The sequence below is a fragment of the Microcaecilia unicolor genome, chromosome 4 (genome assembly GCF_901765095.1).
Source record: "Microcaecilia unicolor chromosome 4, aMicUni1.1, whole genome shotgun sequence".
Lineage (NCBI taxonomy): Eukaryota > Metazoa > Chordata > Amphibia > Gymnophiona > Siphonopidae > Microcaecilia > Microcaecilia unicolor.
Window position 1 is genome coordinate 144,950,892 of NC_044034.1, and position 72,089 is coordinate 145,022,980.

Genomic DNA, 72,089 nt, shown 5'->3' on the forward strand with positions numbered 1-72,089 from the left:
ATTAAAAAGCTGCCTGCCATGAACTGTCACTTGGAGCTGCCAACCTGCAGACTGTTCTACACCAATTAGAACAGAAGGGTAAAGAGTGGGACATCTTTAATTTCCCAAAAGTGAGATCTCCTTCTCTGTCTAATCCAGCCTTTAACAATCTGCCAGCACAAAAGACACAGAAGCATTATCCAGATGGGCTAATTTCATTGATCACTTTGCTAGGTTCAAATACAGAGAGTCATAAATGCAATGCAATCACTTACTTTTGAGTTTTCCATCTATAAAGAATTTGAGATTTAAATCTCGTTTCACAAATTCCTTTATGTATCCATCAGTGACGTTCTAGAACGATTTACCATGTGAGATTTGCTCTTCATTGTGTTGCTTCCATTTTCAGAAATTATTAAAAACCTTTTTTGTTTTCTAAATATTTGAATTAAGTGAATTAGGGGCCCTTTTACTAAGCCGCATAAACGTCTACGCACGCCCAGCACGTGCCAAAATGGAGTTACTGCCCGGCTACCATGTGGCTCTTGCGGTAATTTCATTTTTGGCGTGTGTCCGATACGCGTAGCTGAAAAATAATTTTTATTTTCAGACACGTGTATCAGGCGCAAGCCAAGTGGCATTTGACACGCATAAGTCATTAACGCCCGGTTACCGCATGAGACTTTACCGCTAGGTCAATAGCTGGCGGTAAAGTCGCAGACCCAAAATGGAAGCATGGCAATTTTGATTTTGCCGCACGTCCATTTCTGGCAAAAATATGAAAAAGGCCTTTTTTTACAGGTGCGCTAAAAATGGATCGGCGAGCACCCAAAACCCACGCCTACACTACTGCAAGCCATTTTTCAGTGCACTTTATTAAAAGGATCCCTTAGGAAGCAGTTATTTGAAATTATTCCTGATGGATTGTATCAGTTACTCTTATTGTATCCCACAGTGAACCTAAAATTTGGGGATACTGCGGGCTATAATCTCCCTATCATAGCATAGCACAGAAGCAGCTGATAATTTGTTCTCAGGTTCATAGGCCATGGGTTTCTCTCTCTTTTCATGTTAACTGATTCATCTGGTTTACAACATTCATTTAATGATGCAAAAATGCTGAGCACTTCACATACACATTATTTCAATCTGCCAGACTAATGTTTAACTCAAAATAATAAAAAAACAGGGTCTGGGAGATAAAAGGGGAACGTGCTAATCGCAGTGCTATCGGCTGCTTTTCCCATTTCGGTGTGCCTGGATCCTTCTTCCGTTCATGGCTCTGTCTTCTTTGCACATCCTTCAAGTACAGCACATGTGTACACAGAGCAGAACTTCGTTACAAATTTCAGTCTTTTCCAAGTTCTACCTGAAACTAAATTCCGCAGCGCCTTCTTATTAAGAGTCTGCGAAGCAATCCGGGCAAACGTAAAACCAACAGCTTTCTTCCTCTGTGAATGCACATTTAAAAAGTACCACTTTCGCACCTTGCTTTATTTTTATCTGAAACCATATCTGTGCACTTTGGGGAATCACAAGTATTTGTGTGGTTTAAACAGAGATTGAAATCAGAGATCTTAAGCAAAGATGTCCATCTTTGAGAAACCACCAGCTAAAAATTTTGCAGCCTGGGATTATGTGGTGTTTGCAGCCCTCTTTCTTGTTTCTGCTGGCATCGGAGTCTTTTTTGCCATTAAAGAGAGGAAGAAAGCAACCTCCAGGGAGTTTTTAGTGGGTGGTAAGCAGATGACATGTGGGCCAGTGGCTCTCTCCCTAACTGCTAGCTTCATGTCAGCAGTCACTGTTTTGGGGACACCCTCAGAAGTTTATCGCTACGGGGCATCCTTTCTCCTTTTCATTATTTCTTACACGTTTGTCATTATTTTTACCGCTGAACTGTTCCTTCCAGTGTTCTACAGGTCTGGAATTACAAGTGCTTATGAGGTATGTAAAAATTCATCTTAATGATCCTTGCTGCTCTTGTGGGTATGGAAAATTGCCAACAAATCTTTCTATTGACTGTAACCTTGGGGAATATAATGTTATTTATTATGGACGTGTACATCTGCAAAAGCTTCACCGGGATCTCAAGAATCCCCAGTTCGGACAGACTGGATGGGTCAATTGGTCTTTCTATGCCATCACCTGCAATATTACCATGGGGCCAATGTCTGAAAGTGTGTTAAGCTTCTGTGTTATCCAGTTGAATTGATTAACACGATTATATATTAATGTGTGGACACCTGCTTGTATGTGTTGGTAAAAAATCTGTGCTGATGATGTATGTTGATGAAGTAATGTGATATCTAAGTATGCAAAACTGTTCCATGTCCCCATTAAAATGGTATGCTCATTAAAGAAAAAGAAAATGTAACAAACACACATTAATACCATAAATCTGCACTTGGGGATTGATCAACGTGGGCTACTATTAAATTGGGTTATTTTAGCAAAGGGTCTTATTGCATAAAATGGGACCTTGTGCTAAAAAAAACTTCCCCTCTAAATCTTATAGATTCACATGCATATTTTGCCTTGCTTCATGTGCATTTCAATGCACATATAAAACAACATTTTAGAGGTTAATGGTTGATGTTACCCCACTTTAATACAGATGAAAAACTCATTTTATATAGAACATAAAGATTGGAATTGAAACATCCTGATTGGGACATTTTCAATTCCAGCAGGTATTTTAAAAAAGGTTCTGCCAACGCTGGAAGCTTCCATGAGGAAGTAGCTCTTTCATAACTTCCACATATAGGTTACAGCACTTCTGCATGTAGCTGCCCCAGTTCACAAACCTACATGTGTACATGTGGCTGATTACGTAAGGATGCCACAATTTTAATTTGGCTTCACTTTGGAGGCGGAAATAGACAAAAGGGGAATGTGGAGAATAATTCCCTTAATTTCTCATATAAAGTCCTGGCTTACTTTATAAAAAACATGTGTGCGATATTTTTCCCATAGGCGAGGTCGTCTTTAAAATGGGCAACACACAAGTGGATTTTTGTTCCATCTAAGCCCCACCCAAACCACACCTCTACCACACCCCCTTGAAATCCATGTGTAAATGTGGCTTTTTACTTATGTATTTGATCTACCTGTTTAAAAGCTGTCATTACACGTGGACATGCTTTTAAAAGAGGCCATATAGCTCTAAATCTAATTTAAAATGGCACTTATAGTTACTTTATTCTGTGAAAATCTGGTTCAAGGTGGACTACAAAATACATTTATAATACAAATAATATATCAGTATTAAAATGGAAGGTCATATAATCTGTTTCTTACTTATGCTTCTTTGGATCCACAGCTGTAAAGCTGTTCCCAACGTAGCAGGTTTTCATGTTGTAGATAATTTCATCTAATTCACTTTCACATACTGACCTGATCTTGGGGGGTTTATCGTCAATAATACTGGGATTTTCTACACTTCCTATTTCTCTGAGTCCTGACTATCTGCTCTAGGCATTTTTTTGAAAATTTGGTGAATATCTGGTATCTTGTTAAAATCCAATTGTTGACACTAATTAGCTCATTGTTCAATTAAATTGTGTGTGCAAATCAGGCACTCGGCCAAATTTGCATGAACAATTTTTTAACAACTTTTATAGAATTAGAGGGTAAAGCCTTTTGAATATCTACCCTTAAGAACCTAGGGGTGATTCCTTTGTATATAACATGTTCCATTAAAAACACCTATTCCTTTTTCTCAGATGAACTACCAGTGATAGAAAGGAGCAAAGCCTGGAGACTAAAATCAGTCCAGAACTTGCCGAGAGGTTTTCACTCATTTTCTTTTCTCTACAGTACCTGGAGCTAAGATTTGACAAGATTATCCGATATGCTGCAACTGTGATCTACATACTTCAAACGGTAAGAAACATTTTATACCAGCACTGCTTTGCAAAAGTACATTTGTAAACAGCACATACAAATATGACAAATCATTAAAAACTACGATTGATTTCCAGAGTCAGATTGAGTTGGTTGCTCCTTGCTGCTGTTCCCCAACATCTTTTCTGTTCAGCTTGGCTTCTAGCAGCACAAATCTGGAGTGTTTATAGACACCCAGGGGTCCTTTTACTAAGCCACGTAAGTGTCTTTGCACGCCCAATGCACGCCAAAATGGAGTTACAGTCGGACTACCGCGTGGCTCTTGTGCTAATTTCATTTTTGGCACATGTACGATATGAGCATGTGAAAAATATTTTTTATTTATAGGCGCGTGTAACGGACGCGTGCCAAGTGGCATTTGTCACGTGTAGGTCATTACCACCTGGTTACCACATGAGTCTTTACCGCTAGGCCAATGGTTGGTGGTAAGGTCTCAGATCCAAAATGGACGTGCGGCAATTTTCATTTTGCCGCACTTCCATTTTCGGCAAAAAATTCAAAAAGGCCTTTTCTACAGGTGCGCTAAAAATGCATCAGAGCTTGCCCAAAACCCATGCCCTACACTACCGCAAGCCATTTTTCAGTGTGCCTTTGTAAAAGGAACCCCCAGTGCCTCCCTCCTTATACAGATACAGTAATGCTGCTGGCAATACATTACTAGGGTTCAAAGATCTAGCTGGAAAATTGGGGGGCCTGATATTCAACGGATTTATGCTTTTAACTTTGAGAGTTATGCTCATAAATTGGACTCTTTAAACATTTACTAGGGCTGAGTGCATAAATGTATACTCAAAATTTCACTAGACTCCTAAATTTAGAAACATAAAAAGTGGGTGACAACAGGGGCAGATTTATAGTGGAGAAAAAGGCGTTTAGCACTGACTGTCAGGATAAGTAGATTTCTATGTTACAGAAATCTGTAATAATGTCTTTCGGATTCTAAATTCTTGTGTGTTACAGAGATCAGTATCAATGTCTCTCAGATTCTATATCCTGGAATGTTACAGAAATCAGTAACAATGTCTCTTTCAGATTCTGTATACTGGAGTGGTGGTTTATGCACCTGCTTTGGCTCTTAACCAAGGTGAGTGTCCATTCTACAATCATCACTCATGTTTCTCATCAGTCTATATAATGCAAGGGTTGTAATAATAATTATAAAAATCCTTTTAGACGGACTGGGACTTTTTTTTTGTCATTTTGCTACTTATTACTACTTTTCAATTTGTCAATTTATAAATTATCCTCCTAATTCTATAAAAGTCACCAAAAATTGCACATGCACAATTTAATTGTATAATGAGCTAATTAGTCTCAATAATTGGCATTTTAACAAGCAGTTATTGGCACTAATTAGATTTAATTGGAACTTATGCACATAAATTCAGATTTAGCATCTGTGCCTAAATTTTATGCATGAGTAAAAGAAAAGGAGTATGGAAATAGAAGGGTCATGGGTAAAATGGGGGCGTTCCTAGCATTTAAATGCATTGCTATAGAATACGGGGGATACATTTCCACCACATTTCACTTGATGCAAATGGCCACACCTAAAGTTAGGCGTGACTCCCGGGCGTAAGTGCTATTGTATAGACTGCACCTAACTTTAAGCGCAGCTTAGAGATTAGCACTTTTGGCATCAATTTTTTAGATGCTATATATAGAATCTAGCCCTATGTGTGCACCTATAGATTTATATATGCAGAAAAGTGGGCGTACATATTCAATGTTTAGACATGTAGGTGCTCACTTTACGTGGGCCGTGAGACTATCCTGTAACTGGTGTGATGCACATAATTGCCATTATAGTGTTACTAGCTTATGTCAATAGCAGCAGCACAACTACTTTTAAGTGCTAATTTTTATACCAGGTCTATGGCTGGTACTCCACATGTATACTAATACACTCTAGATGTATAGACACAAATATTAGGTGCCTATATCTCTAGCATTTATGTTTGGGCCATTCACTCCAGGTTATAACCAACCCAAACATATACATGAGCCCCCTCATGCTTAAGTGTGCATTTGCAGGTGAAATGGCAGGTATACACCTAACTACTATTCTGTAATTATGTGCTAAAATGGCTTGGAAGGCATTTCTATATGGTGCATCTAATGTATGGTGCCAAGTTACATGGCTTCACTTACATGTGTGATGTAACTACATAAGTACATAAGTACATAAGTAGTGCCATACTGGGAAAGACCAAAGGTCCATCTAGCCCAGCATCCTGTCACCGACAGTGGCCAATCCAGGTCAAGGGCACCTGGCACGCTCCCCAAACGTAAAAACATTCCAGACAAGTTATACCTAAAAATGCGGAATTTTTCCAAGTCCATTTAATAGCGGTCTATGGACTTGTCCTTTAGGAATCTATCTAACCCCTTTTTAAACTCCGTCAAGCTAACCGCCCGTACCACGTTCTCTGGCAACGAATTCCAGAGTCTAATTACACGTTGGGTGAAGAAAAATTTTCTCCGATTCGTTTTAAATTTACCACACTGTAGCTTCAACTCATGCCCTCTAGTCCTAGTATTTTTGGATAGCGTGAACAGTCGCTTCACATCCACCCGATCCATTCCACTCATTATTTTATACACTTCTATCATATCTCCCCTCAGCCGTCTCTTCTCCAAGCTGAAAAGCCCTAGCCTTCTCAGCCTCTCTTCATAGGAAAGTCGTCCCATCCCCACTATCATTTTCGTCGCCCTTCGCTGTACCTTTTCCAATTCTACTATATCTTTTTTGAGATACGGAGACCAGTACTGAACACAATACTCCAGGTGCGGTCGCACCATGGAGCGATACAACGGCATTATAACATCCGCACACCTGGACTCCATACCCTTCCTAATAACACCCAACATTCTATTCGCTTTCCTAGCCGCAGCAGCACACTGAGCAGAAGGTTTCAGCGTATCATCGACGACGACACCCAGATCCCTTTCTTGATCCGTAACTCCTAACGCGGAACCTTGCAAGACGTAGCTATAATTCGGGTTCCTCTTACCCACATGCATCACTTTGCACTTGTCAACATTGAACTTCATCTGCCACTTGCACGCCCATTCTCCCAGTCTCGCAAGGTCCTCCTGTAATCGTTCACATTCCTACTAGTTGCTATTCTATTAATGTGGCATGTTTGTCACTAATAGTTGTTTGCCATTTGTCTGGATTTCCAGGATCCTACTTCTTGTCTCACAAAACACAATTTGCTGGTCATAGTTTAGGATTTAAAAATTATTTGAGGGAGTCACTATCAGGCTCATTTTCGAAAGAGAAGGACGCCCATCTTTTGACATAAATCGGAAGATGGGCGTCCTTCTCACAGGGTCGCCCAAATCGGTATAATCGAAAGCCAATTTTGGGCGTCCTCAACTGCTTTCTGTCGCAGGGATGACCAAAGTTCATGGGGGCGTGTCGGAGGTGTAGCGGAGGCGGGACTTGAGTATGCCTAACACATGGACGTCCTTGACTCATATTGGAAAAAAAAAAGGGTGTACCTAACAAGCACTTGGTTGTCTTTACCTGGTCCTGTTTTTCTTATGACCAAGGCATAAAAAGGTGCCCAAACTGACCAGATGACCACCGAAGAGAATCGGGGATGACCTCCCCTTACTTCCCCAGTGGTCACTAACCCCCTCCCACCCTAAAATAAATCTTTCAAAATATTTTGCGCCAGCCTCTATGCCAGACTCACATGTCATACTCAGGTCCATCACAGCAGTATGCAGATCCCTGGAGCAGTTTTAGTGGGTGCAGTGCACCTCAGACAGGTGGACCCAGGCCCATCCTCCCTACCTGTTACACTTGTGGTGGTAAACGTGAGCCCTCCAAAACCCACCAGAAACCCACTGTACCCACAATCTAGGTGCTCTCTTTCACCCGTAAGCGCTATGGTAGTGGTGTACAGTTGTGGGTAGTGGGCTTGGGGAGATTTGAGGGGTTCAGCACACAAGGTAAGGGAGCTATGTACCTGGGAGCAATTTATGAAGTCCACTGCCCGGTTGGTGTCCTGGCATATCAGGAGGACCAGTGCACTACAAATGCTGGCTCCTCCCACGACCAAAGACCTTGCATTTGGTCGTTTCTGAGATGTGTGTCCTTAGTTTCCATTATCGTCGAAAATCAGAAACGACCAAGTCTAGGGATGACCATTTCTAAGGATGACATAAATTTCAGGATTTGGGTGTCCCTGACCGTATTATCGAAACGAAAGATGGACGTCCATCTTGTTTCGATAATACAGGTTTCCCCGCTCCTACATCGGGATGTTTTGCGAGGACATCCTCAGCAAAACTTGGGCGCCCCTTTCGATTATGTCCCTCTATGTGACAATTTTACTAAATATGATGTATGATGTTTAAATGTGTGTGTGTGTGTGTGTGTGTATATATATATATATATATATACACACACACACACACACACACACACACACACACACACACACACACACACATTTCAGATCTTCCCCCTCCTACTCTGATGCATTTGGCATTTGTTTATTTATGACAATCATGCTTTGAATAGTGTTTCTGATGAATAGGAAATAATATGGCTTGTTGCTACTGTACATGAAGATTTCACTATCATTTCATTTATTAATTTCTAGACCACCTATCTTACTGTGCTTCAGTTCTTCCTTGTAACACCATCATTTAACAGTGCCACACTATCCTCAGTTTCTTCTCATTAACTCCTTCTGAAAAACATTTTTATTCTATAATGACTAAGTCAATGGTTAGGTAGATGATGACATATGAGGCACCATTCTGTATAAACTTAGCAAACGGCAGAATAGCATGCATCAGTTCCAAAGAGAAAAAATGGAAAAAAATTCACAATATTTGTGATGTACAGTTCTTTGGTTTATAATTTGCATATTAAATCCATTTGGCCATTGAAATGTTGCTTTGATCAAGATTGCAGCATGAGGAATGTGGAGTTTGTTTTATAATTCGGACACATTTTATGGATCTGCTCATCATAATGAAGAATATTGACACTAAGCAGTGTTTATATGACACAGGTATCATTTCATCACTCTCTTCTTTGCTTTCAGTAACTGGATTTGACCTGTGGGCCTCTGTGTTTGCTACAGGGATCGTCTGCACATTTTACTGCACCTTGGTAAGTACAGCATAAACCAATAAAAGTACCAGAAAATTTTAGAATTTATAATACGGAAAACATCTAAATATTTTTTGCTGCACCCTGTACAGATGGTCTAAAACAATGGTTCCCAAACCTGGTCCTGGAGGCACCCCATATCTACAATGAATATTCATGAGAGAGATTTGCATGGAGTGGAGGCAGTGCATGCAAATCTCTCTCATAAATATTCATTGTGGATATCCCGAAAACCCGACTGGCTGTGTGCCTCCAGGATCAGGTTTGGGAACCGCTGGTCGAAAATAAAATGTGTTTCCACTACTTTATCTATAACTAGTAAAACAGGCCCGTTTCTGACACAAATGAAATGCACGCTAGCAAGTTTGTCCTCGGAGTGTGTATGTTTGAGAGAGAGAGAGAGTGTGTGTGTGTGTGTGTGAGTGAGAGAGAGAATGAGTGAGAGAGAGACAGACAGAGTGTGTGTGTGTTTGTGTCAGAGAGAGTGTGTGAGAGACAGAGTGTATGTGTGTGTGAGAGTGAGTGTATGAGAGAGAGAGAGTTTATGTGAGAGACAGAGAGTGAGTGTGTGTGTTCGGGGCTCCGAGTTCCATGACCCCCTCCTTCCCTCCCTCCATCTCCTCCCCTCCGAGTTCCAGGCCTCCCTTCCGTCCGAGGTGCAGGCCCCCCTCCCTCCCTCTCCTCTCTCCCTCCCTGTCCTCTCTCCCTCTCCTCTCCTCTCCTCTCCTCCGAGTTCTTGGCCCCCCTTCCCTCCGAGTTCCATGCCACCCTTTCCTCGGAGTGTGTATGTTTGAGAGAGAGTGTGTGGGTGAGAGATGGAGTGTGTATGTGAGAGAGAATGAGTGAGACAGAGAGAGACAGACAGACAGAGTATGTGTTTGTGCAGAGAGAGAGAGAGTGTGTGAGAGAGAGACAGAGTGTGTGTGTGAGTCTGTATGTGAGAGACAGAGAGTAAGTGTGTGCAAGAAAGTGAAGCCTTCAAGCCTTGAAGCATTCATGTGCTCTGTAAGGCTCCATCTCCTCAGTTGACGACACATAGTTCCGGAACGTTGCAGGAATGCTTCAAGGCTTGAAGGCTTCACTTTCTCAGCTTCAGAATGTTGGAGGTGCGTTTTAATATATAGGATTTGCCCTCTGCCATTGTATGCATGCTCCTTTCTCCTGAAATTCGGTTCTCTGTGCTTCTGATAACATATCTTCTATCTACTTACAAACATTTTAATTAAGAATGGAGAAAACAAGTCAGATAGTACCTGACTTCCAGCCCAACCAAGGGGCATTGAATATCCAAATTGGTATGCCCATGGACCACAAACTCGTTCAGATAAATCTGAGCCATTTCAGCCTCTACTTGCGACAAATTGAATGGGCCCATCCTTAGTTTTGAAAGAAATGATTTAGCTCCCCTTTTTTGTACTTTACAGGGAGGCCTGAAAGCTGTGGTCTGGACTGATGCATTTCAAATGGTTGTGATGGTTGTGGGATTTCTTACCGTCCTGGTACAAGGAACCATTCTTAATGGGGGTCCTGCCAAGATTTTGGAGATTGCCTCCAATAATTCCCGGCTCTACATAGTTGAGTAAGGAAATTGGAAGCTGCAGTTGCCTTCCTCTGTTTTCGCTCACTTTGAAGATATAAAACTGCTTTGAATATACCGAATGCTAATTATTGTGACTTAATGCTACAGTTAATTTAAATTTCATGCAAGGGGAGAATGTTGGTATCAGTTCATGCAATTTAATAATCAAAATATTTTAATGTGTTATCACTTCCTGGCATAACATTTCATGGATGAGTCCTACATTTCCTATGTATGTGTGTATATTTTCTATACTTGCTAAAATGGATCTTAGTAAATCTAATTCGGTAGATTAATAAATGTAAGTTTATACATAGCCCTTAGAATAAATAATTGAACTCTAGTCAACCAGAAGGCAGGATACACACAGCCCTTCATGATGTTTCATTGTAGTAGAGGTTCAAAAAAGCTGACCCTTAACCCAATGTCCAATGTTCCAGGGGCATAGCCAGACACCCAATTTTGGGTGGGCCTGGGCCCAAGATGGGTGGGCAGAAGAATCCCACCCCATTCTACAGGTGATTTGGTCTCTCCTTCTCTCACCTGCATGCCATATGGTCTCTCAAACATCCTCCCTCTCCCGCATATCTTTTAAATAGCAGATTTTCACTGGCAGCGAGCAGCAACTAATACACACTGCTCATGTTGGCCCCACAGCCTTCCCACTGATGCAACTTCCTATTTCCACATAGGCAGGAATACGTCAGAGGGAAGGCTGTGGGGCCGGTGTGAGCAGTATGTATCAGCCGCTGCTATTTACAAGGTATGCAGGAGGGACAGTCGTTGGGAGTTTTCAGCTGGTGGGGCATGGGAATCCCTGCCAGCCACACAGTGTGCTGCTACTGGATGGGCCTGAGCCCAAAGTGGGTGGGCCTGCTTCCCTCTGGGCTTCCTTAACCTATCTATGCCTTTAGCTATTATACTTCCTGGACCATGCCATTCTGGCTCCACTCTCCTATGTCGCTTCCTCCCTGGGTAACACTGTAAGTTTTAAGGTGGCTCTGACACTGTGAGAAAAATGAGAAGTATCCTATAGACTCCCTCACAGTCTGTTAGAAAAAGGGCCCCTAAGTTAGACAACTAAAATGTTTTGAATGTTGGTCTGCATGGGTTTTATCCAATACCTGACAAAAATTGCCATGAGCATGTGCTGTAGTGCCCTTAGAAAAAAAAAAAAGGGGGGGGGGATTATCAATAATTTTAAGATTAGAAATGTTTCTTAGAATACATTACAGCTATTAAAACCTTTGTTATGTAACATTTATAACAGCTGCTGCAAAGTCAGAATTGCAAAGTCATGTATGATTTCAAAATAAAAACCTGCTGACTGGACCTGCTCAATTCTGTCATCCAGACCCCCTTCTCCTTTTACGCCAGGATTCTTTATATTGCACTTAGCATTCTGCATCAAAATCCAAGAGTATTCAATAGCGACATGCGTACCTTAATTGGCTTAACAAGCCAATCAGTGTTGATAACAGTGCTTAACAAGCAATTATGAGAACTCATTGGCAATAATTAGAATTTACGCACATAACTCACTAAGGGGCCCTTTTACAAAGGCATGTAAGGGCCTACGCACATGTAGCATGCGTCAAATTGGCATTACCGTCTGGCTGAGCCCTTACTGTTAAGTTAATGGGTGATGTTAAGGGCTCAGGCTGCAAATAGATGCGCGCTGGTTTTCATTTTGCCGAACATCTGTTTCCTGGCCAATTCCCTTTTTCTCCAGATATGCTGGAGAAATGGTCCAGTGTGCGTCCAAAACATGCGCCCACACTACCGCAGCCCACTTTTTGGCGTGCATTTGCAAAAGGGCCCCTAAGCATATTCTGTAATGCACTGTCTAAATTCTAATGCATGCGTCCAAAAAGGGACGTGGCTATGGGCAGGGAAATGGGTATATCACGGACGTTTTGACAAACTGTGTGCATAGTTATAGAATACACCTGCTCCATGTATAATTTAGGTGTTAATGGACACGCCTATAGTTAGGTGCAGTCATGGCTGCTACACATATTCTATATACTGCACATAATTTTAAATGGAGTTTATAGAATATGCTTGTATTCTACGTGGATTTTTCAGGCACCATTTGTAGAATCTAGTCCTTAGTGTATATAGAAACACTCATGCTTTGAAACAACAGGAATACTATTAGCAATGGGGGAGGCTATTTTCAGCAGCTAATTTTATCTCGGTTAAACCATTTGAAAATTGTCCTCTGTACATATAGTTGGCAGCCCAATTTAGAAATGATGAATATTCAAACTGGTCATAGATAGAGAATGAGAAGTAACCCAATACCTTAAATGCATATAAGGAATAGAGACCTCTTGTTTCAAACCCTCCCCCCCCCCCCCCCCCACACACACACATCATACATACATACATACATACAGGAAGTCATATTCATACTGTAACTCAAGACAAGAGAAGATAATAAGAGCTACGTTTAAAGAATTGGGGGTTAATAGAGTTTTTTTAAAAGACTAATGATTAAGAGGTTCCCTCTCTAATTAAAAGGTGTGTCCTTTACAAAGAGGTGTATCCGGTTTTCACTGAGGTCTTTTTTTTCTCCACCTTTTTTCAATTGATTTCCATCTACCCTTGAACACTCATAATTAATTGTAGAATTGTTTTTGGATTATTGTGGATTTAATATTCTACCTATTCCGATATTTTAGAGGGTTAATAGATCTCCAAGGATGGTGGGCTCTAGTGTTTTAAACACTGCTGAAGCTTCTGACCACTGGGTCTTCAAGGCACTTAGCTATTCTCTCCTTTTCTTTCATCTTCTTCTTTTTTTTTTGTAATTTAATCTTTATTCAGTTTTTCATAACAATAATTCAAACCCAGCAATATGTTTGAGAACTCCAATCCAAGTCAGGTGAATCTCTTCATAAAGGGGTTAATACATCTCAACAAATAACTAACTAAAGGTTCCTTTTTACTAAAGGCCCTAGTGTGCCATTACATGGGCCTTTCCTTTACACTAAGGCCATTTTTACCACAGCCATAAAAATCCCTTTTTTCAATTCTTCCCATTAATCGCCACGTGCTAATGTTGCCATTAGCGAACTGCCATTTAAAAAAATGACTGCAGCAGCATTTACCAATGCTAATTTTGTAGGTGGTAAAGGCTCCTGAGTTTTCCGTGCACTAACTGGGTAGCATGTGATAATGTAGATAGCACAAGAACACCCAATCTCCTCCCCTTATATGCACCCTCAAAAGATAATTCCCAAAACATATTTACCATGTTAGGCCAGTTTTTTTTTTTACTGTATTAAGGAGTCTTTTTATTTATTTGTTACGTTTGTATCCCACATTTTCCCACCTATTTGCAGGCTTAATGCGTTTTCTGACTCTGGTGTGAACAAATACAATGTGATGTTGTGGTGAGATAAAGTTCATGCGGCACAGCCACATTAGGGAAAGCTGTGCTGGCAGTAAGGGCTCCCATGGTAACTCGGCAGTAATGGGCAGCGCGTGGCACACTGGAAATGGGGCGCACTGGAGGCAGAACTACCACCGGTGGCTGTGTTGGGTCGATGGTCATTCCAGGTTAGCATGTGGTAAGCCTGCCTTGGGCTTACTGAAGCTTTGTAAAAGGGCCGCTAGGTGCATGGTAGTTCCTAATATAGCTTAGTAAAAAGACCCCTAAATAAATAAATACAATCAACCATGCAAGTCCTTTTGAAAATTGCCTCAAGATATAGGTCAGATTGAGACAGACCATTCTGCTTGAAATATAGGGCTAGATTCTATATATGGTGCCTAAAGTGCGAAAGTGCTAAACCCCTAAGAGAAAGGCTACACTGGCTTCCAGTTAGAGAACGTACTGTGTTCAAGGTCTGCAAGCTGATTCATAAAATCTTTCATGGAGATGCTCCAGCCTACATGTCAGACCTTATTGACTTGCCTCTTAGAAATGATAAAAGATCAGCACGAACATTCCTAAATCTTCACTTCCCCAGCTGTAAGGGTCTAAAATACAGATTACCACATGCGTCCAGCTTTTCCAACATGAGCACGCAGCTGTGGAATGCATTGCCACTTAACCTGAAAACTATTTACGACTTAAACTTTCGAAAATCACTAAAGACTTTTCTTTTCAACAAGGCATACCATAATAATTAATAATAGGAACTCTATCGCATCACTACTCACCTGATATTTGGACTGTTTCCTTATATACCGAAGTGCTTAAATCTATTACGTTATACTTGCTCTTTATGTAATACGTATTGTTTCTTTACTCTTGAATGGCGAATGCCATGATAGAATTTTGTAAGCCACATTGAGCCTGCAAATGGGTGGAAAATGTGGGATACAAAGACAACAAATAAATAAATAAATAAATAATTGGCACCAAACGATACCCACTTAAACGGTATTCTAAAGATGACACCTAAAGTTTTGCATTGTTTATAGAATACATGCTTAAGCGGAAAGTCATGCGTAGATTTAGGCATGGCCATTTGCACCAATGAAAATGTGGTACAAATGCCTGCGCCTAAATTCTCAGGTGGAGCACCATTATTCTATAATAATGCACATAACTTGAAACCACGCCCCCTTTTTATACTGTGCCTAACTTTACATGCGTTGGTCCCAATTAAATCAAATTAGTGCCAATAAATGCTTGTTAAAAAGTCAATGATTGGCACTAATTGGCTCATTATTCTATTAAATTGAATGCACAAATCAGACATGTAAATTTGTACATGAAATTGTTTGTGTCGTTTAGAGAATCGGGGGGGGGGGGGGGGGGGGAATGTTTAATGAAATATCATTATTTACTGAAAGGTGCCTTTTCCGGCTGATACTCCTCACACTGGTTTTCTGACTTTGTTTAGAAAGTTGCTGAAAGTTTTTTTTTGGTACATGTGGGAGATTTTTATTGGCTTGTATTGTTTAATTAGGTTTTGATGTTATAATGATTTACATGTATATTAACTATGGTGTAAGCAATATGAGCAACTTTGAGCATTTTTGGTTAAAACCATTAACAAGTTCAATTAAAACAATAAAATATATAAATATTAGTGTTTTCACAGGTAAAATGCCATAACTGATGAGTTACTGTATTTCGTTCAAGCTTTGATCCTGACCCTCTGAGGAGACACACATTTTGGACAATTGCAGTTGGAGGGACGTTTACCTGGTTGGGAGTCTATGGGGTCAATCAGTCCACAATACAGAGATGTATTTCCTGCAAGTCAGAACTACATGCTAAACTGTAAGTTGTTGACATAAAGACTGACTACAATACACTTAGTGCTCTACAACCTTACTGTGCAAATTCTATAGTGCATAACTGCAAGAGGGGTATGGACATGGGAGGGGCATGGGTGCATAATTGCTGATGTAGAATTCACTTTTAGCATGCATCATCTTGGTGTTTAGGCAACTGTAGCCCCTCTATGGAGAGATGTTCCCAGGGGTTAGTATGGGTGGAGTGAAGGCAGGGCTGACTAGTACATGAATATTTTATAAAATACACACACACAGAGGACTTGCTTACATTTTCACCAGCCTCAGAGCAGGTGCAAGTGTTTGTGTTGGTATCTGTGTGCTGTTGGACTGGATCTGGGAGCCTATTTTACAAAAGCCTTTATTCAATACTAGTAAAAAAGGCCCGTTTCTGGAACGAATGAAATGGGCGCTAGCAAGGTTTTCCTGGGAGTGTGTATATTTGAGAGAGAGAGCCAGAGTGAATGTGCGGGTGTGTGACAGAGTGAGACTGTCTGTGTGACAGTGTGTGTGTGAGAATGAGAGTGTGTGAGAGGGCCCCCTCCCCTGTTCCTAATGCCCCTCACCCCGTTCCCTCCCCTCCTTTTCCTCCTCCTTCCCGCACTTTGGGTTCCTTAAGGCTTTCAAAAGTCTATGTACCCCTGTGGCCCTAACGCCCAATATCCGGATACCCCACCGCTTTCCTCTTCACCCCTCCCCCAAGATGTAATACTTTCACGTCCTTCATTTAAAAAAAAAAGTGTCCTATCTACCCTGTGTACAAATGCCCGGCATTCAGATTGTGTTCCTCTCATAAATTTTCATTTCTTTCATTCATTAAGAACTTGCCCCCCCCTCCTGAACACTTTTGGTTCCTTCAGTCTTTTAAAACTCTCCTATGTACCCTGTGTGCTAATGGCCAGCATTGAGATTGTTTTCCTGTCCCAAATTTGCATGTCTTTCAGTCATCCACAACTTACCCCCCCCCCCCTTCTCCAGTTTAACACTTTCGTTGCCTTCAGTCTTTTAAAACTCTCCTATCTACCCTGTGTCCTAATGGCCAGCATTCAGATTGTTTTCCTTTCCCAAATGTTCATGTCTTTCAGTCGTTCAGAACTCCCCCTCCCCCCATTTAACACTTTCCGTTCCTTCAGTCTTTTAAAACTCTCCTATCAACCCTGTGTCCTAATGGCCAGCACTCAGATTGTTTTGCTTTGCCAAATTGTCTGTCACTGATGTCACTGAGGTCAGTGCGTGCCTGCCTAGCAGACCACTTCTGGCAGGCACGGTCCCAGGCACATCCTGTTGGAGGTGAGAATTATTATATAGGAAGAGCCATTTTGTATTCTATAAGATAAGCACCTTCCTATAAAATGAGGTATAAAACAGTATTTAACCAGTAAAGAAAGCTGACATGGCATGCCACAAATTAGCCATCCTTTAAGGTGACTTTCCACAAAATCTTATTTCTTATTCTGTATAATTTAGTGCAAAAGAAGCAGCTACAGTTTTAAAATCCAACTCTGGCAGCATGCTTCATCAAACCTGTCATCCCTCTGAATCTATAGTCACTCTTTCAGCTGTATTTGCTTCTGTGAAATACTCTACACAGCACAAATCAGAAACAGGAAACAGAAGCAGGACCCAAAGCCAAGAAGTGATCTCATCAAAAAGTCATTTAGCTCAGCTTTCCAGTCCCAGTGAGGAGAAATGTGTCTATCTGTCGATCTGTCTGTTTGTCTGTGTAGCCACCTAACATTCAAATCTCAACATATATGCCCTGAGCTGTTGCTGGGGGGAGAGGTGAGGGCTGTTAGACTAACAGGGATCAAAGGCACCCTTGGTGGGGATCCAGAAAGCCACAGATTTAGGTGGGAGATTCCTTTAATCTTAAAGGGTCCTTTTACTAAGCTGCAGTAAGCACTAACTCGTTCTTACTGCAGCTAAAAATGCCTTACTGTGGGGTGCGCTCAGGCATCACACAGTAAATTTGGTATCAGACTATGCTACCCATGTGCTAAAGAATAAAATATATTTTTTAGCACTGGGGGCTGGTCTAGTGGAGGAGAGTGTGTGTGCTCTGCAGTAATCAGTTAGCGCAGTAACTTATTAGTGCATGGTTAGCAAGTGATCTCTTGTCACCTACAAAATAGAGGCCCGCGCACTAATAGGAAAATTAGCACATGGCCATTAATGCAGAAAATTGAAAAACTGACCATTTTACCTACACGGTAAAAAAGGCCTTTTAGTGCGTAGGAATAACCTCCGTAAGCACACACTAAGGCCACTTTTTACTGCAGTGTGGTATAAGGGCCCCTAAATGCGGGGCAATTCTATAAACTGAGGCCTCATTTTAGGTTGCCCCAATGTCATGCGCCAGGCACCAATTCTTTAATGGATCCTGCCACCAAGGTTCTGTTGTAAAATACCAGGGTGGCATTGGTGCCCATGTTTAATCATGCCCTCTTATGCTATGCCATTGGCAGGCGTAAACTGAAGTGCTCTTTTACTAAGGCACGCTAATGTTTTTAGCATGTGCTAATAGGGTGCGCTAAAAGTAAGCGATGTCCATATATTCCTATGGACGTCGCTAACATTTAGCACACCCTAAATATTAGAGCACACTGAAAATGCTAGCGCGCATAATTTGTAGCATTCTTGAAAGTTCTCCTGTAACTGGGAAACCCGCCCATGCTCTGCCCACTTGAACAACCCTTGCGGTTAGGTACTGTAGCATTTAGTCGCTACCTTATACATAGCATCTGGAAAAAATGGGATCCAAAATATTTTGCAATTGTTTTAACACTTGGGGGTCCTTTTACTAAGGTGCACTAATAGATTTAGGGCCCTGTTTGCTAAGGCGTGCTTGCGTTTTTATCATGCGCTAATGCTAGAGACACCCATATATTCCTATGGGTGTTTCTAGTGTTATGTTAGCGTGTGTTAATTTTTAGCATGCACTAAAAATGTTAGCATGGCTTAGTAAACAGTGCCCTTAGTGTGTGCTAATAATTAGCGTGCATTAAATAAGATGCCCACACTAATCATTAGCAAGCGTTAAATCCATTAGCATACCTTAGTAAAAGGAACGATGAGTATGACCTTTGAAAATATATTAGTATAATGGGGGATTTGTTTTCTTAGTTAATTCATAATTTGTGTTCAAAGTGTCCTCCTTCAACCTTGACACATTCACGAAGACTTTGACGCCTCTGAGCTCTTGACTCAATGAATTCTGGTGTTTCATGAAGAGTTGAACTGTTTTGTGAGCTTGATGCGCAGGAGCTCCATCCTCCTGAAATGTCTTGAATTTCAGGCAGAAGTTTCTGTTGCAGTAGGATGTTTTGGGTTATTTGGCAAAATGTTGGTGGGGTCCTGTTTTTGACCGCCTCTAGGAGTCAGCTTATTGAATTTCTGCAATGGTATTTTACAAAATGATATTGGGCATCACGAAAAGACTAAGAGTTTTGCACTGGGATTGAATTTATGAGTGATTCAGAAACGTGTAGACAAATTTAGAATCCACTGGAGCTGTGTGCATTTGAGTTTTGGTAAAGCCGTTTTCCTCTGTAGCTGATACTGGAGGAGAGTGGAGCCTCCGCAGGTCCCCGGGGTTCCTTCCACACCCTGCAAATGCTCAAAGTCGTCCGCTGTATGCACAACATCTGCAGACTGACACATAGAGGAGTGTTCCTGACTTTGATACATTGTAACAGAAAGAGTTATCAGAGTTATACCTGCTGACCGGTGTGGATTCAATGAAATAAGATCCAGACGTGAATGATTCTCATTGTTCAGAATGTGTGTGCATTCATATCTTGAACATTTGGCTCTGATTTGGATTTTCTACATGGTCAGTATAACATACAGATTTTCTTTAATAGGATCTTTTGATGTGTTCTGACATTCTTTTAGGAAATACTGAAAAATGGATGATGCAAATCTTACAGATGAGATATCAGTTGGGTCTCTGGCCATTAACAGTAATGACTCTCTCTCTCTCTCTTTCTTTAAAGGGCACTTTATTTAAATTTAATTGGACTCTGGGTGATCTTGCTGTGTGCAGTCTTTTCGGGCCTGATTATGTACTCGCATTATAGAAACTGTGATCCTTGGACAGCTGGTTTCATTTCAGCCCCTGATCAGGTACAAAAGTGCTATTAAAAAAAATGGAAATACTCTTCTTGATCGAATTGTTAAAGGCAACTTAGCTGTAGCTTTTCAATCCTCTAAATGATCTAAAATATGCATATTCATAAGCATAATTATTCATGACTGAAGTTAGTGCCAAGTATAATACTGGAACTGTAAAATGAATGCAGCACTTTTAAAATACACAAAAACTGAATGAAGTAAACCATAAAATGTTAATGGCTTGACGGTTGCATGTATACTATGTTTGCAAACCATGAGAGGCATGAATCATAAGTGAGGCTTGGTTTGTATTCCTTGGGTATACCTTCGCTTGCTCAGTGCTCACAAGAAAAGATCAATTGTCTAGCTTGACTGGTGGCTGAGGAGGAAGGGTTAATCATAGTCATATCTCCAGAAAGGGAAGACTGTACACAACCATGAGGAAACCCCCTAGTGAATTCATTAATGTGGGATCTATGACTCATGATCTGTTACTGCTAGGCCAATGGCTCAGACCCAAAATGGACACGTGGCAATTTTCATTTTCCTGCACGTCTGTTTTCAGCAGAAAAAAAGGCATTTTTTGTAGGTGCGCTAAAAAATAATTCTGCGCACGCCCAAAACTACCGCATTTTTCAACACACCTTAGTAAAAGGACCCATAAGGAGAGAAAAAATGTCCAAAAAGTGTCATAAAGCACCATTTGGAAGTTCTTCTTCTAAAAACGTCTAAATTGGTATTTTCGAAACCTATTTTGCAGACGTTTATCTATGCAATTTGTCTGCAGTGTGTCCAAATCACAAGGAGGCATGTCGGGGGCATTTCAAAGGCAGGATTAAGGCATGCCTAACACTTGGACATTTTACAGCCCTAATGGAACAAAACAGGACTAAAACTAAGACATTTTGGTCTAGACCTGTTTTCAGAAAGAATAAGGCACAAAAAGTGCCATGAATGACCAGATGCCCACTGGAGGGAATCATGGGTGATCCCCCAATACCCCACCAGTGTTCTCAAGGGTGATCCCCAATACCTCACTAGTGGTCACTGACCCCCTCCCACTCCCCAAAAATGTAAATAAAATTATGATTTACATTGCCAGCCTCTGACAGCCTTAGAAGTAAAGGCAGGTCTATTATAACAGCATGCAGGTCCCTGGAGTAGTGTAGTGGTCGGTGCAGTGTACTATGAAGTGGGGAATTTGGGTCCCTATCTTTCACTCCCTGTCACACTTGTGGTGGAAACTGTGACCCCCCTCCCAAACTCAACAAAACCCTACTGTACCCCTTACCCATAAAGGCTATTGTAATGGTGTACAGTGGGGGGCAGTAGGTTTTGGGTGGGTTTTAGAGAGCTCAGGGGACTAGATAAGGGAGAAAAGGTGAGATGTGTACCTGGGAGCATTTTTATGAAGTGCTCAGAATTGCCCTCTAGGGTGCCCCATTGCTCTCCTGGGATATCTGGGGTCCCAGTCTACTAAAAATGCTGGATCCCTCTACATCCCAATGGCATGAATCTCTACGTTTTGCACGTATTCATTAAAAAAAAAAAATGAACCAAAAATCAAAACGTCTAAAGCACAAAACATTGTTTGAAACATTACCTTCCAAAAAGAAAAGATAGATGTTTTTCTTTTTCAAAAATGACCTTCTTTCTTATTCAGATTTTAGACGTCTTGTGCAAAACGTCCAAAATTGGACTTAGATGTCATATCAAAAATGCCCCTCCATGAGATTGATATACTAACTCAGAACCAATTTTTGGACTGGTCACTGTTTTTGTGGTATTTAGCTATATGATATAAATGATTTCCTGCTTTCTCTACATCCTGTAGGTAAACATCACAGGATAATTTCCTTGCATACCCACAAGTGGATCTTTTATGCACTTTAAAGAGGTCACTAGCCCAGTATTAGATATTCCTCCTCTGAGGGCGTCAAGTCTCACATCCATATCCCAGTTCTATGCCAGCGCTAAAAGTTAAAAAAAAAGGCCATATTCTGATTCCTCCTCCCCTTTTTAAAATTTTAACGTAACAGTGTCCCATTTCCCCTTCCTGGTCCCCAGTCTTACCCCAAATTGATATTCTGAAAAAGGACAGGAGTATAAGGGAACCACCTGTTCCCCAGGGATAGATTTGGATGATAAAAATAGCCATTTTTTGTAAAAGGAGTGTAGCACATTAAATCATGAAACACTGCTGGCATTTTAGTATATTTAATTATAAGAAAATCTCAAAAAATTGTATTGGTGGGTTTCAAGGCACCGGGACCCCACAACAATTCACTACACACCTATACGTGGAGAAAAAAACCTCAGTAAACTGACCTCCACCTACAATGCTTTTAAGGTGTAGGCACAGCTCACCATCATAGGAAAAAAACGCCTACGTCACAGTGTAGGAACGTTATCTCTCTTGGTCCCAATGTCAATACAGTCCACTACCATTCAAAAAGAAAGGCCAAAGGCGGTACAGGTAGGTCAGCGGAATAGAACACTCCACGGTAATACTTCCAACTCTCGCGTTCTTCTCAGTCTTTCAATCCAGCCCTTCGCCAATTATAGCACTCCCAGATGCCGGCAGGGAGCCCCCCCCCCCCTGTTTTGCTAAGAGCTGCGTCAGGAGAATCACATTAAGAATCCCAATCCCAATCCTGTGTTTCGGCCGTTTGCAACCAACAATGGGTAATTTTTGTATATTTGCCAACATTTTTGCAAGTCTTAACATATGAAGCCTCATGCAACTCAGTATATCAGCTTCTAGTTTTTCATTGATTTATCTCTATAAATATTGGTAAGTCACAGAATATATTTTGCTTTTTCCACAGCTGATGCCTTATTTTGTCATGGACATTTTTTCGACAATGTCAGGGCTCCCTGGATTGTTTGTGGCTTGTGCATTCAGTGGAACCCTGAGGTATGGCTTTCTGTACTGTGTATTAGTAATCCAATATTGTTCAGTGTATAATTCTGTATTCTTTTCTCGGTGATATGAAAATGTGTCAAATGCTTATGCTAGCACTCATCTGATATTTGTTGTGATGCAAATGCAGCACCCTTTGTCATCCCTGATGGAAGACAGGAAGATAACAGTTGGTTTTAAAGATTTTTTTTGAGTAGCACAGTATAGTAACACAGTAAATGAAGGCAGAGAAATATGATGTATGGCACACACACCTGCTTAAGTGTTCATATTCCAGACATTTACATGTGCAACAGATACATAAACAAGGGGCCTCGTGCATTTTTTTCAGGTTTAGTTAGGCAGAATTGCCCTTCACATGTCCTTAGTGAGATACAGCATACGAATTTGAACACAGGACTCTAACGGGGTCTTTTACAAAGGCGCACTAGCGTTTTTAGTGCCTGTTAATGATTAGCATGCATTAAATGCTAGAGACATTCAAAGAAATATATGGGCGTCTCTAACATTTAGCGCGTGCTTATTTTTAGCACATACTAAAAATGCTAGACCGCCTTTGTTAAAGGACCTCTAAGTGAGGCCTCACCAGTGTCTTTGTATAGAAACATTATGACTTCCTGCTTTCTGCTCAATTTGCCCCTTCTGTCTGTAGCTATCACCTTGTCCCATTGTTTCGCTGCCTTGAAATCATCAGACACTATCACCCCAAGGTCTTGCTCCTGGTCCATGCTCATCAGCTTCTTTCCTCCTACTGAATACACCCAAGTGCATCTTTCTGCACTTCTTTGCATTAAAGGCTAACTACCAAGTATCCAACTAGACTTCAACTTTTTGTGGATCATTTTTTATTTTGCCTATTCCCTCTGGGGCATCCATTCTACTATAGATCTTAATGTCATCTGCAAAAAGGCAAATTTTCCTTCCAACTCTTCTGAATTATCACTCGCAAAGATGTTGAACAAAATCAACCCTAGGACTGACTCTTGAGACATTTCAATACTCACCTTTCTTTCTTCCAAATAAATGCCATTTACTACTACCCACTCTAGTCTGTCAGCCAATCAATGTTTTATCCAGTTAACCATCTTAGAACTCTCCCCAGACTGGTCACTTTGTTTCTAGGCCTCCTATACAATGGCGTAGCTACATGGGGCCACGGGGGCTTGAGCCCCTCCAAATTTCCTCAGGGCCTCCCCAAATTTCCTCTGGGCCCCTAGTTTTGCTGGTGGGGGGGTCACCCAACCCCCGCCAGCTGAAGCCTTGTCCAGCGCCAGTCTCTGGCACCGCTGCGTTGCCTGCCCAGCTCTCTCTTCCCCCTCATGTTCAGCATGCTCCTTTTAGTGAAATTGAGCATGCTCATTTTCACTTAAAGGAGCGTGCAGGACTTGAGGAGGAAGAGAGAGCAGGGCAGGCAACGTGTGGAGAAGGTTTCAGATGACAGGGGTTGAGGACCCCCTACCAGCCAAGGTATTTGCTGCAGCAGTGGGTGGGGAGCGGCAGGGTAGCGGGGAGGGAGGTGGCGGTGGGGCGGCAGATTAAAATGTGCCCCCCACCTCAGGCTCTGGCCCCCTCCCACCACAAGGTCTGGCTACACACCTGCTCCTATGAGGAACTGTATCAAAGGCTTTGCTGAAATCCAAGTACACCACATTCTCTGCATACTCATTATCTAGGTTTCTAGTTATACACTTAAGTAAGCCAATCGGATTCATTTGGCATGATCTGCAACTGGTGAAACCATATTGCTTTGGATCTTGTAACCCACTGGACTGTAAAAAAAAATACTATCCTTTCCGTCAGTAGCACCTCCATTACTTTTCACACCACTGAGGTGAGACTTACTAGCTTGTTGCTTTCCTTTTCTTTGTTGCCACTTTTGTGAGGAGGGACCACATCTGCCTTTCTCTAATTAACTAGAACCTCTCCTGTCTCCAGAGGTCTATTAAACATATCCTTTAGGGAACCCACCAGAATCTTTCTGAGCTCCTTTAATATCCTGGGATGTTTTCCATCCAACCCAAACATGTGTCTGCTTTACCCCTGCAAGTCCCTCACAAACATCCTCTTCTGTGAATGGTGCTGCATCTGTTTCATTTTGATGTATTCTACTGGAATGTGATAATTGGAACAGTTCATTGCTTAAAAACAGATACTATTATGGACGTTAAAATGTCTGTTCTTAGGTTTTAAAGAAGAAAAAAAAAAGGGGGGGGGGGTCCACTCCTTCCACAATAACGCAAGCAAAGCAAACTCAGGGTGGAAGAAAGCCAAGTCCAAGTGACCAGCCCAAACACAGAGATAAGAGCTCCAAACAAAGTTTATTGGGTCCCAATAAACTTTGTTTGGAGCTCTTATCTCTGTGCTTGGGCTGGTCACTTGGACTTGGCTTTCTTCCACCCTGAGTTTGCTGTTCTTAGGTTTTATTCATCTGCAAAGTGATGTAATAACTACTATGAACATTTGTACTGACATAAACAAAAAGGAAAGTCTGGAACCCCCTCCTCACACACACACACACCTCCCAACAGCCCCACAAAACATTTCCAAGTGGGTAGAATCTTTAGTTTGGAATTCATTTTCACCAAATCATTTCTCAAGAATTGCAGTATGATGCCAAACATGGAAGTACAGAGGTCTTCAAGGCTCCATTAGTGACCAGTTGTAGAAATGGAAAATCACTTTCCACAGCCTAGCTTCAGCCTTTACATAATTCATTGGAACTGAGCTGGCTGGTTGTAAATCTGTCAGTTACAGCCCCAGAAACAAAGAGCAGGAGCTGAAGAGCCAGAAGTAAGTGTAGTTACTGGTTCTTCCCCAGGCTGGGCAAAAAGCTTACACATAATTAAATTGTGTTTCTTCTTTAGGCAAACAAAGAAATTTAGAAATAAAAATGTAAGAAGTTTGAATGAGAACAAATTGAATGAAAATGTAGTTGGGGGTCCTTTTACTAATGTGCATTAAAATTTTGCAGTTACTGTGCGTTAGTTGCAATTATTCAAGTGTGGTAACGGCAAAGCCTCCCTGTTAATTGCTGGGGATATGCTTTGGGATATGTGGATGAAACTTATGTGGGTCTTGATTGATATTCAGCCTTGACCCACATAAAGTTTGGCAGCCATTTGCTGTCCAGCCAGACCTGAATTCTCAATGTCAATGCCTGCACATGGCCTGACATAGAATATCCAAGGTTAAATTAGCTAGAAATAGTCAGCATTTAAAAAACCGCTGACTACTGATGACTCTATATTGACCGATTAAAGTCCTAGCATCAATATGGATGCTCATGTAACTAGATCTGCTAGGCAGGCTCTGGATGTTCATGCAACATCAACATTAGCATTGCTGGCTGGTTAGATTTACGGATGTGTTCTGCTCAGATGTGGGAAAGGTGGGGGTTACAGGAGAAAGTGGGGATCTTGTGTGCTCTAAGATGGTGGAATACAAAGAAGGAAGACAAAAAGTCTGCCCTGGATAAGCACTGTGATCTTTCTGATGGATCTGTGGTGCATTGATCAGCTGGACTGTGTCCTTCAAAATCTGAAAAAAGCAACTGAGAAAACTAGGGAGGAGGAGGGGGAAGGAAGGCTGGATTTTCTGTTTCTACCTTCATCTGCTATGCTAGTATTCCTTTATTTTTAAGATGTTCATAAGGAATGCATTTCAGCTTTCCTTGCAAGTATTCAAGGTTAGAATATGGAAGGAATGCAATATGTGACTGGAAGGCCATCTGGTGGCAGATGTCAGGAAATCAAATGTATTTCTTATGCTCTATATTTTCTAATTTATCAGTAAGCACATGGACAAATGAAGGAAGAATTTTCTCAATTTATAGAAATGCAACCCAAAATTCACCAGAAAAAATGTTGCCTAGACAATAATGAAGAAGATAGTGAATATAGGGTTTATCTCTTTGGTATTCACTCCCAGTCCTCAGGGACCACTAATAGGTTAGAGTTTCAGGATTTTCCAATGGAATACTTATTTTACACACAATGGGTGAATATTTTACAATATAGTTGTATTTAAGCAACAATGCATATAATACTGACAACTATTCAAGTACAAAATTCCTTTATTAAATTTCAATAAACAAAAATAAATTAAAATTCTATTAAACTCCTGATATATGCCCATCCACTCACACGCTTACATACAAAACACATCCATCTCTCACACACTTTCACCTCTCATACAAAATCACCAATCATTAACCTTCTCATCAATAGTGTGAGTTCCCAGCGACCCGTGTATGGCCGACCCCTGATGACGCTCATACAAGCGAAACAGAATTTGTGTAGGGTCATTACCAACACTAGCGTCTTTCCAGAAAAATTGGTTCCAAAGTATTGGATGAAGTATTACTGCTGACAAAGGATCTCATAGGCAGACTTGGAGTGTGACTGTGTGGGTGCCAAGGGTTCAATGCTGAAGGAGAAGTTGCTGAGATACAACGGTTTGGAAGTCTCTCATGTGTAACGCTGATGGTGATCAAGTTCATCATATTGTCTGTTTTGGAAAGATCTTTTCAACTGTTGAAAGTTATTTTCTAATTAACAATGTGGGTGGGCGGTTTGGTGCAGCCGCTCACTCTTTAAACATTTGTTTGAAGCAATAGCAGCAAAGATGAACTAATATACTTGGAGCTATACATCTGACTTAGGTAATAGCAGCAAAAGTTGAACTACGTTAATCTGAATGCAACGCTATGTATATTTAGTTGGCCCCTGGTCACACAATATATTATATTGATGAGAAGGTTAATGATTGGTGATTTTGTATGAGAGGTGAGTGTGTGAGAGAAGGATGTGTTTTGTCTGTAAGAGTGTGAGTGGATGGGCATATATTAGGAGTTTAATAGAATTTTAATTTATTTTATTTATTGAAATTTAATTAAGGGATTTTGTACTTGAATAGTTGTCAGTATTATATGAATTGAATATGCATGAGATAGATTTGCATACAATGGGAAGTGGTAAGCATGCAAATCTCTCTCATGCATATTCATTAGGGACATCTTGAAAACCTGATCTCTTGACAGTTCTCAAGGTCTAGGAGTGAAAACCAAGGGTTTGTCTAGTCATCCACACAGACACTGCTGTACTAGCCCACTTGCAGTCACAGAAATTAAACATAAGCTGAATGAATATATAAAAATGCAGAAAGTTCAAAGCATTTATTTATTTATGTGTTTGTTTGAAAGGACTTGATTGCACACCTTAATGAAACACCCAAACCTTGGTACATTAAAAAGGCCCTCCCTTTATCAGTAACCAGTATAAGCATATCAGTAGAGGAGTAGCACACTTTCTAACGTGCGGAGAATATTAATCTGGCTGTGGTGTTTTGTATTAACTGTAATTTTTAATAAGAAATTTTGGACAACCCAGATAAATGATATTACAGTAATCAAGTTGCCCTAATATTAAACTTTGGACTGCCAATTTGAATGCCACTTAACTCTCAATTGCCCTGGGACAAAAACTTAGATTTTGAGCCTACTGGGGACAGAGAAAGTACCTGTAAGTAATATGTAAACCACTTTGGGTGGAAATGCCCCTCCACATATATTTGTGCTGTAAGAAATCTGGTTATTTTGAGAGTGGACAATATCTCAAACTTCTTGTTTTGCATCACTCACATTTATGTGTTTCAGCACTGTAGCTGCCAGTATCAATGCTCTAGCGACAGTAACATTTGAGGATTTTGTCAAGAATATCTTCAAGAACCTCTCAGATAGGAAAAGCACTTGGATCAGTAAAGGCTTATGTAAGTACTATCACAGAGCCCAGTCCTTACAGCTTATTGGTTTGATTCAGGCACTTCCTGCTTTTTCCCTTCAGCCTTGCAGTAATGCTTAGAGGACCCTGGATTTTTTGTTTCTTTGTTAATTCAAGAATATGCCAGAAACATTCCAGTTTTCTCTGAATATTTCTGTGGCAGTCTTTCCTTGCACTAGCTCTCATGGTTAGTTCAGTAGGCTGAGAACCAGGGAAACAGGGTTCGATACTCACTGCAGGTCCTTTGTGACCCTGGCCAAGTCACTTAACTCTCCATTGCCCCTGGTACAAAACTTAGATTGTGAGCCCAGAGATAGTACTTGTAAGTAATATGTGGACCACAGAAATGCAATACATCAGGAACCTGATAAAGAAACATAAAGAAGCTGCAGGATGGATTCACTGCAGTCATGGATGAAGTGTTTTCTGCTCATGCAAGTGTTTGTCATCCCCATGCAAAACCGTAAACTTGAACAGCATTAGAGAGCTAGTAGATGTGGCGGAGCATTTTCGATATGATGACTAAGTCCGATTTTAGAAGTTTTGCAAAAAAAAGTCCAAAATCTGAATAAGAAAGAAGTTCATTTTCCAAAAAGAAAAACATCTATCTTTTGTTTTCGAAAATACTGTTTCTAACAAAGTTTTGTGCTTTAGATGTTTTTTTTTTTTGGTCCATTAAAAAAAAATGTCAAAGTGAAAAACGTAGAAAATCAAGTCATTGAGATGTAGGAGGGGTCAGCATTTTTAGTAGACTGGTGTCCCGGACATCCCAGGAGATAAATGGGACACCCTAGGGGGCACTGAAGTGGACTTCAAAAACAAGCTCCCAGGTACACATCTCACAATTTCTCCCTTATCTTATCTGCTGAGCCCCCCCCCCCAAAAAAAAAACCCATTACCCACAGCTGAACACAATAGCCCTTATGGGTGGAGGGGGCATCTATATGTGGGTACAGTGGGTTTCTGGTGAGTTTTGGAGGGCTCACAATTTCCACCACAAATGTAACAGGTAGAGGGAGATAGGGACCAGAGTCTCCCATGCCAAGGTGCACTGCACTGACCACTACACTACTCCTGGGACCTGCATGCTGCTCTAATAGACCTGGCTCTGACATCTGAGGCTGTTATGGAGGTTGCTAAATCATATATGTATTCACATTTTTGGGTGTGGGAGGGGGGGTCAGTGACCACTGGAGGGGTATTGGGGGGTCACCCCTGATTCCCTCTAGTGGTCATCTGGTCATTTAGGGCACCATTTTGTGCTTTATTCGTTATAAAAACAGGTCTAGCTCAAAACATCTTAGTTTTAGTCCTGGATGGTTTTGTTTTGTTCCATTATGGCTGAAAAACACACCCCTGACATGCCCCCTTCTGATTTGAATACACTTTTGACGGACTTCATAGAAAAACATCTAAAAATTGATTTTGAAAATACCAATTTGGACTTTTTTCTGAGAAAAACGTCCAAATGCAGATTTATGCCACTTTTTGGACGTTTTTCTCTTTTGAAAATGAGCTCCTTGGCCTCCATGAAATCTTCTTTGCACTATTCCTAGTGATGTGATAGAGGGCTTCCTGCTGCCGTTGGGAAGCCATTGTTAACTTATGTGATAGAAAGAAAGTGACTCTGACTGGAGACACCTGGTGATAAGGAATTGAAGAGGTGAGTTCCAAAACCTGTTAAGTACATTTTGTTTCAAAAATGAGTTCACACCAGAAACAGATTGCCCTCATAGATAGCCATAGCATGTGTGAAATTTGCACTAAAAGGCATTCAGTGAAAACATTTTCTTATGTTGGGTAGAATTCTTGAAAATAACTACTACTACTACTTATCATTTCTATAGCGCTACTAGACGTATGCAGCACTGTACACTTGAACATGAAGAGACAGTCCTTGCTCGACAGAGCTTACAATCTAATTAGGACAGACAAACAGGACAAATAAGAGATAAGGGAATATTAAAGTGAGGATGATAACATAAGGGTTCAGAACAAGTGAATAAGGGTTAGGAGTTAAAAGCAGCATCAAAAAGGTGGGCTTTTATCTTAGATTTGAAGACGGCCAGAGATGGAGCTTGACATACCGGCTCAAGAAATCTATTCCAGGCATATGGTGCAGCAAGATAAAAGGAACGGAGTCTGGAGTTAGCGGTGGAGGAGAAGGGTGCAGATAAGAGAGATTTACCCAGTGAACAGAGTTCCCGGGGAGGAGTGTAGGGAGAGATGAGAGTGGAGAGGTACTGAAGAGCTGCAGAGTGAATGCACTTATAAGTCAATAAGAGGAGTTTGAACTGTATGTGGAAACGGATAGGGAGCCAGTGAAGTGACACAATAGTGGAATATTAGTCTTGCAGCAGAATTTTGAACAGATTGAAGAGGAAAATAAATACTTGAATTTATCCAGAAAACAGCTTTTCATACTTAACAGGTTTTGGACTCACCTCTTCAATTACTCTTCCATCTTGGGTTTTTCCACAGTTCCATATTCAGAAATCCTCAGTGTCACTACATTTCCTCTCAGTTTTTCAATGGGCTCAGTTATTGCTTCTTCTTTCCAGCTGTTGTCAATCAAGTTCAATTTCCAGAATGCTAATGAGTTAGGATAGTCAAGCACAGCGAGTACGTCCTGAAGAGCTGATAGAAAGTCATCTATGTTCACTTATAACATAGTAACATAGTAGATGACAGCAGAAAAAGACCTGCATGGTCCATCTAGTCTGCCCAACAAGATAAACTCATATGTGCTACTTCTTGTGTATACCTTACCTTGATTTGTATCTGCCATTTTCAGGACACAGACTGTAGAAGTCTTGCCCAGAACTAGCCCCACCACCCAAACACCAGCCCCGCCTTCCAATCTCGGCTAAGCTTCTGAGGATCCATTCCTTCTGCCCAGGATTCCTTTATGTTTATCCCACGCATGCTTGAATTCCGCTACCGTTTTCCTCTCCACCACCTCCCGCGGGAGGGCATTCCAAGTATCTACCACTCTCTCCATGAAAAAATACTTCCTGACATTTTTCTTGAGTCTGCCCCCCTTCACTCTCATATCTTGTCCTCTCGTTCTACTGCCCTCCCATCTCCGGAAAAGGTTCGTTCACTTATAACAAAACCTGTTGCAGTTCTATTTGGTAATAAATCATCAAACCACATTAGCTGCCAATGATATATTGTCATGGTTTGATCCAGGATTTCTACACATAAAAGTGTGAGATGCAAATGTTACATCTGAGGGCAGGACCTGAGAGCTCAGCGGTCTCCAAAGCTGCAAAGATTCCAGGACTATTTGTTCATTCATGTGGAGCAACACAACTGAAACACTTCACAAAAGTGGAGACAGGGAAGAAGTGGGAAACTACAGACCAGTAAGTCTCACGTCAGTGCTAGGAAAAATAATGGAGTCGCTGCTGGAAGAAAGGATAATTAACTTTCTAGAAGCCGACGGATTACAGGACCCGAGGCAACATGGCTTTACCAAAGGAAAATCCTGCCAAATGAATTTTATTGACTTCTGTGACTGGGTGACCAAAGAACTGGATGAAGGACGTGCACTAGGTAAGTGTCCTAGATGTAATCTACTTGGACTTCAGCAAATCCTTTGATACGGTCCCCCACAGAAGACTCGTGAATAAGCTGAAAGGGTTGAACTTAGGACCGAAAGTGGTGAACTGGATAAGAAACTGGTTGACTGACAGGTGGCAGAGGATGGTGGTAAATGGAATCTGCTCGGAGTTCCTCAGGGGTCGGTTCTGGGGCCTATTCTGTTTAATATATTTGTGGGAGATATTGCTGAAGAGTTGGAAGGAAAGGTGTGCCTTTTGTGGATGACACGAAAATATCCAATAGAGTGGATACCCTGGAGGGAGTAGAAATGATGAGAAGGGATCTCCAAACGTTAGAAGAATGGTCAAGGGTCTGGCAGTTTTTTTTTGTTTTGTTACATTTGTACCCCGCACTTTCCCACTCATGGCAGGCTCAATGCGGCTTACATGGGGCAATGGAGAGTTAAGTGACTTGCCCAGAGTCACAAGGAGCTGCCTGTGCTTGAAGTGGGAATTGAACTCAGTTCCTGAGGACCAAAGTCCACCACCCTAACCACTAGGCCACTCCTCCAAACATGCAGTTTCCATGGCTGCAATTATACTACTATTTTACCAATGCACCTGATGCCACTTAGACACACAAATGCTCCTACCCACACCTCAAGGTGGAGAAAAAAGGCTTCAGTAATACCTTCTAGCCAGCCTGCATACACAGTTATAAGGCATGGGTTAGGTGTACCATCATTTTGCCTAAAAAAAAACTCCACAAATTAGAGGTATTTGAGTGTATATTAAAGAGTCCCAGTGACAAACTGTGCATATAAAGCGGACACAGAATGCCAAAATTCAATTATACAGCTCAGGTGTTGCAGCCCCTCAGCACTTATCTGACACTCCACTCATCCTTGTCAATGTGTCCAGCGCTGTGCAGCCCAATTCACCACCGAGTTGAGTCCAATTCACCCGACAGGGAGTCCCTGTTTCGCCAGAAGCTGCCTCAGGGGTTCTACTCCTGAATCCCAATTTCTGAGTCGAAGACCTGCCGTGTGTGTGTGTGTGTGTGGGAGCGAGCGTTTGTGGGTCTAAGTGGCATCGGGTGCATTGGCAAAATAGTAGTATAATTGCAGCCACGGAGGCTGCGTGTTTGGATATTCATATTTAAATTGGAAACTTGGGTGGACTTGAGTTAATATTTAATGCCATGAAGTGTAAAGTGATGCACTTGGGGTGCAGAAACCCGAAAGAGAGATACCGGATAGGATGGGCGAGATTAGTAAGCTCGACTGAGGAGAGAGTCCTTGAAGTGTTGGTGTCTGAGGATCTAAAGGTGAAGAAACAATGCAACAAGGCGACACCCGTGGCCAGAAGGATGCTAGGCTGCATAAAGAGGGGCATAAACAGCAGAAGAAAGGAGGTGTTGATGCCCGTCTACAAGTCATTGGTGAGGCCCCACTTGGAGTATTATGTTCAGTTTTGGAGGCCGTATCTTGCTAAAGATGTTAAAAGACTGGAAGCGGTGCAAAGAAAAGCTACAAAAATGTTATGGGATTTGCGTTGCAAACTGTACGAGGAGAGACTTGCTGACCTGAACATGTATACCTTGGAGGAAAGGAGAAACAGGGGTGACGTGTTCTGCATATGAACCTTTTCTGGAGACGGGAAGGCGGTAGAACTAGAGGACATGAATTGAGGTTGAAAGGGGGCAGACTCAGGATTAATGTCAGGAAGTATTTTTTCATGGAGAGGGTGGTGGATATGTGAAATGCCCTCCCGTGGGAGGTGGTGGAGATGAATATGGTAATGGAATTCAAACATGTGTAGGATAAACACAAAGGAATCCTGTTTAGAAGGAATGGTTTTACGGAATCTTAGCGGAGATTAGGTGGCGACGCCGGTAATTGGGAAACAAAACGGGAGCTGGGGAGACTTCTACAGTCTACACACTGATCGTGACTGAGTAGATAGGGATGGGCTGGAGTGTAAATTTTAAGGGGCTTCGACCTTAGCTCCAGAACTTAGTACAAGAACAGTGCTGGGTAGATTTCTACGGTCTGTGCCCTGAGAAAGGCAAGGAAAAATCAAACTCAGGTATACATATTGTGATAAACAGGCTCATTTTCAAAGCACTTAGCCTCCCAAAGTTCCATAGAAACCTATGGAACTTAGCCTCCCAAAGTGCTTTGAAAATATGCCTCAAAGTCACCTCCAGGATAGTTGGGTTAAGGCAGTTTCAGTCTGAACTACAAGTCCCAGAAGGCATTGCAGGCAAGGAGCCAGAGGGGGAGATGAAGAACCCGGACTGGACTCCTAGCTGCAATCAGGGAAGACATGGGTGTAAGCTGGCAGGTTGTGTAGAGTGGCTGCCACTAGCAGGAAAGAGAGTTAGGAAACCCTGTGTGCAGGAGCTCATCATTGGTCTCATTAGTCTAATGCTTAACTCAGCTGGTTTGGGGTGTGAGGAAGCTAATGGAAGGAGAATGATTGGTGGTGGTAGGTGAAGCCAGGGATTGATTAGGCAGGTGGGAAGGAGTCCCAGGAGTTCAGTTCAGGAGAGAGAAGCAGAAGGAGAGAAGTATTTGCAGGCTGAAAATCCTTGGGCAGGGAGGTCCCTAAAGTACTGAAGCAGGCTGAGATTACTTGGGTGAGAGGAAGTCCCAAAAGTATTGAATTCACTGTGAAGCTGATGCAGGGGAAAACCCTTGGGTAGAAGGAATCCCTAAAATATTGAACTCTTCTGAAGGTAAAGCGGATAGAAGGTAGAAAATGCTGCTTGGTGACTGAACTGTGATGATGAACTGAAAGAACTGTTTGTCTTGGGAATTGAATTACTGTTTATTGTGCACTGGATAAAGAGCCCAGACTGGAGCTTCTAAGCCTGTATTGAATCCTGGTATGTGCTGTGCTGCTGTTGGAACTGTGTACTAGAAACCTGCATGGAATAAAAGTCCTTAAGATTGAAGTTACTGGTGGACATCTATTTATTCATTGTACCGGGAGCCTGTGGCTGGAGGAGATTGTTCTATCCTTGGCTGCACAAGAGAGGTACCTGGTTACAATATAAAGTATCACATACCATGTAAAATGAGTTTATCTTGTTGGACAGACCGGATGGACCGTACAGGTCTTTATCTGCTGTCATTTACTATGTTACTATGAAATTTCACTGAACAGAGAATGCACTGTGATTTCATCCATATGGTAGAAGTTATACAGATATTCCCCCAGTGTTTCTGGTGTTTTAAATGCTTGAACCATAATTCTTCCTTCTCACCTAATAGATCAACCAATCAGGGCTCTAGAAGAGTCTACCTCTCAGTTTCCTGCTTTGAGCTGGGGTAGATATCCAGTGTCACTCTACCCTAGATAAGAAACAGCTGACCAATAAGTATTGAGCCAATATTCATCCAAACAATACCTGCTTAAAGATATCTAGATAAAGTTAGTCTGCTATTTTTAATTGCTAGTTAAAAGGCTCTCTGACTACACCAGTTAAAGATTTCTGGATATTTTTATCTGGATACCTTAGGCTAGCTATATCTGCTTTCTACATAATCTGTAAAAATTTAACCAGAGAGCTGCTGAACTCTGCCGCTATCTAGCTAATATTTAATCTTACCCCTGCCATGCCCTCGACTCATCATTTGAAACAGATATCTTTTGGGCAGAGATCTCAGTGCCCAGCTAGATGTTGTGGATTTAGCTGCCCAGGAAAATTTAAAATCAAACATTTATCTTGTTACCTTCTAAAGTTAATAGGATAAATGCTTTAGAATATTGATCCCAATATCAATCAGGAGAGTTCTCTTTAAACACTTACAGATCACAACGTCAATTCAGGTCCTTAATTAAATCCCATTTATAACTACCTGCTTTAATTCTTCTTGGCCATGGACTTGCTGTTTTAGCGATTATGTGTTGTCTGTCTGTTAGTCTTGAGTAGATTTTAAGCCCCAAGGAGCAGTGACTGTCATGGATTTATAACTGTGCACATGAGTTAAAAGTATGGGGGAAAATCTTATAACGGGGCACCTTGAGGTTAGTTCGCTGATGCTCAGTGTTGTGTGACACTTTTATAAAGGCATCTGTGCGCTAAGATTTTGTTATAGAATATGGGCATAAGTCGATTTTGATTGTGGGAGGTTAGGTATGAACAGTTGCACCAGGTGAAAATGTTCACACTTAAGAGGTCAATATTCAAATCGATTTACAGCCAGATGCACTAAACTTAACGAGCCAGCAACGTGGTTTTTAAACTGGTTCTAGCCAGTTTAACGCGAGATACGTCTTCCGCACCCTAGTACAGTCAATGGTAATAAGCCACCTGGATTACTGCAATGCACTATATGCGGTCTGCAAAGAACAGACTATCAAAAAACTCCATACAGCCCAGAATACGGCCGCCAGACTCACATTTGGAAAAACTAAATATGAAAGTGCAAAACCCCTAAGAGAGAAACAGCACTGGCTCCCACTTAAAGAACACATTGCGTTCAAGATATGTATGATTGTACACAAAATTATCCATGCAGACGCCCCGACCTACATGCTAAACCTAGTGGACCTGCCTCCCAGAAACGCCACAAGAACATCCCGTAAATTTCTCAATTTGAACTTCCCCAGCTGTAAAGGACTAAAATACAAGCTGATGCATGCCACCACCTTCTCTTACACGAGCACACAGATATGGAATGCTCTACCCACAGACCTGAAATCAATTGTCAAAATAAATAACTTTCACAAATCTCTGAAGACACACTTCTTCAACAAGGCATACAACGAGAACCAACAGCTTCACTAACTCACTCTCCCAACCCAACTAGTTATGAAAATCCACTTCTATTATCACCCGCCCAATCACTTCCTCTTTCTTCCCTACTTAATCTCTTCACACTACTAACTGTATCTGATATTCTGGAATGACAATGTCATTACAAAACTATGTAAGACACATTGAGCCTGCAAATGGGTGGGATAATGTGGGATACAAATGCAATAAATAATAAGTAGTAAACCGGGACATGCACAAAAGGGTTCTCCGAGCCATTTTCCTCTCACAGTAGCAGCTAACGAAAACGGAATGCAAATGAGCAAATTAGTATTATAATATGTATGCGATGCAATGCACTACCATTTCTGACCCCATGCACCATGGAAAACCTAGTGGGAGGTCTGCACCTCTCGTTGGGGCTGCTGTGAGGGAATCGGAAAGAAAATAAAAACCTTCTAAGTGCTCATCAGGGGCATCCTTCTAAAGTGCCTAATATGGACGTCCTTCACTCAAAACCCAAAAAGAACGTCCCTGACAAGCACTTGGATGTTTTTTTTTTCCAGATTGTGATGGGCGTCCTTATCAGACGTTTTTTTCTTAAGTGCCCGAAATGACCACCGCTGGAGAGAATCGGGGATCGAGACATGCGAGGATGTCCAAATCAAACTATTTGGATGTCCCTTTTGATTATGCCCCTCCAGGTCTCTCTTAGCCAATCACAGCGCATTTAGCTGACACCAGTGACAGCTAAAAGTGCTGTGATTGGCTGAGAGAGACCTGGAGGGGCATAATCGAAAGGGACGTCCAAATAGTTTTGATTTGGATATCCGCGCATGTCTTGATTCCCGATTCTCTCCAGCGGTGGTCATTTCGGTCATGTAAGAAAAGCACGTCTGAGAAGGACGCCCATCACAATCTGGAAAACAAAAACGTCCAAGTGCTCGTCAGGGACATCCTTTTTAAGCTGTCTTTGGCATGCGCATGCTCAGCTGGCCGACTGGAAGGTATGAAATCGTGTGCAAATGAGCTAACAGCGAGCAGCTCATTTGCCTGCGATTTCCTTCATGCATGCCCTTTCCTTACGATTCGCTAAGGGATCGGTAAGGAAAGGGCTCTTTATGTGGGGTTAGTGCATCTGGCCCTTAAACAGCCAGGAGAGGCTCCTGGCCATTTAAATCACTTGAAAAGGGCTATCTGGGGATAATCAGTGGCACTTAACCAGACAGTGCCTGTGAATATCCTCTCTAATCACCTATGCTGCAACTGACTAATTTATGGGCAGTTGGGGGCAGAGTCATGGTGGAGTGGAAACTTAGCTAGTTAGTAGCTATTTTCAGTGTACTAACTGTCTAAGAAACCATACAAAGTTAGGACAGCAAAATAGCTGTCCTAACTATATACAACAAGTTAACAGGGCACCGGTCTGAACAACTTCCTTATCAGCGGTCATACCCAGATATTCAGTGCCTGAAGCCGTGTGTGGCCGGCATTGGATATCCAGGGTTAGTTCAAGCTTACCAGTCGCTTACCAGCACAGGCTAAATATCAAGCACTACATAGTTTCCTGGAAGTTCCGTACATATGATGTAGACACACCTAGGCCCCTCCCATGCTCTGCCCATGTGTACACTCTCTTACAGTTACATGCTATTTTACAGAATGGCGCAATGTGCGCATACAGTGCACACACTAGTACATTAGTGCTATTTATCTCGGCCCTTCTGTGCGTATGGAGCATGTAACTATGCACACGCATTTATAGAACTGGTCTTGATATGCACAGTGTTCTCTGTGTGCACTTTGATGGCTTTTCAAAGAATAAATCAACACTTCAGCTTTGAAAATTGCCACAGGAGAACTATAGCTTACATTTATACCTGCTGTTTGAAACACAGAATTCTCTGGATTCACATATGCATGGTCCTTATATAGCACAAATGCCTATATGGATTCTATATAGCATGACTGAAATTGCAGGTGCAAATCCAGTCGTATTCTGGATTTGCGCCTACAATTTAATTACTTAACAAGCCAATCAGCACCGATAATTGGCAATTAACAAGCAATTATTTACACTAATTGGCATTAATTAGAATTTACATGCACAAATTGCTAGGTATTTTCTGTAAAGTGCAGAGCATAAATTCTGATCCGCACTGTCAAAATGGGGGCGAAGTCATGGGCAGACTTTGGGCATTCCGAAGATCTACGCGCATGGTTACAGAATACACCTGCTCTGCGCCTAACTTAGGCACCAGTATTTACACCACGTTTTACATGATGTAAATTGATGCACCTAGAATTAGGCGCAGGCATGGCCGCTAGGCGTATTCTATAAACCATGCCTAAATCTAGGTGCACTTTATAGATTACACCCAGGCGGAAATATTTTTGGTGCCAATTTTTCAGGCACCATATATAGAATTTAGTCCTGCAGGGGCAATTCAATAAAGGGGACTTAAAATTAGGCACCCATAATCTAGGCAATACGCTAGTATTTGTACCCCCAATACATTATAGAAGACTACAGTAAGTCAGCATTTAGGAACAACCACTTCTGATTGTTGCATTTGGGTTGTGTTTTACAAATAGTGATTCTAACAGTAACAATCATACATTCCAGGCATTGTATTCGGTGTCATTTGCACCTCAATGGCAGTGGCAGCCTCTCTCATGGGCAGCATTGTGCAGGTATGTATGTATCACATTACCAGTAATGTAGGCAGATCACACTTTTCTCCTAGACTTCAGGCTTAGGGCTGTTCACATTTAGACAATGTCCATGGCTGTGCTTTTCCAGGGGACTTTGTGTCGGTTTTCAAATCTGACATATGCATGGATGTACTTTCATTTTGGAAATTTGCTCTGACCGCCAAGTGCCCAGTGACATTTGCCGTTGCTTTTTTTTTTTTTTTACTGAAAGCAACACGTTTTCCTTCATTATGCTCAGAGACACCTGCTCTAAATGTGACCCAAAATATGGAGAACAGTCCATGTACTTTCAGCTGTTTACACATAAGAACCACTCCTCACCCTGTGAAATGGCTTTGAAAATCAGCCTCAGTACAGGGTGATCATCACTATCCCATTTCAAGCAGGATTGTTTCTTTTCATCTACAACTTGTCTTTAAAATCTCCGTTCTTATGCTCATTTTGCAGTAGCACCAGACATAGTGCACTGACAGGAATTCTGATAATGTAGGGGACATATTTCTAGTGCAGAGTCTCTTAAAATGTGTCTTGTCCAATAGGCAGCACTGAGTATTCACGGAATGTGCGGTGGACCGATGCTGGGGCTCTTTACTTTGGGAATTGTGTTCCCCTGGTCAAACTGGAAGGTAGGAACTCTGCTATAGCTAACTGATAATTAATGTGAACTTCCACTGATTTGTGTTTTGTGCAGTTACTGGAGGGTCAATGATTATCTCGCTAACTCTTCTATGTGGCTTTATTGTGCTGGCTTCTTCTTATGTTTCCTGTGAGGTTTTGAACAGAAATATGGATTTTAATAACATTTTTCCTATATTCAACTTGTCCTATACAACATTCTTCCTTAATGCACAAATCGGGAATTCGGCACACATTCAGCTCAAGCCTTATACTTCTACGAAGACACTGTAGGCAGTTTCGATAGAAATTGGATTTTTATTAAGGCCGCAGCCAGGAACATAAACACCATAACTTATTTGAACAATATAACCATTCGATGACTTACAACATTTCTGCTATCAAAATTCCTACTTAGGGTACACAGTCTTCATTATTTGCAATCTCCTATTGGATCACAGGTGTTGCCGTCTAAGCACCCTGTCTCTGTTTTCTTCTGTTACTCTTAGGACATGTAGTGCTCTTGCCTTATCCCATTTAAGGATGTGCCTACACCGTTTCTTACAGCATCCAATGCCACAAGCCCTCCCGACCATCGAAGTCGGGAGACAAAACCGTCCCAATACTCCTTTCTGTCAGGTATCCACTAACATGCGGCCATACCTGCTCCTTCATGAATTTTCTTTAACCAGCATAGTTTGACACTTCTCTTTCATCTACTAAATGTAAGGGTGCTGTGTACCCGGACTTAACTGATATCACATACTGCCCTTCACTGGGTCTAATGTTGACAGGGTGGGTGGGGAGGGAAACGCTTCTCTGCCTTGTCTTTGAATTGCAATGTCCCTACTTCCTCTATTCCTTAACCTTTTTCTCCCCTTGCTCCTCCTTCCCTTCCCTTTTAACTCTTACCTCTCCTTCTTTCTACCTTCCCTATCTTTTAACCCTTCCTTCGTCTTTAGCCCGTTTGTGGCCGACCCCCACCTATAGTGGTTTCCTATCTCTTTCTCAATAAAATCCAAAGACTTGCAAAATTCCATCATATTGCATGATAGAGGCCATAATGCTTGCAGGACCATATTGTCAATGTATTCAGGTATTCTTCTGTGTACTTTTTTTTCTTAAGGGTGCTATAGGTGGACTGCTGACAGGAATCCTCTTATCTTTCTGGGCTGGAATTGGCGCATTTATTTATCCTGCTCCATCGGCAAAGGCACAGCCACTGGACCTAAGCACAGATCTCTGTGTAAGATCCAACATCACCCAGACTACTCTATTCACTCCAACCGAAGCCTCTTTCAGGTATATTTTATCGCTCAGTGGGGCATTTGTAGTATGAAAATCAGAAGGCCCAAACCAAAACCTTGATATGACCGTATTGAGACTTTAAATGTGTAATGATATTTCTAAGATGTTACTCGTGTGAGCCTTGTTAACCAAAGAAATTTCCGTAGTTGTGTTCCCATTCCTGAGAGTTTACAATCGAAGCTGAATTCAGAGAGCTCGAAGCTGAATTCAGAGAGCTGAGGGTGAAACGGAACACAGGCTCGCTGCTTATGTACTTGTTAACAGACGTCCCAGTAAACTGTGGATAAGTAGCATTCAAATCATTTTCAAATCTCTGGGGGTGTTTTTGCCACGGACTTTGCACTGTTCTCAAAAGGGAAAATGGGCCGCCTCTCTAAACTGCCAAAGGAATTTGCATCTCCTTGTTGTACACCTAATTCTTCTCTTCAAAATGATACAGTTCGAGAGTAATTTGAAACATTTACATGAATAGATAACAGATTTACACAGTCAAATGGCACAATGCTACTTACGTCTGCAGCACTTACATATTTCAAAAAGGCAATTTCAAAAAGGGACAACAGATGAGGCCGCTTTTAAGATTTATAAATATTAGAAATAATTTATCTGGTCCCCAGGTTTAGGGGTCCTTTTACTAAAGTGTGCTAAGTTATTTATTTTTGACTTGCTGTACCATCTTTAACTGACTGAGCAGGACAAAGTGGTTTACAGTTTAACTGCCCTGTTTACTAAGCCACACGGCAATGCCAGCACAGTCCATTGAAAGTGAATGGGCTGTGTTGGCATTAGCGCATGGCAGCTGCTAGCACAGCTTAGTAAACGGGAGGGGGGGGGGTTAATCACACAAAGAAATATGAGAAAAAAAGCTACAATTCATGAAAGCAAAGGGGTTCAGTCATAACAACAGATAGTAATCAGAGAGTAAACAGTCTACACAGGGCCTAGTAAGTTGCAACCCCTAGAACACCCCCCCCCCCCAGTCAGGTTGAATAGTAACATAGTAGATGACGGCAGAAAAAGACCTGCACGGGCCATCCAATCTGCCCAACAAGACAACTCATGTGTGCTACTTTTGTGTATACCCTACTTTGATTTGTACCTGTGCTCTTCAGGGCACAGACCGTATAAGTCTGCCCAGCACTAGCCCCACCTCCCAACCACCAGCCCCGCCTCCCAACCACCGGCTCTGGCACAGACCGTATAAGTCTGCCCAGCACTATCCCCGCCTCCCACCACCGGCTCTGGCACAGACCATATAAGTCTGCCCAGCGCTATCCCTGCCTCCCAACCTCCAATCCCGCTTCCCACCACTGGCTCTGGCACAGACCGTATAAGTCTGCCCCGCACTATCCCCACCTCCCAACTTCCAGCCCCGCCTCCCACTACCAGCTCTGCTATCCAATCTCGGTTAAGCTCCTGAGGATCCTTTCCTTCTGAACAGGATTCCTTTATGTTTATCCCACGCATGTTTGAATTCCGTTACCGTTTTCCTCTCCACCACCTCCCGCGGGAGGGCATTCCAAGAATGGTTAAAAAGTCAGGTTGTAATTTTTTGATAGAGAGTTCACTCCTTACTATCAAAGTGAGTCAATTCCAAAGCGCTGGAGCAATGAAACAGAAGGTGCAGTGACAAATGGTTTCGTAATGGGCCATAGGAATATAATGGGTGTCTTATCGATATCACTAAATCCATTAGCACACTTTACTTTATTTTCTTATTTATTTAACAATTTCTCCACAATGTTGTTCTTTCAAATTCTCAAAACGTCTTTTCCCATTTGCCACTTTTTGAGCTAGATTCTATGTATGGCGCCTGAAAATTCCATAGGGAAATAAAATACGCCTAGGCGTGTACTCTAAAGTATGCCTATATTTTATAGAATAGGCTTAAATTTCCACATGGTATATAGAATACTCCGAGCACCTTTCCACATGACTAAATTTAGTTGTGCGCCATGTTTTACCTGGCATAAATCCCAATGCCTAAATTAGGCGCAGAGAGGGTGTATTCTATATCAAAGCACAAAGATTTTAGAAACGCCCGTGCTCTGCCATGGCCTTGCTCCCTTTTCAACTATGCAACTTAGAATTTAAGCGCACCACATTACAGAATATGCTTTGCTTTCCCCATAGAAATTAAGACGTGATATATAGAATCCCTGGGTTAATGTGTTCCTTATTGTGGCAAGTTATTGCTAACTCTTATAAAATTAAAAATAAAACTCCTAAGATACTCCTAGGATGATGGAAAAGAAAATCACAGTTTCTCTTGTTAGTCACCCTTATTTTCTATCTTACATAAGTACATATTGAGGGGCATAATCGAACAGGGGCACCCATCTCTATGGGCGCCCATCTCTAATGACAGCCCCGTAAAGCGGCGTATCCGACCGTATTATCAAAACAAGATGGGCGGCCATCTTTCATTTCGATAATATAGTCGGGGCCGGCCAAATCTCAACATTTGGGCCACCCTTAGAGATGGCCGCCATTGGTTTTCACCGATAATGGAAACTAATGGCGGCTATCTCAAAACCGGCCAAATCCAAGCCATTTGGTTGTGGAAGGAGCCAGCGTTTGTAGTTCACTGGTCCCCCTCACATGCCAGTACACCAACCAGGCACCCTAGGGGGCACTGCAGTGGACTTCACAAATTGATCCCAGGTGCATAGCTCCCTTACCTTCAGTGTTGAGTCCCCCCAAACCCCACTACCCACAACTATACAACACTGCCATAGCCCTTAAAGGGTAACGGGGGGCACCTAAATGTGGGTACAGTGGGTTTCAGGTGGGGTTTGGAGGGCTCCCATTTACCACCACAAGTTTAACAGGTGGGGGATGGGCCTGGGTCCGCCTGTCTGAAGTGAACTGCAGTACCCACTAAAAACTGCTCTAGGGACCTGCATAGTGCTGTGATGATGCTGGGTATGACATTTGAGGCTGGCAAAAAATGTTTTTTAATTTTTTTTGGGTGGGAGGGGGTTGGTGACCACTAGGGGAGTAAGGGGAGGTGATCCCCGATTTCCTCCAGTGGTCATCTGGTCAGTTCGGGCACCTTTTCAAGGCTTGGTCATGAACAAAAAGGGACCAAGTAAAGTCGGCCAAATTCTTGGCAGAACTGGCCTTCTTTTTTCCATTATCGGCCGAGGACGGCCATCTCTTAACCACGCCCCCGTCCCGCCTTCAGTACACTGCCGACATGCCCCCTTGAACTTTGGCTGGCCCTGCGACGGAAAGCAGTTGAAGCCGGCCAAAATCGGCTTTTGATTATTCCGATTTGGCCAGCCTTAGGAGAAGGCCGGCCATCTCCCGATTTGTTTCGGAAGATGGCCGCCCTTCTCCTTCGAAAATAAGCAGGATTGCCATACTGGGACAGACTGAAGGTCTATGAAGCGCAACATCCTGTTTCCAACATTGACCAATCCAGGTCACAAATACCTGGCAAGATCCCAAAACAGTTCAATACATTTTATGCTGCTTATTCTAGATAATCAGTGGATTTTCCCCAAGTCCATTTTAATAATGGTCTATGGACTTTTCCTTTAGGAAGCCATCCAAACATTTTTTTAAACCCCACTAAGCTAACCACTTTTACTAGGTTCTCTGGCAATTTGTTTTAAATTTACTACTTTATATCTTCATTGTGTGCCCCCTAGTCCTAGTATTTTTGGAAAGAGTAAACAAGCGATTCACGTCTACCCGTTCCACTCCACTCATTATTTTATAGACCTCTATCATATCTCCCTTTAGTCATACTTTCTCCAAGCTGAAGAGCCCTAGCTGCTTTAGCCTTTCTTCACCAGTCTATGGTGTGACAACAGATTTAGCACACATTAATGATTTGTGCCCACTAAACGCTAAGAAGCCTATTTTATACCTATTGGCTTCTTAGCATTTAGCATGTGCTAATCATTAGTAAAAGGACCTCTTTATGTTCCACCACCCTTACACCCTATGCTGTTTATCAAGATTTTTTTTAATGTATATTGCGTTGACATTGTAAGTAGGGACACTAGCAGGCTTATTTTCGAAAGAGAAGGGCGCCCATCTTTCGACACAAATCGTGAGATGGGCTTCCTTCTCTCAGGGTCGCCCAAATTGGCATAATTGAAAGCTGATTTTGGGCGTCCCCAACTGCTTCCCGTCGCGGGGGACGACCAAGTTCCCGGGGGCATGTTGGAGGCGTAGCGAAGGTGGGACTGGGGCATGCCTAACAGATAGGTGTCCTCGAGCGATAATGGAAAAAAGAAGGGCATCCCCGAGGAGCACTTGGCCTACTTTACTTGGTCCATTTTTTCTTATGACCAAGCCTCAAAAAGGTGCCCGAACTGACCAGATGACCACCGGAGGGAATCGGGGATGACCACCCCTGACTCCCCCAGTGGTGACTATTCCCCTTCCACCCGAAAAAAAACAACTTTAAAAACTTTTTTTGCCAGCCTCAAATATCATACTCAGGTCCATCGCAGCAGTATGCAGGTCCCGGGGGGGGGGGGGGGGGGGGGAGATGTGTGTGTCAGCGAAGGCATGGACGTCCTTCTTTCAAACATTTTGGACGTCCTGAACTGCCCCCCCCACCAAGGACGGACAAATTTCAAGGGAGTGGAGGAGTGGCCTACTGGTTAGAGTACTGGTCTTGCAATCCAGAGGTGGCTAGTTGAAATCCCACTGCTGCTACTTGTGATCCAAATTTTAAATAAATGAAGGGGGTGTCAGAGGCATAGCAAAGGCATGGATGTCCTTCTCACAGAAACATCCACATTTTGGACATCCTCAACTGCCCATCGCAGGGACGGAGGCATAGCGAAGGCACCTAACACTTGGACGTCCTTCACCCACACTCAAAAAAATAAAAAAAACGACCTTCTTGATGAGCACTTGGACATTTTCACCTGGACTTGTATTTTTTTTAAGGTTGTAAGCGGCTATTATACACGCAGCTTGTCTGCATGTATGAAACCATCTTTGGCATGCGCAGAGCAGCCACGCATAATGCTTGGCTGCTGTGCACTGGCTTCCCTTCCTTAGGAAGGAAATTGTGTGCAAATGAGCTAACAGCGAGCAGCTCATTTGCATGCAATTTCCTTCATGCATACCCATTCCTTTTTGAATCGCTAAGGGATCGGTAAGGGAAGGGCTTTTTCCGTTCAGTTAGTGCATCAGTTATTCCATTGCAGTGCCCCCTAGGGTGCCCGGTTGGTGTCCTGGCATGTCAGGGGGACCAGTGCAATACAAATGCCGGCTCCTCCCACGACCAAATCAGTTGGATTTGGTCATTTTTGAGATGGGCGTCCTCGGTTTCCATTATCACCGAAAACCGGGGACAACCATCTCTAAGGTTGACCATCTCAACATTTAGGTCGACCATCTCTAAGGTCGACCTAAATGTTGAGATTTGGGCGTCCCCGACTGTATTATCAAAACAAAAGATGGACGCCCTTCGCAGGGATGTCCTGCGAGGACACCTTCAGGAAAACCTGGGCGCCCCGTTTGATTGTGCCCCTCCACGCCATAGTATGTTCTACTATATGAATATTTTATTCTGCTGTATTTGTTTATCATCTATGTGCAAGAGGATGTGGTAACAGCAGTTAGCATATCTGGGTTTTAAAAAGTTTTGGACAAATTCCTGGAGGAAAAGTCCATAGTCTGCTATTGAGGCAGACATGGGAAGCAACAGCTTACCTGGGGATTTGTAGTATGATGTGTTGCCATGATTTGAGTTTCTGCCAGGTACTTGTGACCTGGCTTGGTCACTGTTTGGAAAATAGGATACTGGGCTAGCTGGACCATTGGTCTGACCCAGTATGGCTACTCTTATGTTCTTCTGTAATCCCAATAAATAAATAAATAAATAAATAAATAAACTCAATCTGTTTAGCAAGACTTTCTCTAATGTTACAGCATGTCTGCATTTTGTAATTCTTGTTCTTTGTGTGGAGGTGAAAGGAAGAACATCAGGAATTAACCAAGTCTCCCATATTTCTTCTAAAAAGTGGTTAATTTGCAGTCAATAGAATCAGTTTTATATAAAACACAGACAGAGATCATTGACCTCCTGCTGACACTTCTGCTTTTAAGTGTTTTCTTTGTAATTTGTACAACTGTGTAAGTAGGATCCTCAAGGTTTTGTACCTGTTCCTGCACTAGAGAGACATTTAATTATAAGGGTCCTTTTACTGAAGTCTACTAAGCAGTGAACTTGTGAATTAGCATGTGCTTTTAATGGTAACTGTTACCACCTTGCATGACAGCTCAGGCCAATTCACATTCTAACTGTACAGCTTGTTATGAAGTGGGAAATGAGCAGATTATGGATGAGGAACTGGCATGGACTGTGTTTTGTTCTTAGTGCTGGTACTTTGCACAGTCACTGTTGCTGTTAGCACATATACACCTACTGTACTAAAGAGGAGGTGGTAAGGAAATCCATGCGAACTATGAACACATGTAATGCACTCTAAATATTTTTTTCTATATTGTAACTGCAAACGTTAGCAGGTAATAAGTGCAAAACTTTGCCACACTTTAGTAAAGGGGCTTCTTAAACTTTAGTAAAGGATTCTTTAAGATTCTTTCTTTTATTCATTGTCGACTGTTAGAACATAAGAACAGACATACTGGGTCAGACTTGTCCATCTAGCCCAGTATCCTGCTTCCAACAATAGCCAATTCAGGTCGTAAGTACCTGTCAGAAACCCAAATAGTGGCAACATTTCATGCTACCAGTCCCAGGGCAAGCAGTGGCTTCCCCATGTCTGTCTCAATAGCAAACTATGGACTTTTCTTCCAGGAACTTGTTCAAACCTTTTCCAAACCAAGGTTCGCTAGCTGCTGTTACCACATCCTCTGGCAACAAGTTCCAGAGCTTAACTATACATTGAGTGAAAAAATATTTACTCCTATTTCTTTTAAAAGTGTCTCCATGTAAGTTCATTGAGGGGCCCTTTTACAAAGGTGAGTAAGGGCCTATGCGCGTCCAGCGCATTTCATATCGGCATTACCACTCAGCTACCGTGTGCCCCGGGCAGTAATTCTGAATTGGGCGCATGCTAAAAACACATGGTTGCTGAATGTAGCGGACTGGATGCAATGCAATCATTGAAATGATTGATACCATCCTTTTGACATTCACACACGTCGATGCACAGCCCCTGAGGAAGCCATGAGAGTGAAACGGGTCTGTCCACTGTCGGGTGTTAGCTAAGTGCTCGACCTTTTTTGCTATTACTAAACAAGTTTAATGCAAAAGTTATGACCGATTGAGCAAATAGTAAAATGTTGTCTTTTGAGAAAAATTGAAAAAATTGAGAAGAAAATAATAGAGAAAGATGAATATTTTTAATTAAGGATTAAGAATTAATAAATAAAATCATTAAAAAAATAAGAAAAATATCATGAGGTTTTTAGACCGATGATGAACGCTACAACTCCAGTGAAAGACGTTAAAATCTAAGTAAGCGTTTGGGTGTATTGAAGTCTCTTCCTCATTTTAGAAAAAGAAGCAATATATATGTTTGTGCAATAGTACTGGACTCTTTGATATTGTGTTCAATTTTGTTTTTTTAGAGCCTCAGTTAACTTTTTTGGATACTTACCCAGCAGTAAACATAAGTGTGCGTGTGCTGCATGCCTACCTCCCCGGTAGCACATGAGACCTTACCTCTAAGTCAATGGGTGGTGGTTCATTTCAGACTGAAAATGGATGCATGCTGGTTTTTGTTTTGCCGCACATCCATTTTCTGGCCCCTAAAAAAAGACCCTTTTTCTAGGATGTGGCCAAAAATGGCCCAGTGCGTTCTCAAAAGACACGCACGCACTGCTGCAGGCCACTTTTTGCCGTGGCTTAGTAAAAGGGCCCCTCAGTGTCCCCTGGACTTAGATTTTATTGTTACTGTAATCTGTTGCCTTTCTATCATTTCTGCATTTGTAGGCCGCAGTTGGCAGACACCTGGTACTCCATGTCTTACCTCTACTACAGCGCTGTGGGATTTCTGGGGTGTATTATCGCAGGGCTTCTCATAAGCTTCATAACAGGTTGGTTAAATGATTCTAAAATTATGCTTGCACTAGAATCACATTTTTAATACATTGGGGTCTGAAGGTTTTATGTCCCTTACAATAAGGCCATTGTTTTAGAAACATATCCACGTGTAAATTGCAATCATATGTACAGATCAGTTTCAGAAAGCTGCTATTTAGTTACTGCATTTGACATACTTCCAAAGGCCTGCACATTGCTGTCTAGGTGGTTTACAATGTTAAAATGAAACTAAAAGGCAGGAGAGAGTGGAAGAGAGCATGGCGTGGGATTAGAGAGATCAGTGGAACTGAGGAAAAGCTTAAGAAAACAGGTGAGTTTTTAAGACCTGTTTAAAAGCTGGAAGGTGACGGTTGGTTCCTGAGGTTGCAGGGCAGTTCATTCCATAGTTTAGGGCAGGGGCGTAGCCATGGGTGGGCCTGGATGGGCCTAGGCCCACCCAGTTTGGGTTCAGGCCCACCCAGCAGCAGAGCGGAGGGAGCAGGCAGCGCTGATCCTGCATCTGCCTCCTTCTCTCTGACGGCAGCGCTTCCCAGACGCTGCCTACCGCCGCCACGATCGCACGATCTACCTCCTCCCTCTGTCTCACTCTCAACAGCAGCGGTAGGAGGAATGTTGTGAAAAGGGGGAGAGTTATTGCCAATAAAAGAAAAATTAAGTCAAGATTACTTAGAATCAGCAGAGGAGACGCTTCCGGGTTAGAAGCAGGAAGCAGCGTGTTTGAATCGCTACCGCTGCTGTTGAGAGTGAGACAGAGGGAGGAGGTAGATCGTGCGATCATGGCGGTGGTAGGCAGCATCTGGGAAGTGCTGCTGTCAGAGAGAGGGCGGGCAGGTGGAATGGAATGGGAGGGAAGGATGCATGGGGGAGGAGAATTGCTGGACATGGACGGGAGGGGAGAGGAGAGAGGAGAGTCACTGGGGATGGATGGAGGTGGGGGTCAGGGGAGAGAGGAGAATTGCTGGGGATGATGGATGGATGGATGGAGGTGGGGGAAGGGGAGAGAGGAGAATTGCTGGGAATGGATGGATGGAGGGGACAGGGGCAAGAACAGAATTGCTGGGTATGGATGGATGGAGGGGAGAGGAGAGTTGCTGGACATGGGTGGATGGAGGGGAGGGAAGAGGAGAGAGGAAGGTTGCTGGACATGGATGGATGGAGGGAAGGGCAGGAGAGAGGAGGCTGCTGGATATGGATGGAGGAGAGGGAAGGGAGAGAGAAGAAATGCTGGACATGGATGGAGGGGAGGGAAGAGTGAGGAAGGAGATGAGATGAGGGAAAAGGAAGAGAAGAGAAAATTGCACATGGCTGAAGAAAATAGGCAGAAGCTGGATCCACTGGACAGTCAAGTCTGCGGAGGACCCAGAGCAAGAAATGAAGAAGAAAGGCGGAAAGTAAAGCCCTGGAAACGGAGTAAAGAGGACAGATAGCAGCAGAATCAGATACTGGGCCAGTATGATCAGAAAACAAAGTCACCAGACAGCAAAGGTAGAAAAAAAATCATTTTATTTTCATTATAATGATTGGAACATGTCCACTTTGAGAATCAGGTGCTCAACATTAAAAGTTTATATTTATTTACAGCATTTTATCCCACATTAAACATGAATTAGATTGGAACCTGGGATCATTTAATGTTTTTTTTTTCCTGGAGAGAGTAATGCATTGCCTCCCCCCCCCCCCCCCCAGGCTCTCTCCCCGGCTATAGCCAGCTCTGCAATTTTGAGGGGAGGTGCACAGGTGGACGGGGGGGGGGGGGGGGGGCCCGCAGAGGTGGACCGGGGAGAGAGTCTGTTGTTAAACATTTACCAGCACACCACTGTCTAGTGCCCACCCATCCAACCTGTTGGCCCACCCAAAAATTGACTTCTGGCTACGCCACTGGTTTAGGGCCAATATACCTGAAAGCAGAGTTTTGGGTGATGTTGAGACGGAGGAGGGAAGGTCCTAGCACAAACCTCTTGGGAATCCCACTATCTACCTTTATTGAATATTCACTGGCTGAGGAGTGTTGAGTAGTTTATGAAGTAAGGACCTCTCTCATTGTCTAGTAAAGAGTTTGCGTGCTGCAAAGAGGAAATATACCCTTCCCTAATAGATGTATAGTTTCAATAGTACTGACCCTGTTTATTCTGCCCCAAACTGTTTGCAATCTAATGGGACAATTCCATAACAAGGTGCCTTCATTTCAGTGTTCCAAATGCAGTGACCACCCCAATTCCACTATAGAATTCCAGCGTAGACCTGCATTGGTGTGCCTACATTTAGGTGTCATCCTCCAATTTGCTGACACCATTTTGAATAATTAAAGCATGATCTTTGTACAGTAGTTATTCAAAACAGAGCTGGCCCGCCTGAGACCAGCCTCATTTTGAAAAACAGTATCAATGGGACAGAGAGACAAGGGATCACCCTACAGTCCTTGAAATAAAAAAATAAATAAAAGGAATTACTAAGAGGACAGTGGAAGGGACTCAGAGATTGCCCATAGGCTTCAGGTGCTTAGCAGGACCAGTCGCAAACTTAGGGAATCTTTTATAAAATTTAAATCAGCAAAGTCCAGAAAACCAATTTTTTGGTGTAATTTTGTTTTTCACTTCTTTACTTTTTCAGTTCATTTTTATTTTTTTAATTAATGTTGAATAAACAAAACAAAAGAAAAACACAGCAAAACGCTATAAATCAAACTGAAAAATTGTGTTCAGTGCACATCCCTAAAGTTTAATTCAAAAGTAAATTGCAATGTTGTGAAAAGGGGGAGAGTTATTGCCAATAAAAGAAAAATTAAGTCAAGATTACTTAGGATCAGCAAACCTCCATCTCCCATCATTATGCTTTGCATTATTTTCTGTAATGTGAACAATTTTTGAAGTGTAACTGTTGTATGTCTGGAATATGTTGTTTACAGGTGCAACACATGGGAAAGATATTAAACCTTTGTTAATTCGTCCTGTCTGCAATATATTTTGCTTTTGCTCTGAGAAATACAAAACGTTTTGCTGGTGTGGTGTTCAGCATGACAACCAGAATTTCAATGTGAGTATCTGTGTTACAGATTTAGTCTTCGATAAATTTTTATTGCACTTTAAAATGTCTACCTCTAATGCTTACTATCAAATTGTGAAATAGTGCAGAGTTAATGACAGCAGATAAGACAGAAGTGGCCTATCTAATCTATACAGTAATGTGGTTATGGTTGAAACTGGAACTCGGTGAAGGTTACCCTCTGTATACTTTTGTTTTTGGTTGTAACTGTCACTTGAAGGTTGTGACCCCCAAAATGTTTCAGGTTCCCCCCTTTCCCCCGGATTCTATATACGGCAACTAGAGTTGCATGCACAAATTGGCCACATGAGTTTCCAGACTCATTTGGTGTAGTGCTGATAATTGGCCACTAACAAGCAATTATTGGCATTAATTAGAATTTATGAGTGCAACTTTCTAAGGATATTCTATAAAGTGGTGTGGGTAAATTCTAATATGCGGATCTCAAGAGGGGGCATGGCCAGTAACATAGCAAGGAAATTTTTACAGGGGTACATATTCCATGTGCCCCCCCATCTCCCCTGTTTCCCCAGTACCATAAAATCATCTCTGCTGCAGTCTTTGACTGGGCAGCGGCAATGGCACTCATAGGTTGCCTGCGGCCTGCACTGGGACTTCCTCTCAGAACTATCCCTCCCTTCATAAAAGAGGAAGTTACATCAGAAGGGGCGGGATGATTCAGAGAGGAAATCCCGGTGTAGGCCGCAGGCAACCTGCCTGGGCAAAGACTGCAACAGGGATGATTTTAAGGTATGGGCAGAGAGCTTGGTCTGACAGGGGGTGCGTACACACATACCTAGTATAAATATGCCACTGGGCGTGGCCATGGGAATGTCATGGGAGTTCCTAAAACTTGCACACACTGTTATAGAATATGCCCGATCTGTGCCTGTTAGACGTGGGCATTTACATCAGGTTTTAGTTGGCATAAATGGTCGTGCCTAAATTGTAGTCATGGGGATGAGCATTACGTGTGTTCTATAAACCGTACCTAACTTTAGACCAAGTATATAGAATAGCGCTAACTGTGTTTTTTTTCAATGCTGACTTTTTAGGCACAATATATAGAATCTGGTCCTCTGTGGCTTTGTTTACTGTTGTAATTGCTGTTCCATGCAGGTTATGCCTCTGTCTTATGCCAACATTTTCACAGGCTCTGTTCTTCTTCCGTAGAGCTATAAAATGTGGAAGCTGGTGAGAAGGCTTCATTTTCAGATAACCTGATGGACTTGTTCTTTTTGAGACTGACCATTCTTTTCTACCTTTACCAGGAGGACTCTGAAAATGATTTGAAGAAAGACATTACCATGAAATCCCAGAATGGAGTGGAGAAGGAAGTCTACCAGACATATCTACCAGGCTACAGCCCTGAGGAGAAAACATACACAAACCCAAGCCTAGACACCTATTTCTAACCCCTATAAAATGAGGAAAACACGAGAGCAGAGCTCCTGAATCTGAAAGCATACAGAAAAGGTCACTTTATAATGGAGGGGGCATAGTTTCAGTGGGAAAGTGACGGTGGTTTAGCCATTAAACATACACCTGTGAACGATGTCTTAGAAAAGTGCACATTCTGAAATGATGGTGTGAACTTTAGGTACACAGGGATGGAGACTGAGTGGATCTCACAAGTATGCAACATAGATACTTGAAAAATATTGGTGCAAATATTTACTCCTGCCCCAGGGTTGCTGGAAATATCTGCACCTGCCACTTGCACTAGGATTTTCTAAAGGCAAGTAGATGATTCAAAGGCTCTTTAATTAGGCCCCCTTGTTAGAAAATTACCTCCATAAGGCTTTATGTACAAAGCTCCACAGGCCCCTTAAGTTGCCAGCATAACATTTGCTGACTGTCTCAAATTCATTCCATCACTCATGCATTATTTTTTTTCTGTATTTTAAAACTGGTTTCCAGACTCATTTGGTGTAGTACTGTAGAGCAGTTGACAGAAGTCAGTCAAAGATTTCTTCTTCTCTATACCATAGAAAATAAATATCCATCTGGTGACATTTGTCAATGCAGAAAGTATGGCAAAAAAAACCAGGAAGGGTGAACCTTCAGTGGGTCCAGTTCTGTAAATATTTGAGTCACATTTATTCATATAGTCAGAGGCTACTTCACTTTATTTGAAGGCTCTGCAAATCTTTGAATACTTAGGATAAAAGTGCAGATCCATATATATATATTTGGATCCACAGAAGCCTTGAAACATGAAATAACTTGACCAGTATGAAAATCTGAGTTGAGCTATGATTGGTCTGAATTCATCTTAATTTGAAATGTGAGTACTGTAGTTTCTCTCTCTCTCTCTCTCTCTCTCTCTCTCTCTCTCTCTCTCTCTATCTAGCTATCTATAATTTTATTTTTCTGATGCAAGTTCAAAGTCTGCTCTACCTCAGCTCTAACACTCAGACTAAAACTATCAGGATGAGGTTAGGATTTAATTCAAACTGGTTCAGCTTTACTTCTTTGGTGATTCACTAGAAGCTAATGCCAAGGAAGTAGCAGTCAGTGCAGATTTCTGACAAGAGCATTTTACTCAGTGCTAGTGTCCATAATACCATTACAAATATTGTACAGTGTGTGAAAAGAAAACTTCCTCAGCAGAGAAAATATTAATGCAGTTAACTTTTTCACCAACACAAATATGCTTTTCTTCTGAATGACTTTAAACTTCTCCTTCCCCTATTGTTTTTAACCTTTACCTTGTATAGGTCATCTGTGAGTGGCAGATAGCCACAACTTTAGAAATTTGAGGTTCCTAAGTGGAATTTCATTCAATCTGATTCTGTTATTTATTTTAATATACAGGTTCAATCTTCCCAGGGGATACATTAGCTATGGCAGGGGAGGGCAACCTTGGTCCTCGAGGGCTGCAACCCGTCGGGTTTTTAGAATTTTCCCAATGAATATGCATAAGATCTATTTGCATGGACTGCCTCTATTGTATGCATATGCTCACCCCTGATCTAAAGGGATACATTAGCCTAAAGGGCTGCTCTTCTCTGTACATTCTCCAGTGCTCTAACACAGTGATTCCTAAACCTGGTCCTGGAGGCACCCCAGCCAATCAGAATGCCCACAATGAATAGTCATGAGAGAAATCTGCATGCACTGCCTCCACCTCACCCAAACCTATCTCATGAATATTCATTGCGGACATCCCGAAAACCTGATTGGCTGGGGTGCCTCTAGGATGAGGTTTGGAAACCACTGCACATTTTTTTTCCCAAAGACAGAGCACTGTTTACTAAGATGTGCTATAGGCGCACTAGTATTTTTAGCGCATGCTAAAAATGAGCACGTGCTAGAATTTTTAGCGTGTGCTAAAAATTAGCACAAGCTAATGCTAGAGATGCTCATAGGAATATATGAAAATTCTAATAGATAGACCGTAGAATATATATATATATATATATATATATATATATATATATATATATATATATGTGGGGACTAGATTACACTTATACTATATAGAGTGTCCCACACAATCATTCTTCATCAATTATTATCTTACTCAATGCAGGGGACCATCAGATGTTATAGCAACTCACACCATAGGGAACTTTCTGTTCCTTTTTCAGTTGAGGAAGAAAAAATGGTTGTGGTGCAAATCTTCATCGGATCATCCTTCAAAATTTATATATATATATAATAGTGCTTTTTTCTTTAGCAAAAATTCTCTTTGGTGCAATAAAATAGATATCATAAATGTGCATAGTAGCTCTGCATTTATCTTAAAGAATGGCAGCAATTTCAATTCGCAGGAGAACCTCCGCCGACATGGCCAGGTTTCGTAAAACTTCCTCAGGGAAGAGGCTCTCTGAAGGGATACATTTTTTTTTTCTCAGTAGTGATAAGAAAAGATTCCTCAATAATAATCATGACAATAGATCCCATAACTAAACAATACCAAGATTATTAAATTACCAACCATTACATAGCTTGCTCACTCCTGTCTGAAAAGATTTGCACCACAACCATTTTTCCTTCCTCAACTGAAAAAGGAACAGAAAGTTCCCTATGGTGTGAATTGCTATAACATCTGATGGTCCCCATAAAAAATGTTAAATACTTTGCTGCATTGAGTATGATAATAATTGATGAAGGATGATTGTTTTGGACACTCTATATAATAGGAATATATGGGCATCTCTAGCATTTTATCATGTGCTAAAAATGCTAGCACATCTTAGTAAACAGGGCCCTTGTTTTAGATTTATAGTCCTAAATATTTCAGGAGTCTTTTACACCAGGTTGATTGAATGTAAATAGCTGGAACTGCCCTCACATCAGTTTATAATACCTGCTAGAGAACAGAAAAACAGACTCATACTAATGTTACATGGTATTTTGTGTATTAAGTAGTTTATAATATTCTAACTAGGGCTGTACCGAATGTTCATATTTGATTCAATTTGGCCCCAAATAGTGCCCCGAATAAATTATGGACTAGATTCTATATATCACTACTAAAAACTTGACACCAAAACAAAATATGCCTAGGTGTATTCTATAAAGTATGCCTAAATTTAGGTGTACTTTATATAATAAGCTTACATTTCAGAACGGTTTATAGAATACGCCGAGCACCCATCCGTGTGACTGAATTAAGTCACAGGCAGTTAAATACATTGCCGAAACCTAAATTACACGTGGACCGGGTGTATTCTATAACCACAAAGAGATTTTAGAAATGCCAATGACCTACCTATTCCACGCCCATGGCCATGCCCTCTTTTCAATTATGCACTTTAGAATTTACGCACATCACATTAAGGAATACACTTAGACAGTTCTGCATGTAAATTCTAACTAATGCCAATTAGCGGCAATAATTAATCAGCAATTATCAGCGTCGATTGGCTTGTTAACTAAGTTGCACATGCAAATCCAGAATATGACCGGATTTGCATAGTCAAATTAGTTCGCGCTATATAGAACCTAGGGGTATTTGTATTCGGCTGAATAGTGATTTAAATTCAAATACAAATAATTGAGGGCGCTGCTGTGCTACATCCTACTGAAAAAAACACGTGGGGGATCTTTTACTATGGATTAGCTCATGGTCCTCTAGGCCCTGCTGCAGGTGACATGCATTAATCTTTAATAAAAGACCTCCTATATCTCCGATTTCACATTGCTTCTTTTATTATTTGTTATGTTAATGCTCAATGTCCATTATTTTTATTCATCTGAATAATATTTTTCATTATTTGTATTCGGCTGAATAGTAAAATATGTTATTCAGTACAGCTGTTTCCCAAAAATAAAAATAATATATTTTTCCAAGTTTACTGGCAGTTTTGAAGGAGTTTTATTGTGATTTTACAGTAATTCATTTTCTGTTTTTTTTCTTTGTGTAATAAAATATGTGATTTTTTTTTTGGTACAATAAAATGTTTAGAAAAAGAGGTTCTGTCTATTTGGTACATCTGCTTAGAAATGAATGCAAATTTTAAGTGTGATATAACCAGCTATCCGCTAATATTCAGCGCATTATTGGCTAGGTTAGGCAACCAAATTGGGCCACTGAAATAGCAGGCCTATCTTTGACCAGTTTAAACTTAACTGGCCAATGCTGAATATTGTATTGGCCGGATAAGTTTAAACTGGCCAAAATTAAACCAGATATTCAATGCCAGTCACCGAAAACATCCCAGCATTGAATTCTGGGCTCAGTGCAGACTTGGGAATCAACCTGGCTAACTCCTCCTGTTTTCTGAATATTGGTCCCATATTATCAAGTACAGTATAATTGCCTATTTCTACATCAGGAGAGACAGGCTGACTCAGCCCTGGGTAGTGGATTAGACACACATTATTCAGTACAGGATAGTCACACAGCTCTAGATCAGAAGAGACAGGTTTAAAAAAGGTTTGGACGGCTTCCTAAAGGAAAAGTCCATAGACCGTAATTAAATGGACTTGGGGAAAATCCACTATTTCTGGGATAAGCAGTATAAAATGTTTTGTACATTTTTGGGATCTTGCCGGGTATTTGTGACCTGGATTGGCCACTGTTGAAAACAGGATGCTGGGCTCCATGGACCTTTCATCTTCCCCAGTATGGCAATACTTATGTACTTATGACTCAGCCCTGGGTAGTAGATTAGAAACATATTATCCAGTAAAGGGTCACTACACAGCTCTAGATCAGAAGGGACAGGCTGACTCAGCCCAGGGTAGTATATCCTATATAATAAAAACCACCTCCAACGTTCTGAAGCTGGCAGCGTGGACAAAAACATTGAAGAACATTCGTGCTTCTGTATCCATCTGCTAACACGATGACGTCTCCAAATTCCAGCAGCGTCAGCAGCGACAGTGTCCAATCGAAGCATAATAGTGCCAGCAAACTCCAACACAGTAAAAAAAACCCCGCCAAAGGCTCAAAAACATCATCAAACAAAGAAAGGAAAGGGCCATCAACGCTGCCGGTAACAACGGATTAAACCACACACACACACACACATACGCGACAACCCCCCCCCAGAAAAACCATCGCACACCCAAAGTTGACAGAGGACCACAACAACCAGCCACAGCCACCCTCACACCCCCTCCTCCCAGTGGCGTAGCCACAGGTGGGCCTGGGTGGGCCAGGGCCCATCCACTTATGGTTGAGGCCCACGCAACAGCAGCACATATTTAGTGCTAGCTAATGGGGATCCCAGGCTCCGCCAGCTGAAGACCTCCCCCGATGGTGCTGAAAACACTGCTCTCCACTTCAGCAGTCTAAGCTTCCTAAGCTGCTGATACTGGCCTCATCACATTGGGGGGGGGGGGGGGGGGAGGAGAACACTTGGTGCCCACCCACTTCTTGACTAGGCCCACCCAAAATCTGCTGTCTGGCTACACTCCTGCCTCCTCCCCAAAACGCACCCGCAAACCTACCTCTCTTCGACCTAGGAACACCGCCCTCCACCTCCTCCCTCTCTCTCTTCAACAACTTGGGAACAACGCCTTCCACCACCTCCCTGCTGATGACCCTCCCGCCGCAAACCCCACGTCGCACCCCGCTGCCAAAACCGCCGCCCCCCCCCCCGAGGAACATCAACCCCCTCGCCACCCTTCCCTCGCTGTCCGGCTGCTGCTGCAAAAAAGTGGTTTTAACCTGAAACGCGCACCATAGACAGCCATCAGGCATTGGCTGTGGGCCTGCAGCTGCTCCTCCTCTCGCATCAACATCACTGCCCCTGGAGGAAGACCCTGGAGCGCACCGACGTCACTGGCGAGAGGAGGAGCGGCTGCAGCGTCCACAGCCAATGCCTGATGGCTGTCTATGGTGCACCGTTTCAGGTTAAAACACATTTAAGTTTTTTTCTCCTTTTGGTAGCTAAGAGAAGAACGATAAGGATGAGGGGAGGAGTAGGGGAAGGGGGAAGGCGGCAAGTGTTAACAAGAATGAAAAAAGGATAACAAAAATCATCAAAATGAAAAAAAGTTAAAACAAAGGGGAGGGGCGGGGGAAGACAGACAAGAAAAGGAAGAAAAAGGGGAAGAGGGAAGAGAACCGCGGGTGGACATGCATGGCTGGAGGAGGAGGAGGGGGGCAGGGGAGAGGGAGGGGGAGGGGTCCTGAGACCAGAGGGGTGGGGGTGGGGCACACACTCACTCTCTCACTCACTGTCTCTCACATACACTCTCTCTGACACACTCTCTGTCTATCACACTCTCTCTGTCACACACACAGTCACTCTGTCTCTCACACAAACACACACACACTCTGTCTCTGACTCTCTCTCATTCTCTCTCTAACACACATACTCCCTCTCAAACATACACACTCTGAGGAAACCCTTGCTAGCGCCCGTTTCATTCGTCTCAGAAACGGGCTTTTTTACTAGTCAGACATATTATCCAGTACAGGAAAATTACATAACTCTAGAATAGAAGCAACAGGCTGACTCAGCTCTTGGTAGTAGATTAAACACATAATATCTAGTACAGGATAATTACAAAGTTCTAGATCAGAAGAGCCAGGCTGACTCAGCCCTGGGTAGTGGATTAGACATATTACCCAGTACAGGAAAATTACATAGGTCTAGAACAGAAGAGACAGGATGATTCAGCTCTGGGTAGTAGGTTAAACACATACTATCCTGTACAGGATAAGTACATAAGTGTTGCCATACTGGGAAAGACCAAAGGTTCGTCAAGCTCAGCATCTTGTTTCGAACAGTGGCCAATCCAGGTCACAAATACCTGGTAAGATCCCAGAAAAGCTCAATACATTTTATACTGCTTATCCCCAAAATAGTGGATTTTCCCCAAGTCCATTCAATAACGGTCTATGGACTTTTCCTTTAGGAAGCCATCCAAATCTTTTTTTAAACTCTGCTAAGCTAACTGCCTTTACCACATTCTCTGGCAACGAATTCCAGAGTTGTAGAATAGAAGAGACAGGCTTACACAGTCCTGTTTTTAGTTGCATAGAGTAGTAAGTCCATATTTACAAAAATGCATATCCAAAAATAATGGAAATAAAATCCTTCCAGACACCCACTGATGCTTCAAACAGGAGAACCACAGGATGGAGCCATCGTACTGAGAACAGAAAGTGAATTACTTGTTCTTAAGCCACCCACTCGTTTTGTCTGGAATAACTATGTCTGAGAACATCTAACTACATTTCTCCCTAAAACATGTCTATAACTCAGTGCCTCTATTTAGGCACCCTGAGGGTGGGGCAGGAGGCCATTCTGCTTTATAATTTTTAGCTCCAAAGTTATAGAAGGACCCTTCTGGATATATTTGTGCAGAGCAGTCCCATAAGAGGTTCAGAAGACTACTTTAAACACACTTTTTTTAGTAAGTCCTTTGGAGAGTGAACATGGAGTGGGCTGGTCTAATCTGGTACTTGTTTTTATTTTTATTTAGCTTGCAAGTTTTAATGGATCTGTGTGAATGTATATAAGAACATAAGAAAGGCCATACTGGGGCAGACCCATGGTCCATCTAGCCCAATATCCTGCTTCCAACAGTGGCCAATCCAGGTCACAAATACCTGGCAGAATCCCAAATAGTAACAACCTTCCATGCTACCAATCCCAGGGCAAGCAGTTGCTTCCCCCCTGTCCATCTTAATAACAAGACTATGGACTTTTCCTCCAGGAACTTGTCCAAACCTTTTTAAAATCCAGATATACTAACTGCTGTTACCATGTTCTCTGGCAACAAGTTCCAGAGCTTAACTATTCTTTGAGTGAAAAAATATGTCCTTCGATTTGTTTTAAAATCATTTCCATGTAATTTCACTGCGTGTCTCCTGGTGTTTTTGAAAGAGTAAAAAAAATTGATTCACTTTTACCTGTTCTACACCAAATTTACTTTTGGAGTTCTTTATAAAACTGTGATATTTTTATTTGTTGACTGCTTTGATCTGCTTATCAAGAAAGGCGGTTTATCAAGACAACAATAAACATAAAGCTTTTTAGCGTAACCTGGTATCAATGTGCCTCATATTTCGCTGCTCATATTTATGCCAGTCATAGAGCTGGTGTAAGTGTGAATGTCTAATTGCAGCAGAGACAAGCATAATTTACAGTATTCCATAAGTTACATATATAAGCGGGAGTCCGGCCTATGCCTCACTCATTCTCCCATGCTCCACCCCACTATGTATTCACCCTATGCACTCTGGACATTAATTATTTATTTATTAGGATTTATTTACCGCCTTTTTGAAGGAATTCACTCAAGGCGGTGTGCAGTACACAGATGTTTTTATAATAGCACTTTGGTGGCAAACTGGCATATACATGTGTAAGTGTGTACATACATGTATAGATGGTAGTATTCTAAACATCCATGTGCCTAATGTATGTGCAAATGTTAGAGCCCAGGTTACAGAATGACAAAACGGTGTGTTTCCTCTACCAAGTAAGAGCTATAGAAAAAGAAATACTTCTGGCACTGGAGTATTACCACAGGTAACAACTACATCCAAAAACTCACCGGATTCTATATAGTGCTCTTAGATTTAGGTGTCGAAATCGGCGTGGATTCTATAACACCACGCGTAACTTCATTGGCTTAACAAGCTGAGTGCTGATATCAGATCTTAAGCAATAACAAGCACTAATTGGCACCGATTAGAATTTAGGCTCACAACTCGCTAAGCGTATTCTGTAATGATGTGCGCTGAACTTCTAACACATGCAGGCAAAGGGGGGTGTGATTATAGGTGGGGAAATAGGCATTTCAAGGGCATTCTGAAATTTAGGTGCCTAGTAATAGAATATGGCCAATGTGTCTAAATCCACATATGCTTCATCCTTTTCCTTCATCAGCTCGCAACTATGGAATGCTTTACCAAAAACTATAAAAACCATCCAAAAACCATCTAAATTTCAGGAAATCTCTTAAGACCATCTTATTTGGAAAAGCCTACCCCAAGGACTCAGCCTGCGTCTCCACTGCTTGATACACATCAATTTAATGACAGTTTTGGACACATCCACCCTTCCCTCCTCTCTCCTAGTTTCCCTGTTCCTTCCGTTCCTCCCCCATCCTCTCCATTATTTCTTATGCAGGCTTTATCTTGTATTAGCTTAATTTACTTTATTGGCGTCTGCCTTTGCGGTACAATGTAAGCCACATTGAGCCTGATGCAGTTGGGAAAATGTGGGGTATAAATGTGATAATAAATAAATAAATAGATGTACGCGCAGGGATTTACATCATGTTTTAGTTGGTGTAAATGGATGCATGTAGATTTAGGCACTGAAATATCAACTATTCTATAATCGGCACCTAAATCTAGGTGCCGATTATAGAATACACTTAGTTGGCACTGATTTCAGCGAAAAATGTTTAGGTACCATATACAGAATCTCCTCCAAAATGGCCATGGGTGAATGAAAACTCAAAGAGAACACACCAAGATTTTACCACAGGACACCTCAGCATGCCTCTCCATAAGCCCTTTTAAGTTGCGGTAAGCATAGGTTAGTGTTTACCACTGCTTGGTAAAAGGAGCCCTTAGCATGCAGTAGCCTTAAAAATAATGCAAGAGCAGTTACCACATTTGTGCGTTAGCTGGTATTGTGTGCTAAACTGTGCGTTAGACTAATGAACCTCAGAGAAATGACCCCTTTGGTTGGTATTTGAATTTCTAAATTTGATCCCGTCTTCTGATTGTAGATCTTCAATCTAGCAAGATATTTTTGTATGAGCTGCTGTCGATACTCCTTGCTAGTGAGGCTTGGAAGGTCTCTACTCAAGTGAGTGCTTTTGATAGCAGGAGCACAGTTATGGAATAATTGTTCTTTGCATATAAGGTTGATAACTGAATTTATATTATTCCAAAAGAAGTTGAAAGCATACTTTTTTAAAATTTGCATTTGAGATTGAATTATGTCAGTAGAAAGGTGTGAAATTTTTAAGAAAATTATTTTTCTCGTTGGAACACTTTTACTAAGAAGTGGTAAGCCAAATGTGGGCTTACCACAAAAAATCTGAAGCTACTGCCAACCCAACGCGGACACCGATGGTAGTTCCATCCCTAAGGTCCTTCTGTGAAAAATTACAGAAGGACTTTACGAGACTGGGTGGCTAAATGGCAGCTGATGTTTAATGTGAGCAAGTGCAAGGTGATGCATGTGGGAAAAAAGAACCCAAATTATAGCTACGTCATGCAAGGTTCCATGTTAGGAGTTATGGACCAAGAAAGGGATCTGGGTGTCGTCGTCGATAATACACTGAAACCTTCTGCTCAGTGTGCTGCTGCGGCTAGGAAAGCAAATAGAATGTTGGGTATTATTAGGAAAGGTATGGAAAACAGGTGTGAGGATGTTATAATGCCGTTGTATCGCTCCATGGTGCGACTGCACCTTGAGTACTGTGTTCAATTCTGGTCACCGCATCTCAAGAAAGATATAGTAGAATTGGAAAAGGTGCAGTGAAGGGCAACTAAAATGACTTCCCTATGAAGAAAGACTAAGGAGGTTAGGGCTTTTCAGCTTGGTGAAGAGACGGCTGAGGGGAGACATGATAGAGGTATATAAAATATTGAGTGGAGTGGAACAGGTGGATGTGAAGCATCTGTTCACGCATTCCAAAAATACTAGGACTAGGGGGCATGCGATGAAATTACAGTGTAGTAAATTTAAAACAAAATCGGAGAAAATTTTTCTTCACCCAACGCGTAATTAAACTCTGGAATTCATTGCCGGAGAACGTGGTGAAGGCGGTTAGCTTGGCAGCGTTTAAAAAAGGGTTAGACGGTTTCCTAAAGGACAAGTCCATAAACCGCTACTAAATGGACTTGGGAAAAATCCACAATTCCAGGAATAACATGTATAGAATGTTTGTATGTTTGGGAAGCTCGCCAGGTGCCCTTGGCCTGGATTGGCCGCTGTTGTGGACAGGATGCTGGGCTCGATGGACCTTTGGTCTTTTCCCAGTGTGGCATTACTTATGTACTTATGTAGTACACAGCATTTCTGGCACTAGCAGAAATATTCAAAAAATATTTCTGCAGGGGCTTACCCCAGGGGCGTAGCCAGACTTCGGCGGGAGGGTGGTCCAGAGCCCGAGGTGAGGGGGCACATTTTAGCTCCCCCAGGCCGCCCCCCCCGCCATTGCCGACTTTGCCTCCCCCTGCCGCCAACCCTCTCGACCCCCCTCCAGCCGCCAACCCGCTGTCGCCTACCTTTGCTGGCGGGGGACCCCAATCCCCGCCAGCCGAGGTCCTCTTCTTCTCGCAAAAGGCTTCCTTCTGTTTCTGACGTCCTGCACGTTGTACGTGCAGGATGTCAGAAACAGAAGGAAGCCTTTTGCGAGAAGAAGAGGACCTCAGTTGGGGGGGGGGGGTCCCCCTCCAGCAAAGGCAGGCGACGGCGGGTTGGTGGCGGGAGGGGGGGTTGTACAGGTCGTCGGCAGGGGGGTCCATGGCCAAATCTACCAGGGCCCAGGCCCCCCAGGCCCCACGTAGCTACGCCACTGGCTTACCCATAGTAATCAGGTAGTGCAGTTACCACTGGGTTAGCATGGGAGCCCTTACTGCCATTTCAATGGGTGGCGGTAAGTGCTCCCCCCTGAAGTGGCCACAGAGTAAGTGGTTCACTTACCAAATGGCCATTTCTTTTTTGGGAAAAAGACAGCCTTTTAGCTGCTGCGTTAAAAGGGGGTCTCAGTGCGCATCAAAAACTCGTGCTGATGCTAACGCAGGCCCCCGTTTGCCACAGCTTAGAAAGAGGACCCCTGAATTTGTCGAAGGATGCATTTCATGAATTGTAATACTTAAACAGATCTATGTTCATAAAAGTAACTAAATTGAACACTGACACATCTTACTCTGAACTGAACCTTTCCAACAGGCAAATGCACTCTAGCACCTAGAGCTCAGATTCACAGATTTCATTTTTTGCAAATTCAAGAACTTGTTCTCATATTAATACAACCTGCAGATACTCATCAACACGTATTCCATTCCCTGTGCATTATCCCATTAGACAGGTGTATATGTTTGTAGATTATTGATCACTGTTCAAAGAGCAGATTTTCAATCACATACTCTTAGACACCGATTTAATACTCAAAAAGTGAGAGATAATGGTAGTTAATGATAAATAAATTTATTTCTTGAATAAAGAAATTTTAAAACTTTTATCAAGATGCAAAGATGATACGGCTGTAAAGAGTTTTCGAGATTAGCAAATCACTATGCAGTATAAGAAAGCTGTTACTTTCATGCAGTCATTTGACATGCGTTGACTAGAGTCCCACTGGCGATGCCTTGCAGCAGATACATTTGCACAGTATCCAAATGTGAACATACGCAGGTTGCTAGCAGACTGCATTAATTCAGCTTCCACAATTTACATAATATACTGTCTCTACAGGATGCGATAGGTTGCCATTTGTTTGGAAAGACAAATATTGCAGATATGAAAAATATATTTAAATAGCATTCATGGAATACATAGTTCCTGAGGACAAAGTGTGCCTTACATCTTTTTAGAGAATTTGCATTCCATGTGACACAGCAGTCTGGTTCCTTAACATGTGCAAAATTGATACATCAGGAAATCTTTAACTCATCACAATACACATAGAAATGCAAAAAAATCTCTTTCCCAGGGCTTTCTTATGTTCGCCACATTCTCTCACTTTGGCGTCATTACTCTTTTTTTTCTGCCATTACTCTTTTTATTTGTTTCTATCTTCAAAATATACATGTAAGTATGTGCTTTTTGTATTTGTTTTTTTAAAGTATTGGATCACCGAAATGTACTGTTTTTGACACACAAATCAGTTTACTCATTTAATAAAAGGAGGAGCCTGGGATAATCTGGGGTAAGACCAAAATGCAAGGGTAGGGGGACACCCTTGTGGTGGGGGTGATGGTGGGTGCGTACCAACCAGACTCACCCCATTCTGTAGCTCTCTAGTTGATAAAGACTTGTGGGGCGGGGCAGGGGCAACAGAGCAACTATTAGGTTGGATGGGCCAAGCAAACCAATCTCTAGCCTCACTCCCATTCTTTTCAGTTGGTGATAGTGTGTTGGGGCTATGATGCTGGTGGCTTACCTCATTCTGTTGCCTATGGCAGTGTTTCCCAAGTCCGGTCCTGGAGTATCCTTGCCAGTCAGGTTTTCAGGATATCCACAATGAATTCACATGAAAGAGATTTGCATATAATGTAGGCAGTGTATGCAAATCAAGTTCATGCATATTCACTGTGGACATTCTGAAAATCTGCTGGCAATGGGTACTCCAGGACTGGACTTGGGAAACACTGGTCTATGGTGTGGGACCAAATGTTAGACCCACAGCCCCATTGGTCCAGCTCTTTCTGCTGCGTATGCCAAAATGTATCTCTTCAGCACGGATACTTAGCCACCAGTCATGTAAATGTAGTCATTCAAAGGGACAGGACAAACAACAAGCCTAACTTTAAGTGACTAAATATTATAATCTGGGGTGAAGGATCTGAAAAAATGGTGCAATGTTTGCACATTTCAGTCAGTGAAGAGATTTGAAATAAGACAGAGAAAAGGCAAGTTGAGCTGGGCCTCTGAGGAAGCTATGTTTTGCATACAGTCAAAGTGTGTGTGTGTGTGGGGGGGGGGGGGGGGGGACCCTTAAGTAGCCATGGGTCCAGATATTCAATGTCAACTCCCCCATATTGAATTTAGCTGGCAATGGTCAGTCGTTACTGGATAAATATTGACCAGTTTTTATCTTCATAACATAGCACTTCAGTAGTGCTGACTTATCCTTTTAAACCAGACACCCTGTTATGATATTACCATCTTAAAGCTTGATTAAGGTGTCACTGCATTAACACCCCCCCCCTTTATTCACCACAAATCCTAATTTATACAACAGGATCTATAAGCTATCAACAGCATTAATGAATACTAATGTAATAATGCACCTCAGTAAATCCAGCCTCATCCTATATGAATGAACAGCTTATACAATTACTATATTTTGCAGAAATGTTAGCTGCGATAACGCCATATTTTTAGTTTTTGGCAGCAATCTTTAAAACATTTGTAAAATGCTGTATTACATGTTTTTAGTTATTTGTTATTGCAAGTTTTTTTTTAAAAAAATTGTTATTGTTTTATTATATTAATTATTGTAAACTGCTGTAATGCTGGGTTGTATAAAGCTATTTAACAAGTGGTGACCTTGCTGGGGAGGGATTTGCCTTTAGACACATACTTCTGAAAATTTGTGCTTAAATTCAACCCAGAAAACGTGTGGATTCAAAAGAGGAAGTGCAAATGTGTGGACATAGTTTCCTTGGGGTAATTGTGAAAGCAGGCTTAGTAGTGCACTACTTCTTTTAACAACTGCAGAAGCCCATGCAAAGAAAAGCATGCACATACTTTCTGGGAATATGTGCAGTTAGAGAACTGCCTTGCTGTCATCATCAGCCTTGAGTACAAGTCGCAGAAGCAGTTCAGAAAGGACCAGGTTTGATCCAAAGTTCACAACAAACATTGAGAAACAAATTATTGAAAGGAATAATATATTTCATATCACAACTAAATAAAGATATCCTTTGGAAACACAATGAGTAACTTGTGACCTAACCATGCAAAATAGCAAATAGAAACAAAAACGATTCAGTCAGACTATACTCAATAGGAAACCATTGATTGGAAGAGTGAAAAAAGTGGGGGAATAATTTGTTGTTCTTTAAATATTATTTGTAACTCTTGGCCACTGTATACCAGTACTGTAGCCTTGAACCAGTCAAGACACTTTCATATTTAGGCAAAACATAGAATAAAAGACCAGCAGTGAACTGTATTATTAATTATACAGCAGACAAATCCATTCTCTGCATAGCTATTAATATATTCAACCTTGAAGACGTGATTCTTTTTATTACAAAATGAAAATGCTTGAAACTTTGTATTAGGTTATATAATACCCTTGTGTTTCAATGTAGAATAAAACACGGTAAGGGTGTCTTTGGATAGAAAATGCTCAAGTTGCATGATGGGGGTAATATACAAGCACTGAGAGTGAAGCAACAGATTTGACCGAGTGTGCCGGGTGTGCAAAAGACACACCGGCAAAGTCTCTTGACTACGCAGGCAGAAATGGCTTCTTAGACATTCAAAGAATGACTGAAAGGGGAGGAGAAAATATACAATCTGGCTATGTTATAAAAGATTGAGCCTTCAAATTAGTTTTCTATATATCTTATCTATCAATCATTGCATATTGGACATATATTTAAAAAGTATTTTCCAGTGCGGCATTATCACATGCTAAGCAGAACACTACAAAACACAAAAAGGCGGAAGACAACCCAAAACAGACCAAAAACAAGGGAGTTAGAGCGCCAGAAAAGTTTAATAGGGTCCTATTAAACTTTTCTGGCGCTCTAACTCCCTTGTTTTTGGTCTGTTTTGGGTTGTCTTCCGCCTTTTTTGTGTTTTGTTCTGTCCTTATGGGAGATTTGGACTTCCTTTTTTGTATGCTAGGCAGAACACTACTACAGGACACCTCAGTGCATCCCGTGGTAGTGTTGTTTTAGCACGTGGTAGGCCTACGGTAGGCATACCACGTCTTAGTTAAAGGGCTCCTTAACCTTCTAATGTCTCAGGTACAAACTTAGAGGCCCTTTAACTATGCTGCGTTATGTGATGACACAGCAAAAATGACCTAACAAGGAATACACTAAGCATTTCAGGTTAGTTTTGCCATCTGTGCATGCTAAGCATGCAGAATATTTTCTTATTTTTATTCTGGAGAGAGCACGTCAAGGGCAGAGAATGGGCATGGATGTGTTAATCAGCTAGTGTGCTGTCATCACCACCGTGCTAACCGGTTAGCACATCCATAAGGCAGGAGCCCTGAGCATATCATAAATAGAAGGCAAAAAAGTGCTCCCATAGTAACTTTTTTCAATGGCCATGTGCGAATGCTAACATCAGAACGTGGCTAGATATTCAACAAATAGGGAAAAAAATCCCTGTTTGACGGCCATGCTAAAAATGGGCTTAGCATATGGGCAAGTTGCACATAAATATGTACTAAGCACATTTGCTAGTGCAGCTTACTAAAAAGGCCCCTTTATTATTAAATCGAATATATTTATATTCTACAGACCATCATACTTGAAGCAGGCACCCAGCAATCAGTTGCTTTAATTTTCTAATCATCAATCTATATTAAAAAAGAAAAAGAAAAAGAAATTCTTTTGTGCAACATTTACCACTGATACAATCACCCGTTTGTAATTTTAGGGGTCCTTTTACCAAGCTGTGGTAAAAGGGGCCCTGCACTTGCGGCGGGGGCCATTTTTGCCGCATGCTGAGACCCTTTTCACCGTAACGGGTACAAAGGCTGAGAACAAATGGCCATGCGGTAAGATTTCACTTACCGCGTGGCCATGCAAGGGGGAGCACTTACTGCCACTTCAAAAGGCACCTGCACTAAACCGGTGGTATCGATTAGAATAGTTCTTCCAGTGCTGGAAATGCCGAATGCTGGGGATGGAGCTACCGCTAGTGCCCGCATTGGGCTGGCAGTAGCTCCAGATCGGTGCACAATAAGGCAGTGGTGTTCTTACTGCCACTTTGTAAAAGGGCCCCTTAAAGCTTAGCAATATTATTTTGGGGGGGTCCTTTTACTAGAGTACACTTACTGCAGCTTATAATGGCTTAGCACGAGATGAGCACAAATTTGTGCACACTACCTGCGAACTAAAAACTGTGTTTCAATTGCTATTGGAGGAGCATATTGGGGGTGGAAAATTGGGCATCTGCATTACTGCCCACTATTTGGTTAGCACAGAATTACAAGAAGCGAGGAGGAGGAATCCTCATGGACAGCAAAAGCAATGAATACAAGGAGTGAGGACAAGTTGTAGAGGAGATCAGGAAGTCTTTATTAATAGCACAATAACGACTCAACACGGCCGTGTTTCGGCATCAGAGCCTGCATCAGGGGTCAAGTAAATCTCTTGTATTGTAACTGGAGAATAAACCAAGAGAATTATGGCTATATGGCTTCCTTTAATTTGAAAAACGAAGAACTCAACTGTAGAAACGCCGTAGCGACAATGCTCGTCAAATTTGTGCACACTACCTGCGCACTAAAAACTGTGTTTAAATTGCTATTGGAGGGGCATATTGGGGGTGGAAAATTGGGCATCTGCATTATTGCCCACTAAATGGTTAGCACAGAATTACTGCATGAACCCTTACCCATGGTAATTCTTTTAAATGGCCGTATGCTAATGGCAACATTAGTGCATGACTTCACTCAATAAACCCTCAAGGCCAACTTCAGCAAAATTTCACACATCAAGTCTCCACTCCAAGCTGAAGAAATACATGTTCCACCAACTCCCCTATACAGGAGATCATACCATTATTTTACAAAAAAACAATAATGAAGAAAAAGTCCTCAAATGTCCAAACAGTGGCAGCAATAAAGTAGCTTAGTGCCTACTTTTATCGGACTCCATTTTTCTCATCGGTCTCAAAAAACTTCCTTACATGTTTAATTTTACATTGTGCATTCCTTCACATTAATATTTCAAAATCATTCATGTAAATTTCCACGTTAGTATCGAGCATCATATCATGAACTGTGGAGAACGAATGAAAATAGCACTTAGCTTCAAATATTATTCCCAACGGGGCTCTCCGTTTTCTCTTTTCATGTAAGCTTCATTAGGGGACATAGGACCCCTTTTACAAAGTGGCGGTAAGCCCAATGCAGCTTGCTAAACAGGAAGTATTGCTGGGCTACCACAGCAGCCCGGCGGTACTTCCCATCCCCAATGCACTGTCATGTCCGGCGCTACAAAAAAATATTAATTTTTGTAGCACTGGTGTGTATTCGGTGGTAATCGGGCAGTGCTGCATGATGCCCAGTTAACGTTGGGTTAG

General features: G+C 42.0%; 1 protein-coding gene across 1 annotated transcript; it reads left to right on the forward strand.

Annotated features, from left to right (window-relative positions):
- Positions 1-1,219: 1,219 nt before the first annotated feature.
- SLC5A12 (solute carrier family 5 member 12) lies at positions 1,220-55,207 on the forward strand. Its single transcript, XM_030200696.1, has 15 exons — positions 1,220-1,923; positions 3,796-3,861; positions 4,915-4,966; positions 8,952-9,019; positions 10,444-10,598; positions 15,703-15,843; positions 19,853-19,982; positions 22,799-22,887; positions 28,547-28,659; positions 39,607-39,674; positions 40,235-40,321; positions 41,437-41,612; positions 49,552-49,655; positions 52,568-52,695; positions 53,976-55,207. Exons 1-15 carry the CDS (start codon positions 1,567-1,569, stop codon positions 54,117-54,119), a joined length of 1,878 nt encoding a protein of 625 aa, XP_030056556.1. The 5' UTR covers positions 1,220-1,566; the 3' UTR covers positions 54,120-55,207.
- Positions 55,208-72,089: the final 16,882 nt, after the last annotated feature.

Bases quoted from the DNA above. Each gene is read 5' to 3' on its own strand.
- SLC5A12 (XM_030200696.1), top strand. From the start codon at position 1,567: ATGTCCATCTTTGAGAAACCACCAGCTAAAAATTTTGCAGCCTGGGAT. The intron at 1,924-3,795 runs GTATGTAAAAAT...TTTTCTCTACAG, and splicing joins GAATTACAAGTGCTTATGAG to TACCTGGAGCTAAGATTTGA. The intron at 22,888-28,546 runs GTATGGCTTTCT...TATGTGTTTCAG, and splicing joins GCATTCAGTGGAACCCTGAG to CACTGTAGCTGCCAGTATCA.